The following is a 72,089-nucleotide window of genomic DNA, read 5'->3' on the forward strand; positions in this document are numbered from 1 at the left end:
TGTGATCAGCATGGATCAACATGACATGTGCTCCCAGGGAGATGACACGAGACGGTAGAAAAAGGTCGCGACCCCTGCCACCCTGGGTGTAAAGTCAAAACCAACGAGCAGTCAAAAACATTCCTGTTGTCTGAAAACACAAGGAGTCGAGATTCAGTCGCCTACCGACGTCGAAATGACTGTTAAAAACTGCGGCGGACGGGCGGCAACGAAACGAAACGACACGGGCAGCGAGCGCGTTCACAAAGGAAAGACGGTAGCACGCGCGGACGGCAACAACACACAACAAGCGGGGGGCGGGAGGGGCCTCCTCTCATCAAGCCGTGACATCACAGGGGCGCGAGCCGACCGGTTGGCGGGCCCAGGGCCGGCCCCCCCACCGCCCAAAGGAAGCGGGAAACACACATGCAGCCGAGCAGAATACACGCTCACATACGCGCACATACACACACACCGACGCACGTCCACGTAGCTTAGAGTGCATATATCACATTGAGAGTATTGGGGGGGGGGGGGGGGGGGGCGGGGCTGTCGGCTCAGCTGCGTACAGAACGATCCAGTGAGGAGGGAAAAATACGTTTTCTTTTTGGTTGCAGTCTTATTGGACTCATCTCGCTGACACACACACCTCTCCGTTTTGGTGGGGGGGGATAGGGTCCAAACCGGGCCGGCCCCACACCTTGTACCCCTTCAGTTTGTAGATAATGACAGTTCAAAAGGTCAAAGGGCATGCACCAGCAGTCATCATGCGATTACAGTTGACAGGAAGCACTTTTTGTTGCTTTTTTTCTTGTTTGTTTTCAGATATTAATGTTTTTTTTGTAAAAAAAATGTCATCGTCATGCCTTAAGTTCTAGTTGATATTTTTCTTTACAAATGTTTACAAAACTACAAGTTGAACTCCTCTTTTCTCCCGCAGCGCTCCACGGCTCATTTGGAGGATGTGTGTTTCTTTTGTATGTGTGTGTGTTTGTGTGTTTGTCATTTTGTAGTTTGTATTTCTTCAAGTCTTTGTCTCAGTCTTTTGTCTCCTCCGTCTCTTCATCATTTCCCTCGGCGCTCCGGTTGTGTTTTTGTGGAGGATGGTGGTTTGGCAGTGGCGGTCCGGTCCTGGAAAACAGATAGAGTCCAGGTAGGAGCTGTCCAGTTAATCGATTAGCATCAACTATTCGATTAAAAAATCGAATCAAACAAATAATCGATTCAAAATGCGAATAATCGATTATTCATCAACATGACCTCATGTTGTCTATGACAGCTGTCTATGAAATTAATGCCGAATAAAATAAATGACGAATGGCAAATGAAACAAAAGACATAAAATCATACAAATAAGAGAAAAATGAAATATAAATTGAATAAAATACAATCATTATGAACACCACAGCCCACGTTCTGTTTATCCAAATGGATCATTTCCACTCATTCATATCCAATTGGCAGAATTCTTCAAATTTTATTTAAATCATTATTAGGTGAAAATTAGAAATTTGAATTCAGAATAACCAGTAGATTAATCGATTATCAAAACGATCGCTAGAGTCCAGTCACCCATGAAACGCAGACTTTGGCCCTCCTGTGCGTAACAAATTGTTACAGAGCACATTTACGTCATTTGAAACATAAATGCAACAGAGCAGCCGTGCGGTGACAGTTCTCATACACACTCTGAAGCCCCGATAGATCGTCATGGAATCTATCCAAGCACTGGGATGCTCAGGTGCTTGTGGTGTGTCCCGTACCTGGAGGACCGGGGAGTGTGTGTGTTTTCATTGTTTTACTCGCCGCAGACTGGTGCGCTGTGCTGCCTGAGCGCCCTTCCTCACACCCACCCCCACCTGGAGCAAGGAGGGAGGGAGGAGGGAGGGAGAGAACACCTGGAGCGGTTAACTGCTGCAGCCTCCACCAGGGGGCAGGAAAGTAACCAGCCACAGAACGGCTCACCAGCGCTCATAACCGTGCATCATCAGACAGTCAGATTCATATGAGCTGCAGCACATTAGCGCTCACAGGATACTCAAGTGTAGCAGCATTTTTCAAAACAGCAACATCTCTCTGTGACGTAAAGTTCCATTAAAAGCATGTAAAATGACAGGACAACATGCTCCTAACCAACATTTGGCTAGGAGCATGTTGGCTGGTGGCTGCTGTTAATTGCCCACCAACAACACACTGCTGCCTGCTGGGGGTTTAAGGTGTCAAGTGTGTGACTGCGTCGGAATAGAACATGTGTGTGTGTGTGTGTGTGTGTGAATAGGAAAAGTGAAAATGATGTGACTCACCTTTCTAGTGAGCGCGATTTCATGTTCATCGACGTACTGTGCCTCAGCAGTGAAGGGCTCTTTCTCACCTCTCTGTATGAACATAATAAGTGACATAAAATAAGCAATCGGCAGTGTTTATATTTTCACAGGAACAGATTGCTTGCAATAAAACATGTGAAACAAAAGCAAAAGTCATTTCTCATGGTCATTTCCTCCATGTGAACGCATTTGTTTGATCATGTTTGGTGATCAAAATCATCAAAATGAATTATTTTGGTGATTTTGACTTTTGTTGATGGTTGGGAGGAAAAACAAATCAAATTGTCTTTCACGTCTGAGAGTTTGAGAAAAAAAATGGTCAGGGATGGACAGAGGTTCCCCCTCCAGGCACAGGAAGCGGCGGGTGGTCGGCGTGGCAACCTGACCTGGCCCCGCCTCTGCTCCTGTTGCCAAGCACGTGTCCCCGCCTCCTGGTGGGAGAAGCCCAGCCCCTTGTCAAAGGGCTGTGTGCCCTGCAGGAGGCGCCCACGCAGGACGTGTGAATAACCCGTGTCACACACCGGAGTCAGCAGAGCCTCCTGGGCCACACGCAAGCTGCCGTCACGCCCTGACGACACCGAGCCCACCCAGCCCTGCAGAGAGTCCTTGTCCGGTAGGTAGGGTTGGAACGCTCCGCCTCCCACGACGCTGGGGAGAGGTAAAGAGAGAGAGAGAGAGAGAGAGAGAGAGAGGGAGAGGGAGAGGGAGAGGGGGAGAAAGAGAATAGAGAATAGAGAGTAAACAAGTTTGTCTGATGAAAGTTGAAATCCGATGATGCTGAGTGACCATAACTTACCAGTATTTCCCTGCTGACCATAAGCTTTACCTAACAGTAATCAAGCTGTTTTAGTAACCAATGTCAGTTTCACCTTTGGTTCTTTCTAATATTGTTTTCCTTTCACCAAATCTGTAACATGCAAGCAATTAAACATTCCCTGTGTGTTTAAGTTTGGGAAAATAAAAATCCGGCTCCTCCTGAGGTATGAGGCCAAATGATACAGAAAGAAAAATAAATTACAATGAAGGTCATGCGCCCCCTAGTGACAGTGGGGAAAAGCACCTGTTGTCATAGTGACTGGCGTGTTGGCGGACCTACCGGTTGTCTCCATTGTGCTCTGCAGCTCGACTCAGTCCCGACACCTCGCACCTCTGGGCGAAAACCTGCTGGCCTGCAACAACAGAAATCCCTTCCACTGAACCCAGCCCTACACCTCCACCTCCCCCTTTTGCTCCTCCTCCTGCAGCAAACGCCTCCCCCCTCCTCCCGTCCGACCTCTGACCTCCGAGCTGGCCATTTAGGTTGACCTTGGGCACGGCACCGCTGGCCCTCACCCTGTCCCTTTCTGCCAACGTAGGCACCGGCTCCTGCGGTGCCTCCTCCTCCTCCTCCTCTTCCTCCTCAACCTCCCCTTCCTCAACCTCCTCCTCCTCCTCCAGCCCCATGATGGAGCCGCTGGCCCCGCTGGCGCCACTGCTGGGGCGGCCCAAGCTGTAAGGCAGGGAGAGCGTGGCTCCCTCCGAGTCATCAGCTCGACTGCTCCCATCCAGTGACGAGTCCTCCACCGTGACCAGCGAGGGGCTGACCCCCGCCGGCCACACCTGCACGTCTGACATCTCGAGTAACGTGTCTTCCTCGGTGGTGGCGATGGGGGCGCACTCTAAGCTGGAGACTTCCTGCCAGTAGGGCTCGGCGCCCAGCGGCGAGGGCAGACTGTACAGCATGGAGGCCGGAGACAGCAGCTCCTCCTGCACCAGCCCATAACCTGGAGGGAAGACAGGGGCGAGACAAAAGAAAGACTAACACCACGCATGGACAGCGGCGGGGACGAGGACGCCTAACGTATTCAGTGAGGTTGAGCCTTGTCCCAATCACAACAGGAGCCTGGGTTTACGAAGCATTCCAGAGTGGGATCACCGATTCAGGATTGAAATCAATTTTCAAGTGATAAGTGAAACAAAAAGCAGCCCAGTCGAGTGAAAACATCAACACTGAACGATTCGGGATGCAAGTTTACATTCAACACCAACACACGGTGCCAAAGCAGGATGTCATGTGATGTACAGCAGCGCACTGAGGTCGGATGTGGTTGGATGATTATGCAAAGTGTTGGGATTTAACATCAGAAACCAGAGATCACATCCTGGGAGTCTGAGCAAGGATAAACACTGATTCTCTTTCACATCAGCGACTTTAAGATTTTCAAACTAAACCCTTCAGGCCATACAAATAACATTAAGTTGACACTAAATTGTTGACCAACATTATGATCTTTAAGTGTTTTCTTAGCTCTTTAAAGATGAAATTACGTTTGTCCACTAGGGGAAGAAAGGCTATTGAACATCAATAGTGTTCCATACATTCCAGTTAATCTGATGAATGTAGCTTTCTAATTCACTAACTGCTTGATGAGATCATTAATTTATGAGCCTAACATATGATTAAATGTGCAAAAATAAAGAAACAAAATCAGTGTTAAGGCCTCAGAGTTGAATTCTCTTTGGGTTTGTCTCGATGTAAATATAACAATGTCAGTACTTAAGGTTTCCAGCATCATTCACCAGTGATTTAACCCCCAACCCCCTGCCATGACCAAGAGCTTCCTCTATCCATAACCAAATTGTTTCAGTTAACTGAACCTAACAATACAAAACTTTGGAATTGAACGTTCAAGAATGTTGGCATCGATTTTGCAGAATCGTCCAATGTTGGCGTTTATTTGATGAGTGGGTTGTGACAAAGTGAACCTGAACCAGAGATCTGACTCTGAGATGCTTCAGAACTTCCAGCTCCAGCGTTTTGTACTTCTTTCCTACATTAAATGATGAATGGTAGTCGTAAAATCTTTCTCCGTCTTTCTTTCCTTTAAACATCTCGTCAACTACCTTCATATTTTGAATGCAGATTCACCTGATTGATCCTGTTTGGGACATGGCTATATGAGGGAACTGCCAGATAAAGGGCTTTGGTGTTATCCTCCATTGTCTGTGAGGTGACACCTTTGTGGCTCTAACTTTGTTCTCGTGAATAAGTGAATCTGCAGCAGAAACACTGTTCTCCTCCAAAACAGAGGAGAGTTTAGTTAGACGATGTATGTCAGGTTGGCATGATGTTCATTTTTGGTTTTTCAGAGGCCAGAAAATGCAGGAGAGAAGTGACACAGGTTTGTTCCAATTATTTAGCTTTTTGGGAACACGTGCTGTATATTTTATATCTCAAAATGTGTGAATCAATGTGGAACAAAACTGGAGCTTCCTGACCACAACAGATACTGGATGTGTGTTTGTGATCAGCAGCTGTCGTGAAACGTCATCGTTCCAACCTGTCACATTTCCCTCCCAGTGAGTCAGCAGCATCTTGCAGAGCTGCAAGTTACTGCTGTGTGTGTGTGTCTGTGTTTTCTTCTGTAGATGCACGTCAAAGTCATGCTTTTATGTGTGAGCATCCCAAGCATACGGAAAAAAAAGGCAATTTCACACGCGCACACACACGCACACACGCACACACGCACGCACACACAGGCACACACACACACTCACATAGGGCAAAAACCAAATTCATTCATTCATTCATCAATGTCTTTGAATGTAACTCTATGTGGCTCTACCTGCCAGGTGCATTACTGTGTCATCTGTTACTGTTGCAGTTGAAGTATTCTGAGCATGTTTGTCTTTAATATCCTCTGTACTAGGATAACAACTGAATATGACAAGCAATGTACAGTAGCAACACGCATATACACACAAACACACAGTCATATACACACCAACACACAGTCATATACACAGACACGCAGTTTGTAAAGATACTTAATAATGTTCTATATTTAATTAATTCTTCATTCCACTTATTTCATATACAGTATATATATTATATTTAGTAAGTTTATAATAATGTATAAACACGTTCTTACATATTTTTATATTTTTTGTTTTATGTTATTTGGCTTGAACTTAGATGTCTCAATTTCATCACATCTGTAATGACATCATGTTATTGATTTACTTTGTGTTTGACACGTAAACCTGTGATAAACCAATCATCGAATACTTTCAGTAAAAATCTCGAAGGATTTTTACAGCTATGATTTTGGATGAGTGAAATTTAACGGTAAAAGGAGTATTTCACCCAACATTACAATTCTGATGCTTTGACTTGTTTTACAGGCTTAAACATCTTAACTCCTAAGTTGACAGTGGAGGTGAGCTGAGCTTCGGCCATAGTGTGTGTATGGAGCCGACAGTTACAACAAGAAGAAGAGTTTTCATGAAGCGTTTGAAAGTTGGACACAATTTCTATTTGCCGAGCAGCAAATAGGTGATAAGGTGAAGGCATGAGCACACTTTGGTTTGTGACCAACCTCATAGTTGAATTGCACATTCATCTCCCCCAAACTATGGCAATATTCAATATTTCACTACCTTCCTTTTGCAAATTTCCCCATCAATACCATGACCCAAATTGAGGATCTCCTGTCCTAAACTCTACCAGTTAGCCATTAGAGTTTGACCTCTAATGACCAACCAGTGATACTTGGTGTGGTGATGCACACAGAATCTAAAGAATTGATCATCAGTGTACGAGTACAAGCAATGGAAATTAGACTGCAGTGAGGACAAAATGAAATGTGCTATTGGGTGAAATACTTCCTTCCTGTCCATTGCGGTATTATGACACAGCAGCGTGGGTAAGCATGTGTGTTTCTGGGATGGTAAAGGGGCCCAGGATGATGACAGGAGGCATCAGAATGAGGTGAACAGAGCAGAGTGAGTCAGGATCAGAATGAGGGTTGGAAATGAGTCAGATGAACCTGCGTTACCCTTCTTTCCCTTCACTCCTGCTATTTACACACACAAACGCACACGAGTGTCAAAGGCACAGACTGTAGTGAAACACACACACACGCACACGCACACATACGGATTGTCATGGCACAAGAAAACAAAAATTGGATCACTGTGCACACACGTACGTACGCACAAAACAAAACTGCAACACAGATGAGGACACATTATTGATTCACAGGTGAGGTTCACATCTCAAATTAACTAGATTATAGATTACTCACTCACACACACGCACACATACACACACACACACACCAAACACACTACACAAACACGCTTCACACCAAATATACCTGCTGGCAGATAACGTTCAGACAACGATAACAGTGACTCATGGGCAAAATAGAGCAGTTGTGAGGCCGCGTGTTGCCTCTACATGACAAAAATAAAGAATTTTAACCAATATCTAATTGTATTTGATTTCTATTTTATATTCTATATATTTCACAGTGCTTTAAAGGGCAAATCCATCAATTGTACACATCTAATTTCCTATGAAAGCAATAACATAAAGGCTCTTGTGGCTGTGAATCTGACCTCTATCACATCAGACGAGTTACTTCATGTTGGTGCTGAAGATAAAGTAACTCTTGTGATGTCACATAAGACAGTTTTAGGGCTTGACATGTCTATCAGGCTCAATGGGATCATTTATAGATACAAAACAGTCTCAGTTTGGATACAAAGCTTCATGTTTAAGTTCTGTGATGAAGCACTAAAGTCCACACTTTACACATCACAATAGAATAGTGTAAGTTTGGTAAAGATGTTGTGAAGTTGAAACCAAATGTTGAGCCTAAAGACTAATGCTGTAGAAAATCAGGGAAACTGATCTGTGAGATGTCACACAAACGTGACGTCTTTACCTACAACAGGAAGTAACCCTGGTGACATCATAAGTGTCAATAAGTAAGTAAGTAAGTGTCAGGCACAAAAGCCTTCACACAGTTTCGCCCCTACATGCTGAATTGTGCTCTGCATGACCAATAAACAGATTGATATGTAAACAAGTGTCAACCTTTAAGTGGCACTCATAAAACTGAAGTAAAGAGAAGATTGGCGGAAAGTAGAAATGCAGACATTTTGCCCATGACCCACATTGTATGCAGAACATTATTTGCTATGCAGCTGATCATGTGTCACAGTTTAGCATTGAAAACACACTGTTGATTTTTTTTTTAACAGAAAAACAACATTGGTTTGTTAATATAGCATTTAAAACAAGATTGCAAAACATCCAGTGAACAGAGAATTATTGTACACAGTGAAGAAAACTTCATACATAATAAGCATGCCATGCACAAAGACATGTTAGAGTCCAAAACATTCATTCATTCGCTCACACACACACACACATTTATCCCGGGCAAACAATATTTGAAGACATTTTCAAGTAGTTGAGCCTGGTTTACCTGAGAAGCTATCAAATTCAAATCTTACCCGTACAACTAAAATAAATTGATTTCTTTCCCTTGTACTTGAAATATATTCAGTTACTACTTTGCCCAGGTGTGAAACATGGTTCCTCACACTCACACACACTCCCATACACACAGTACGGTACAGCAAAGCATGCAGCGTGCACATGCAACAACTTGAGTACGTTGACAGAGCTGGACTGAGAGAGGAGGAGAGGGTCCCCGCTCAACTGAACGAGGGAGGAGCGCAGGAAAACAAGATGACAATAGAGAGGAGAAGGCCCAGAGGTCAACATGAGGTCATGTGAGGTCAGAGGTCGGACGGGAAGAGCAACTGTGAGGAGGAAGAGCAGGGGGAAAGGGGTAGAGGAGGAGGAAGAGGAGGAGGAGCAGGGCGGCTGGGCAGCAGATATGACATGTGTTAAAGGTTCAGAGAGAGAGGGGGGGAGGGAGAGAGAGAGAGAGAGAGAGCGAGATTTCCTGAGCAAAAGACACAATTTCAAGGATTTGAGGGCATTGCGGGGTGTCGCAATGTCAAATCAAACATCAGAGCAGAGAAATTCTGTCCTGATCTCAGGGAGAGAGAGAGAGAGAGCGAGAGAGGAAGAGAGGGAGGAATAGAAACAAGGTATGAAGGCCCAGAGCACACTATCTGTGTACTAGCGCCACTTTTGAATAGTGTATCCATCCCAGACGTACACACACACGCGCACACACCTCATGTATGTGCGCACACCCTCGCCGACTCCCACACAGGAGATTTGGAGTAATTTGACACCTTAACGACTCTTAACCGTCGGTGATTTTCCCCTCGTTTCTCATGTTAAACTGGGTAGACGTGTTAAGGGCTTAAGCATGACGAGTGTGGAGGAAACTGAAAGAATGATTTGTAACCCCCCCGGTGAGGAATGCACAGAGAGGAGACGGTGTTAATAATGCATGCTGGGGAAAAAAGGCCGAGTTCCATTCCTCAGACCCCAGTGTCGCTCCAAACCCTGGTCTGAGATTCATCACCATCATCACCATCATCATCACCATCATGTACACGAGCAGCAAAACACCATGCAGCCAGACTTCCCTTCAACTTACCCCTTCTGAAAAACGGGGGTCTAATAACGCGGGGCTTGTGCACTAGGCGCGATGGCCTTGAGTCCGTGACCTCTTGTGGAGCAACAGAGACAAGGTAAGATTACTGTTATCCATCCTCAAGGGAAGGAAAGGAGGAAAGGAGGGGGAGGCTTTGTTTTTTTTTTTCTGTTTTGTTTAATGCAACTAAGACTAAGTTTGTGGAAAAAGAAGCAGAAAAATCAATGCGGCTTAGATAAATCTGACATATCATCAAAGGATTGTGCTGATTTATCTTCAACCACTTCAGCCCAAAGGAAGGAAATGACGCATGTCTGCATAGCTCTTGTTCTACTGAGCTAAAATGTTGCGCTTTCATGTCAGTTTTGACGTTTCCTTCTGCTCTGATCATATATATTATCACCTGAGGGTCACACCCACACAGAGGTACATTCTCTGGGTATGGACAGTAACTACCCCCTTCATATCCTTTGCTTTTGTCCAGTGCTGCAGTGTACAATCTAGATTACAGCTTTAAGTAACATTTCATGTTTTAGACCCATGACACATTTCTGTTCACCAATCATTCACGTTCACTCAGGCTGAAGTGGTTGAAGGAATTTGCTCTTATTTTCTTATTGATTATATTTCTGTTTTGAATCCTTTGCGATGGTTTAATTTGCAAAAACTTCCTCGCTGCAGCACCTCTCTGCACACTGAGAGAAAACATAGAATTTCTCGACCTCTCTAAAGGAGAGTTTAAGACATTACTACACTCCCTTCATGTCTTCTAACATGCAGTATATTTCTATTTAAATCATATAACTTATTTGTATATACATACTATATCAAACCAAATGATGCCATATAATGAGCCTTATATCTTAAATACGGCTTTAAATCGACAGCAACTTAAATTGAGAAAAATAAATAAAGAAATGTATTTGCAGGAGAAGAAATCTATTTAGCAAGTTTACATGCAACTTTATTGGCTGTTTTATTGCTTTGAATGATTTGTGTGTTAAGTGTTAAGTGTGTGTGTGTGTGTGTGTGTGTGCGCCGTACCATTGATGACACTGGGGGACAGCGTGGTGGAGTCGCTGTCGCCCAGTCGACAGGCCCCTTCTTCTGAGGAGCCGGGCAGAGGCTGTGAGGTCTGACCCTCCAGAGAACTCACAATGTCCGCACGGTCGATGTTCCTCAGGGCGCAGTACAGACTCTCCACTGAGGGAGACACAGGAGACAGAGAGAGGAAACAGAAGAAGGTCAACAGAGGAGGAGGAGTGTGTCCAAGAGGGGAACATTAGATATAAAGTAAGACCAGCACAAAACAGATTTTATGAGTAAGTACCAAGCAGTTTGAACGTCACATGGGACGAGTTGGGCTATTTTACACCAAAACAAGAATAAACTCAATAGTGCAGTGAGTGTTTTCATAGTCTAAGGCTTTGTTCATGAGATTAGTAAAGGCACAGTGTTGAGGATGCAGTGGTGAGCTCACTCTTTGCCCTTTTCCCTTCTCTGCTGGCCCACAGGCTGAGCAGGGCCGAGCTCTGGTCCAGTAGGGAGTTGGGATTCTCCACACGGATCCTGTTGATGTCGTCCACACCAAACTGAAGCTCTCGTGCCAACTCTGTCCGGCAAATCAATCAATCAATTGAATTTGTACTGCAGTTATCCTATAACGGATGCATGTATGTTTGTGAGGACTAACCTGCCCAGCTTAGACCCAGCTGCTCAGATATGAGGTTGATTTTGATTTCTGTCCTCTCCATGGCATTCACTGTGGCTGGGTTGAGGAAAGAAAATCCCCTTAGAAACCCACAGGACACACACGCAGAGATCCACTGTGCTTGATGTCCTGTGCATTTATTTCCTGTTAAACCAAGTAATCCGGATGTTTGATTCTGTTCTTAGGAACATTAACAATGACAGCAGAAGTTCTTCAGCTACACAGAGCTGAGCTGTTACACTGTCAACCATTTATTGATTAAAAACAACACTGAAGCAATAATGAGAATTAAGCTCAAAGCTATTCAGGTTAACTAGGTTTGGGTTGATATTTTATATATTACATGTTATGATATTACAGCCTAGATACAAATTCATTCATAAATGCAGATGGGTATTCAATTATCTTGATCTCTTCTTCTTTTGGTTTCACTGACGTTTCTACTGTCGTCTCCATGAGCGCCCATGGAAAGCTTCTCAGTCCATTAACAAATCTAATGATTTGCTATTAAATCATTAATAGCTACAATACTTACCTTGTCAAAAGCATTGGTCTGTTGAGGGGAATAAGCAATACCCATAACAATTGTTTTTGTCCACAGACTATAGGGGGGGTTGGTTAGAATTTGGGGTGGATAGGGGCACAGAGTGTCATTCAGGTGCCAGTCCCTTTAACTCAAATAGCATTCAGTGACCGCACAGAGGGACTGAGGTGCAACGTAGCAGCGCTGTGTATTTTGTTAGACAGAAAAGGCCTCGTCCCCATCAGTATCAAATCAAACCTCCTCGATTCCGTTACATTAACCACGGGCCAATGTAAGGGCTCGTCTGTCTAGCTCCACTGCGAGGTCCTGCCCATTCCCAGTGCTAATGCTAACAGCTTCTGCTGCCATGCCATTGGAAATCGCAGTGGAGAAACCAGCAGCATGCAAAACACCAATACCAGAAGTCATTCATCAGTCGTCATGGCTACCAGGACACTCAGGAAAGAAAAGGCGTATAATTTGCCGTGTGCCATGGAGCCATTCTAAATCATGTGGGGGTCTGCTGCAATCTATACCATTTTCTCTAACTGCACTGCAAAGAACTCTGGGGCATATTGTAGAGCAGTGCATTGCATCCAAGGCTCGGTCTTTGTGCCATGCGTGCACGCCAGACAGATAAAGGGTAAAGTAGGGAAGCGGAGGGGTTGGTTAAAGGGGCAGTGCAACATTCAGGGCCCGTCTCCACCGTGTGTATATTGGGAGAGGGCTGCGGTCAGGCATTGAGGGACTCACCCACACCAGGCTCGTTCAGTGCACTGTAGCGCTCTCGCAGAGCAAGCGGGGTTAACGTTCTCCTGCGCTCTTCACTCCCAACAACCTAAAACAGTCACAGATAAAAGATCTATTGAGGCAGTGTTGCATATTTGCTCAGGGCAAAACAATCCTGAAAGAAGCAGCATGTACGCGTGTGGAGAGATTTAAGCCTCTCCTCCTCCTCCTCCTCCTCCTCCCTCTTCCTACCTGCTGCATCCCTGCCTTCACAACACCTCCCACCCAAGATCATGAAACAACACTGGCAACAGATGAAGCGATTCCCCTTGTGGGCAATGGTGGATTTGGGCTCAAGGAACCTGAAAGTCCCCTTAATCATCTGTTATTTTCTCTATTTTCATTAATTTAAATCGAAAATAACATTCCAGTACCAGGCATCCTTGGGTTTCAAGGGTTAAACAGTGAATATTTAGGTGGAACCTGAATCTACCTGCCAATTGGGAACGAGATTACGAAAGTCAAGTAAAGACTAAATACATAAAAATAGAAAAACGGTGACTTCATATTTCTTATACAGATACACAGAGGCTTGACATCTCCTCTCAACAAGCTCATGGATATCTGGAGAGATTCAAGCAGAAAGGTTTCTGTGTGTTGGTAGGAGCATCCTTACCTTGACACAGGGCGGCATGGTGATGTTCAGGTTACACAGGACATGCTGCGTGTCCTCGTACTTGGTGCACTTTCGCAGAAAGGACAAAAAGCCGGCGGCATCCTTGTTACTATCTCTGACCTGACAGTGTGTAGAGAGAGAGCGCGAGCGAGAGAGAGAGAGAGAGAGAGAGAGAGAGAGAGAGAGAGAGAGAGAGAGGGGGGGGGGGGGGGAGAGAGTGGAGAGGGAAATAAAAGTAAAAGAGTAAAAGGAGAGAGCCAAAACAAAAATATGAGCAAAGAAGTAGAATAAAAAGTTAAGAAAAAGAGGAAAACAGGAAGGGATGGGAGTTTAAACAGAGACAGAATGAGAGAGAGAGAGAGACAGAGAGAGAGAGCCAGAGAATGAACAGACCGAAAGAGAGGAGGGAGGAAAACAGACCAAAACAGGTATTAGACCCCCCGCAGTGTCAGGAGCATGTGGCGCAGTAACATGGGACGGGGAGCAGGGGGGGGTAACAGGGATGGAAGCAGTCCACAGGCAGGCGAGAGGGAGAGATTTACCTGCACACTTTACCTGGACGTCTGTCAGACCAGACAGATACAGAGTGACCGTGAGAGAGAGAGAGAGAGACAGTGAGACAGACACGTACAGACAAGCAAGGCCGCAAGATAGGAAGGCAGGCAAAGAAAGTGAGGGAAGTCACAGGACGTGCAAACAATTACCCAAGGAGGCTGACAGGTACACAGGTAAGTTGTTTGTGGGTTTGGCTGAATCATAATGGAGCGGTTTAACACAGTATTCTTCTTGTTATCGCTGAAGAGGAGTGTATGTGACACTTACAAAGACACAGACACGTGGATAACACACACCCACACACACACACACAAGGACAGATGCAAGACAGACATAGATATGAACACACAGACAAATATACAATAAGGGCTAAAGTAGAAGAGCTTTACGAAAGGGACGACCGGGGAGTCGAGTCAGACCAGAAAGCCTGACGGAGATTATTCTGATTTATGATCAAAAGAGACGAAGGTTGAGTTTTAAAAAAAGTTTCCTATGACGCTCTGCTGTGTGAGCGTGGGAGGAGGATGTCCAGAAACCTTCATGTAGGATTGTATTGCTTCTATTCGTAGTCTTTCTGTGCACTACTTTTGAAGAAACTGACTCAATCTAAACACAAAATCTGTCAACACCGCCTCCTCAGCAAAGAGAACCAACCAGAAAAAGAACCAAAAAAAGACAAAAAAACAAACTACTTAAACCCGTAAGAAGGAAGAAAAGCTATCAGACAAACAAACAAACACACACACACACACACACACACACATAAACACACACTGGGTGATTATCAGAGGCAAAACTGACCCGAGGCAAACCTTTGACAAACCGAAACCCGACAAGTGAACAAACAAGACATCAGTATGAATAAGCGAATCAATGATTGTGAAGTTGAATGCGGGTGTGTGGATGCTCAGGTAGAGACAGACCTTGACGGACACGGGCAGTCTGTTGTCTCTGAAGGCCTGGAAGCTGAAGCTACGAGGCTGCTGGGTAGCTTTCCTGATGGGCACCAGGTTTCCGGAACATTCCAGGTGCAGCGGCATTCCCTCCATCACCTGAGGAAACCAGCAGGAGAACACAAGGGAATTCCATGAAGGCCCTCTGAGGCAGCCTTAACGTTTTTTTGAAAGTCTACCTGAGAAGGCCACGACCTCTATTTTCCCACTTTTCCTTTTTTGTGTTTTTCTTTGCCCCCCCCTTGTGCTGACCTCAATATCTCGGCTTCTGGCCACCTCGGTGAAGTTCTCGTGGAGCTCCAGGGTTTTGTCCATCTTGTCATCCGTCATGCAATAACAACGCAGGCGTCCCTCGCGCGCTTCATTCATCTTGGCAAAGATGACAAACTTTGCCATGTACGGCACCGCCATCAGCTCGCGGTACAGCAAGTTGGCGAAGGTCACTGCCTCGGCTGTGCGGGGACAGTCAGCCAGCCAGAATCTGGTTGAGGACGTGAGAGGAAGGGAGGAAACGCAAATGACAGATAGCAGATTAACGTACGGATGTGAGAGTTGATCAATCTGGAGTGTGTGGAGTGAATCTCACCTTGCAGAGACATTGGTGGTAAAGCTGGCACAGTTACTGGCGTACATCAGCTTGGTTGTTCCAGTGATGTCCTCCCACTGTGCCGGCGCTGTCCCACCTGCGGCAGAACACACACACCGTGTCATTCATGCCCCGTTAGACACCGTGACACCAAATATCAATATAACACAAAAGGCCCACGAAGAAAGTGAATCATTTCTCAGTATGGATCGTACCAATGACACTGCAAAGCAGGCGCAAGCTGGTTGTGTCGCCCTCCCCTGCATCGCGAGGACTCTCCCTCCAGGATGGCGGCAACGGGATGCGCAGTCCAATTGGACGGTGAAATTTGCGTCGGCGAGGTTCTATAGTGACGACCGGGCTGAAGGTCGCCTGGTTGCCGAGCTGCCGAGTCAGCAGTTCATCTGGGATGGGTTGTGCCTGAGGAAGATTGCGGTGAGGTGAAGATGAAACAACAGGATACGGAGCTGAATAGGAGGACGATATTGATACGTGGAAGCGCAAAATGAAAACACGCCCAATCCGTTTGCAAATATGAGAAAAGGTGATCAAGACTGATATTAAGAAAGGCAAGAAATAGAAATAAAGACAGGCTGGATACAAAGCAGAGCATAACACACAGCCATACTCACACATGCAACCAATTCATATTTCACACCTGACCCAACTCAGATCAGATCAGTGCATCAGCTCAGTCAGTGTGGCTCACAACTTAAATCAGGAAACTGAGGAGTGATGAATGGCTGGATAAAAGGAGAACATAAACAGAGCAGCATAAGGCAAAGCAAACTGTGACACATGCACTCTTCCTCTATTTCATCAACAGACGACAGCCCTGTGACACACAATGCAAACAATCAACACCCAAGAGATTAACCAAAGAGAAATGTAGAACCAACAATCCATCATAATCCCTCTGAAATAGGAAACCAAGCCGGGCGTAGGTGTGGTGTGAAAGGAGAGATAGTGGGCATGAATGTCTGCCAGGTTCCCATATGTGTGTCTGTGGAGGTCTGGATGAGTGACAGGCAGCCAACGCGATTGCCAGGAGCGCTCGTTTCGGCAGGACAGACGCCACGTGACGCCGTTGGTAATTTGGAAACAATACAGTACGACTCCGACATGACTGAACCTGAACTGACGACACACCCAGGGTTTATGTCTTTGAATTGGACAAATGGGCTTTGATACTATGTCAACAATAATGGAGCCTTTATAGCAAGGCTGTTACATAGCAACACGGTATTGGATCGAACAGGTGTGTCCAATAAAGTGGTCGCTGTGTGTACAGTATGTTTACTCATGGTTCACATTAACGCGTCTCTCTTGACTTCAAATATTTAACTTTTTAAGCCGTGTAAAGATCTTTGTGTAAAATAGTGCGAGCGTAAACAATCTGTCTGCAGTCAGTTATGTGACGCACGCATTAGGACTCCATGAGAGACAGCATCACTCAAAGTCAGGCCCATTTGTCAAACCGCTGAGTCATCTCCATGTAAAAGCGGTGTCCAAAAGCTTCTAACAGCTAAACCAAATCAGCAGATTTTCTGTTGCACAAGCAAAATGATCACTTGAAAAATAATGAAAGCTGTGGATTAACATCAATCCCGTATTTCTTATCGCTCCCCCTCCCCCCCTCTCTGTCTCCTTTCATTTAACCTCCTTCCCTCCTCACTCATTTCCTTCTTCCTCTGTCTCTACTTTGCCCTCTACCTCTCTTGCTCTCCTTCTCACCTGCAGTCCCAGTCTCACTCTCTTGGTGACGGCCGTCTCGGGGAAAATGGCCTCGACGTGGGGCACCAGCTTACTGGTCAGCCGCCCGCCCTCCGGACCGATGAGGTCGCTCTCCTGCTGGACCCGAGACACCACGGCGAAGTAGAGGGGGAAGTCGGTGGAGATGATGCGGCGGATTCTCTTCTTATCCAGCTCCTCCTGGCTCTCAAGATCTGCAGAGAGGAAGATGTTAAGAGGCAGGAAGAGAAAGAGGGTAGGACATCACGATGAGGCCTAACTGATCTGCAGCACTGCTCGGCATCCACTGCACTCACACTGACCTTCATCCATGCCGTTCAGAATAGTTTCCAGCACTTCGTCGCCATATCGATTGCGATGTTCCTTCCACACGGAGCCGTTTTCACTACGAAGGACCACGAGTTCTCTGTCCCCTCGACTCAGAGCGGCAAAGTGTGGGATTTCCACTATCACTGGCCTGTGAAAGACACAAACAGTGTCACGTTTTGATGTCTTCTACGTTTACGCTACAGGCAAGGCACAGAAAGTAATTGTTGATGTCATCAAGATCACCCTGTAAATAATCTGGATGCACAAACCTCCACTAGATGGCACACTAATTATACGTTTGTGTTACAGTGAATGCTTTGATGTGAGTTATGTACTGAATTAAGTGCTGAAGGACTCACCCGAGGAACTGCATACTGGACGGCCCCAGGGAGATGATGCGGCTGGCCAGCCCCTCCCCCTCCACCAGCGGTGGAGGCGTGGTCAGCTTCTGAGGTTTGACCAGGCGGCAGGTGATGCGTGTGGGCGCGGCGCAGGTGCGAGGCGGGATGATGACGCGCAGGCCGTGGTGTCTGCTGCCCCGCATGGAGCCGCCTCGAGCGTCCACCATGAAGCTCACCAGGAAGCTGAAAACCAGGAAACGATGTCATCCTCCCCGTTTGTGTACAGTATGATTATTGGAAAAATACAAAACCAAAGAAAAGGAATGAAAGACAGCCTTCTGAGCTGACCCAGTGTGGATTGGACTGGCGACAGGGCTGACGTTGTCTGACGTCTCTGTGGCCGGACTGCTCGGGATGAGAGAGTCGTCGTCATACTCCTTTGGCAGCGGGATCGGGGTGTGCTGAGGCGAGGAGGAAGAGAAATATGAAAGGGCGAGGAAGAGGAGGGGAGGAGGAGGGGAAGCAGAGAGAGAAAGGAGAGTGAAAAGGGGAGAAATTGAATAAATAAATGAATAGATACCAGCGGTTATAAAATGTGATGCATTATGGGGACGTTGCCGTGTGCGCCTACCTCCAGTAGAACGGTTTCCGGGGACACGCAAGGGATCCTGGGTATAGCGGGAGAGTACGGCCTGAGGACGAGGGCGCGAGAAAGAGACAACAGAATCATAAAGCAAAGGAAGACAGGATGGGCTTGTTCATTCCCACAGATGATGGAACATTTTACACGGACAACGACAACAACGTTCTATTCAGGGTCCCTTGTTATTTTGCTTTATGATGATGATGATGATGATGATGATGATGATATTGCACATCCACTAGGAACCCCGGTGCTGCTGTTATACGATGTTCAGTGTCACTATAGATGACAATGGCTCACATTATGGTGACTGAGTGGTACAGTAACGTCCCCTGAACCTAGTCTGGGACAACAGCTCTCGCACAATTTCACAGTTTTATCATCACAATCTAACATGTTCCACAAATTGAACTGGCTTAAAGCTTGTAAATAATTCAAACACACACAAATGAGACACCATCAACAAGGACGTACGTGGTGCCCAGGCCTCCCTCGAAGTCTCTCATCGACTTCTTCGGGGACAGGAAGTCGTCGTCCTGGTCCTTGAGGTCGTCGAGCTTCAAGTAGCGTCCGCCGTCCATCCCGAGCAACTCGTCTCCTGTCGGAGAAAAGCAGAGCGGTCAGCCGGGCGGAGAGCGAGGACAGGGTGGAGAAATGAAAACAGGGAGAGAACAGGTTGCTGAGAGTACATATAAAAGAGAGGAAATGAAAAGACCAGTGGAATACAGGGCAGAAGAATGCTGACCTTCACTCTGGAGTTCTCTAAATATTCCACTCATTCTTTAAATATATGATTTGACATCATTCTGCTCAATTTAAGTGGTTTAGCGTATCTTGACCCAATGCTGACCCTCTCCACAAGGGTCCAAACCCCTATGATTTAGTGAAAACCCTGTTAGCCCTCCACTAGCCCCCCCCTCTGTCATCACTTTAGCTTCATGAACCCACAGAAAAAAAGTCCACAAAGCAGCAACATCTTAGCATTTTAGTCCAAGCAATGGGATCGAACTAACGACAACAAGAACAACAAGAACAACAACAAGAACGACGACAACCAGAGCCAATGGAAACCAATGGGGTGAAGGAAGAGGACTGGTCAGACAGTGACTATAAACACAGATTAAGACACCGCACGAACGGGCAAACTGCAAGGCACCTGGTAACAGCTTTTTTTAGTGAGCATGCCCATTAAAGATGAAATCACATGTGGTGATGGTTGTTTTCTGTGTAGGAGAAAATACCTCAATTATTACAAAAGGACTGATATCGAAATAAAAAAAACACAATGAACAATCGAGTAACACGTAGCACTTCACAAAACAGAGAGTCCACCACACAACCAGCGGCGTTCAGGGGGGTGATAAAGAAAAAAAAAAGGAAAATGTTGAAGAAGGCTGAGGAACAACATCAAAAGAGGGAAATGCCTTTTTATGGTGTTTAGTTTGGTTGTGGCATAATTAAAAACAAAAAATAGGAAAGCATAAACAGCGACTGTGATTGCTGTTTGTTGGCTGGTGTCACAGCTGGAGCACAGCGTGTGTGTAATCAGCTAATCGGTCAATTAAACTGCAGAAAAAGGGGGTGGGTGTTCCCATATTCATGGTTGGAGGAGCGGCAACGCTGTTTTTGAAGTAACGCTGCTGCTGCTGCTGCTGCTGCCTTTATAAAATGTAGAAGCGCTGTAGTTCTGTCAGCAATGAATCCACGAACAGATGTGCGTCGAGAGCTGGTAAACAGGGAGAAATGCTGTGATGACATGCTGATGAGAAACAGACAACTCTCAAATAAATCTCTGGAGGAAGTGGGAAAGAGAAAAGAGAACACAGACAAGAGGAGAAGAAGAAGAAAAATGTAGAGAGGAGCGAACAAGGGCCGGAGTTGGAAAACGAAACCACAGCGACTTATTAGAAAGGCAATTAGTGACGCACAGAGAAAATGAGGAACTGCGATGACAGCACACGTTCACTAGCCACCGAACCGGACAATGCAGAAATACAGACACAATCCTACCTAACGTTAGCTGGGCAACCCCTACAAAACACAATACAAAAAGGTGTTATGAACAAGTCACACACACATTTCAATTCACGTGAGTTTTGGTGTGAGTTTACCTCCCGTACCAGCATGACTCTCATTTAACAGAGCCGTCAAATGAATCATCATAACTCAAACTGTTGATTTGTTGCATCTATAAACAATCTGGACAGCCTACCTTCATCCTCTGAGACGTCCAAAATCTCATCTACTGTCTCGGGAAAACTCATCCGATGCTTCTCTGTGGTGATCTGTCACAAATGAGCGGGGAGATGGAAGGAAGGAAGTGAGAGAGGAAGAGAGAGGTAAAGATCCTGGATCATGGTGTGTATTTGATGAGCATTCCTTTAGATGCGTCGCGTGTTACTCACCGCAGAGACGGACTCCTCGGTCACCAGCTTCAGCACGTCGATGACAGAGATGTATCCCAGCCGCTTAGCGATTCCCAGGGGGGACGTACGGTTCTGTACGGAGGAAGTTCAACGTGAGCATCATGCCAAATACCGCCGCAGACTAAACCTCACCCTCACCTTAACCTTGAAGCTGCGCTATTGATTTGTTTCATAAAACACCCAGAGTGGGAAAGCTCACTGATGAATGGCTGCAGCTGGTGATGAATGGAGGCTCTGGCTCTAATTTTGGAAGTGTGTGTGTGTGTGCGCGTGTGTTTGTGTGTCTGTACATTACGTATTCAGACTGACACGTGCAATCAACAAAGCCACAGATCTACAAAACTTTAATCTAATTGCAATTCTGCTGCAATTCTTAACGCTCTGCTGCCTCTTCCTCACATTCTGTACGTTGTGGAGGAAGGTTATACGATGATGAAATCAGTCAGAAAAGTGACTCACCGAGGTAATCTCATTGGGCTGAGCTCCGTTTTTCAACAGGAGTGTGACAATATCAGTGTGGCCCTGCTGAGCCGCCTGGTGCAGAGGGGTGTAACCCATCTGGAGAGGACGAGGGGAACGAGGGATGAAAACAGAAGGAGAGGGAGGAGAAGAAAGAGACGGTTTCTTTAATGATTTTGGCACTCAACACCAGGCCTGCTTCACCGGGCATCTGAGACTGATAGGGTCCACCTGATGGTACTTTGAGTGAGAGATGAAATGCACCAGTGTGTATATCCATATGTGTCTGTGTGTGTATGAGTGTGGCTAACAGAGAAAGGAAAAGGAGTAAAAATGACTCTACCCTTGTTTTGCTGTTCACTTGAGCTTGCTGCTGCAGGAGGAACTTCACCATCTTGATGTTGCCGTAGTGACAGGCCACATGAAGGGGCGTGTAGCCCATCTGAGGAGAGGAGACGGAGACAGACGGCTATTGTTCAGTGCGGTTTGGTGCCTCTGTTTTGGCAGTTTGGATGGAGTGTAAACTTGTATGATCTCATCTGCATCTGTGCCAAACAGCCGGCTCAACAATGATGTTTCTACCTGAATCTTTCAGATGTAGCCCGAAGAATTTTGCGTAACTCAATACAATCCTTTTACTCGTCTCTCAAAATATTACTGGTATTAGCGACAGATTTGTCTCACCCGTGATGCAGCGTAAACAGAAGCTCCCTGTTTAACCAGCGTGTCGGCGATGCCCACATGACCCTCCTGGGCCACCAGATGGAGAGGAGTCAGGCCACTCTGGAAAACAGGAAAAATGGACCACAGGCATAAGAAATGAAGCATATTTTACAGTCAAATAAAATAACTGAAATATTCGCTAAATAATCTTCCTAATCTCGTGGATGAAGAGTTCCAGCTATGTGACTGGAATCCATGCATTTGAAGATTATACCTTGTTGCCCAGATTAACGTTGGCCTGTTTGGAGATGAGCAGTGCCGCCATGTCGGGTCGTCCTTCCTGTGAAGCCAGGTGCAGGGGCGTGACACCTTGGAGGGACTCGGAGTTGGCCGACGCCCCGTGCTGAAGCAGACAACTGGCCACCTCCATCTGGTTCTGCTTGGACGCTATGTGCAGGGGAGTGTAGCCGTTCTGCAGCGGGGGAAACAAGGACACACAAACGCGGACAAACAAGGGTTTAATTTATGGCATAAAATCAAATGTGGTCATGCAAGAACGTTTCAGGTTGTTCAGATGCTGGACCAAGACTGTCATGTTAAGTTACCGGTGCTTTGACCCACTTTGACACGCGTGTCAGTGATCATATGTACGCACACACATACGAGCGTCTTACTCGGGCAGTGCTGTGTGCAGATCCTCCCTTGCTGACCAGGAGTTTAACAACATCCAGGTTGTTGTGATGGACGGCCACATGAAGGGGTGCCAGACCATTCTGTCAAACACACAAACACACGCACATACACATATATATAAACACGCACAGATATAGTATACACACAAAACACAATAACAACGGACACTATCACAATATAAAAGACATAGTCACTAGCACAAGCCACGGATACAATCCCAAAAATAATCTCTGGATGAATCACTCTGCGGCGCTTTGTGAGATGTGAATCATTGCGTATGTGTGTACTGTTGGGATCTAAACTACAGGAGACACAGCGTGGGGTTTGTCGCACCTTCCCAGCTGCGTTGGGGTTGGCTCCTCTCTCCATCAGGAGCTCCGCCACATCCAACTTCCCGTATTTAGAGGCCACGTGGAGGGGAGTGAAGCCTTTCTGCTCCGGAGCGGAAAACAACAAGAAAGCAATCAGTTCTGATCATACAAGGGTTTCATTTGATAAGACAATAATGATGAACACACATTTCTGCCTCTACCTTGGTCATCTTGATCTGCTGTGCTCCGCTGTCCAACAAGATTCGGATAGTGTGGACGTGTCCTTCACGAGCAGCTATGTGCAGAGGCGTGTGGCCGGCAGTCGTGGCTGAGTCCGGGTTGGCCTTGTGCTCCAGGAGCAGCTTGACGAGCTCCTTGTGGCCCATACGAGCCGCACAGTGTAGGGGTGTCTGGTCGTCCTGGGAGACAAAGGTTCATTCATGGTCTTCAAGTGTGCACTTCAAGAAAACGAGTTTCGAGGAATATGGCACTTCAGTATTAAAACTGATCCAGCCGTCTCATGAATGTTGATGAGCTCGACTGTGCAGCTTGCCAGTGACTCTAGCCTTTACATGTGCATATAGACGTGAGTGAAAGGAGACCACGTGGATCTCACCTTGGCCTTGGCATCCACCTGTGCTGCGTTCTGCAGCAGGAACTGTGCAACTTCACAGTGTCCTGCTCTGGAGGCCATGTGGAGGGGAGTCTCCACCTTCTGGTTTATGCAAACACAGCAAACAAACAGAGTAAACAAGGTACAATGTGACAATTAAATGTATATCTTTTTGTAAATATAATACTGTACAAGATCTAAAGTTACTGTATATTCCAAAGTATCATATGTCTTCAGTCACTGAAGAGCAGGTCTCACCACATTGGAAGCATTAGGTGAAGCTCCTCTATGAAGCAGGTTCTTCACTATGTTCAGGTGGCCCATAAACGATGCTACATGAAGAGGAGTGAGACCGGACTGCAGGCACACGCACACACACACACACTTTACAGCTACCATTTTTGAAACCCAGATGTTAAAATGTGAAATTATGGTCCATTGCTTTACTATAACACAACAACACCTACACAGGCTGTGTATGCACACAAGATGCAAACAAATGCATGATGCAAATTGTAACACACACACTTCACAAATACCACTTAAGGTTAAACATGGAGGAAGCTCCTTGTCCTCCTCATCTCACCTCTGTGACGGCTTCTAAGGAAGCAGAGTGTTTAAGCAGCAGGTCCATGGACCGCATGTGGTTCTTTTTGCAGGCAATATGGAGAGGTGTGAAGCCATTCTAGACAGAAAGCAAAAGTATTTCACAATTACACACCGCCGTACATAGAGTCCTGAAGATACTGAGCCAACAACTTCTAACAAACTGTCCATTAAGAGAGTGAAAACATTTGAAGGTGTTTACTACGATGACTCTTTCTATCATCTTCATCATCTTTCATCACAAGTTCAGTTACCCACCAGAGCTCGTGCGTTTGCTTTGGCCCCCTTGTCCAGCAGGACTTTGGCCATGCGATGGTGACCACAATGGGCCGCTACATGAAGAGGGGTTAAGTGGTCCAGTGTGATATCATCAATCTCGGCGTTGAACTGGAGGATCTGCCTGACGCAGTCCATGTGGTCCCCCTGGGCTGCCATGTGGATGGGGGACAGACCATTCTGCAAGAGAGGGAACGGAGAGATGGAATGTAAGATCAAGCACAATTTGATCCTGACTCTCTTAAGTCCTTGGGAACATTATTAATAAGATGACCTGGATGAATTAGGAAATGTGATTTTGATGAAAAGTGAAGTCCACATTTCCTACAGCCAAGTCTGACATCATCTACCTTGGTTTTAGCTTGAATAGGAGCACCGTGTTCCAGCAGGATCTCGATGATGCGGACGTGCCCGTTCCGCGCCGCACAGTGGAGAGGAGTGAGCTCATCCTACGAGATGCGGGGGAGAAAACAGAAAGAGTCGAGAAATGGAATTGCACCGGTGGCGGAGGAAGAGATAGACAGCGAGTCAGAACAACGCAGTTTACTACTCCACCTTAGTTGTGGCATCAATCTGAGCTCCTCTGTCCAGCAGTAATCTAACCATGATCACGTTCCCTCTCCTGGCAGCTATGTGGAGGGGTGTGATGCCATTCTAGGGACGGAGGAGGGAAAGAAATCAATCATCACATTATCACCATCATCATTAAGAACTGATTCTCTCTTTATTACTCCCATCTTTTGAACCCATGCCGTCGCAGTGATATCATCGTTTCTGTCAGGTGTCATCTGTTATTCTGACCTTGGGAGTGAAGTTTACATTGGCTCCTCTGTTCAGCAGCAGCTGGGCTACACTCAGGTTCTCATAGTGTGCGGCAATATGGAGTGGTGTGAAACCCGTCTACAGAGAGAACAAAGACAGCAGGGGAGAGACAGAGAGGATAAATAAGGATAATTACAGGCTATTTATAGAACACCAAAGAAGCAGGCTGCAAAGATCTTCAAACAGAGATTAAATATTAGCCTTGGCAAGAGAGCACCTTGCTTAAAACGTCGGCGTTCGGGTCGTTCTGGAGGAGCACGGCGGCAGTGCGTGTGTCGTCGTTCCGCGCGGCAATGTGCAACGCGGGGAGTCGGACTTTGCCTTTGGTGCCGTAGTTGATGAGCAGCGCGACGACGTTTTCGTGGCCTTGCTGGAGGGCCACGGCCAGGGGGGTGAAGCCGTCCTGCAGGAGGAGGCGGGAGGAGGGGGGAGGAGGGGGGCACAGAGACAAGGTGGAGGAGTCGAGAGATGAGAGAGGGGAACGGATTACATAAGAGAGATGGAGACAATCACATGCAGGAGGAGAGAAAAGTGAGAAGGTGAATCTGTATTACAGCAGGGGAGGGGATGAAACGTTCCGTGGCATAATTATCCCTCTGACTGGAATCATAACAAACATTTGAGAAGTGTTCAAGGTTCATTTTCAATAAAAGCTTTCCACACTTACTGAAATATCACTTATAGTTAGCAATACTGAGTTTAAGAGCCTTCAAAAGTGCTCAAATGTGTTAATAATATTATGCAGTAGCTGGCTACATGGCACACATGACCTTACACTGTCTGTGTGTATGTAATTGCTACAAACATTTACATTTGATGTGTGAAATGACACATTAAAGGAGAAATTTCCTACATTTCTTATTCCAGACGTCTGAATGTCACTTCAATTTCAAAATAAAGCTCAGCGGGAAATGATTTAAGGACCCAAGCTTCTGAGTGCCTATGTATGTGGGTTTAGCATGCAGGTGTGTGTGTGTGTGTGTGTGTGTGGGTGTGTGTGTGTGAGTGTGTGTGTGTTGGGTTTAAGGGCTCACCTCCTGTTAAGGTCAAACAAACACTTACCTCGGTTGGGAGACTCTGATTGGCACCGTTCTCAAGCAGAAACTTGACAACCTCTAAGTGGTTCTCCTGAGCTGCCATGTAGAGCGGGCTGAACCCTTTCTGTTAGGGCACACATACATTATGCAGGCTTATACACACACAAATGCACAAAGGACACTCAACAAACATTAGCAAACACACATATATTTGCATACAGACATAAACATGATCAGAATAATAAATAATGTAGACGTCTCTCTCTTTCAATGGAACAACAGTCCACTCAGACATATGGATACTGTATGAAGAAATGAGGAGACACACACACTCTTATGTACAAGCACAGACACAAACACACATACAGAGAGATTGGACGCACACACACACACACACACACAGCTTGTGGTGACTCACATGTGACTGGGCATTAACGTTGGCACCATAGTTGACAAGCTCAGCCACCACTTTCTCCTGGCCTGCCAACGCAGCGATATGGAGGGCAGTGTTCCCTTTCTGGAGGGTACACACACACACACACACACACACACACACACACACACACACACACACGTAAGCAGAGAGAGAAAGGAAGAGTGAAGGGACTGAGAATAAAACCTGCAACCTAATGACCTAGATCTCCACACTAAGCACTCAACAATGAGTAACGTGTATTTATCACCTTTATACATTCCTATTCATACGGACAGTTCCGGAAGATAAGAATTCTCTTAAGATGATACATTTCCTTGACTTGAAAATCATTATTAACAGCACAAAAATGTCAGGGAAAAATACAAACACACAATGACCTTTGTTTGAAAATGTCAATGATTGGATTAAACATGTTTTATTGAACTGAAATAACTCTTCCTCATGTTTCATTCTGGATCATTTGATATGAACATTTCCAGAGGTGGTGAGTTACACGTTTGACTCCCTCACCAGCTGCCGTGTTCAGAAAAGAATGAAAAGAATTTCCCTGATGAAGCTGCAAACTAAACACGGCGTGTTCCTGAGACGTTTTCTTGAATATTCAGCTCTAATTAGACAAGCGGAGGAAGACTTCTGAGCACATGGACATATAGTTTCATTAAATCTGAGGCGTTACTGCAGCGGGAGAAAGTACCTTGGTGGTGGTTTCCAGTTCAATGCCAGAGTGTAGTAGCTCCAGCACCATTTTGACGTGACCTTCTTTAGAGGCCAGGTGTAACCCGTTGAGACCATTCTAAGAAGACAAAGAGACACACATGGATGAAAGTTTCAGCCTTTTCCTCAGATTTGAATCTAAACAAGTCACGTTTCATTAACTGGAAGCTTGAGTTCATCCTTGTCAACATTTGTCTCTGTGTTCTCCTTGACTGTTGTGATCTTGACGTCAATCAAATTGACCCTTCCGAGCAAAAAAACAGAACCAAATCTTTGCTATTAGTCCCAGTGATCACAGCGGCCTGAGCAGCCACAGGGTTATCTGTTTGAGTCCTTCCACTGAGACCGTGTTAAGCTAAAAAGTTCACATCATGTCTCTTTTAGATGTCATCTATGTAAAGAGACGTCTCCTCCTACGAGCCTTCCAAATATGTGGCTACAGCTCATCCAATTGTCTCTAAAAATAACAGACAAGTCCACAGCAGGAGAAGCACTGACAAAGGGTCTGATGAAATGCTGAACCAGCAGACTGGGGAGTGAGGAGGATGGTGAAGTGCTGGCAGATCATTTTTTATTTCATCACCACTGTCTGTCTGTCTGTCTGCTTGGTTAAAGCCAAAAAGCTACAAGCCGGCTGCTGTTCCCAGTGTGTCCACTAGGAGTCTCAGTGAGCCGCGCAGCTCCCAGCCTTGCTTCGTGCTGCAGTGTCAATTCAAATGGGCAACACACAGCCTCTGTGAGCATGCGTAGATGCAGGGGAACACACACGAGTACTGTGTGTATGTGTCCAATACGCATATGGACAAATACTGTGTACTTATACTGCAATGCTGAAACAGATACAACCCTGACATAGAGCCAAAAATACCCCTAAACATGCTCTCCTGTTTGTATAGAGAGAATTAGAGAGAGGGGAGAGGGGGAGAGAGAGAGAGAGAGAGAGAGAGAGAGAGAAAGAGTGAGAGAGCACCAAGAGGAGCCTGCAGGTTGTAGCTGCACAGCAAGTCGAGGTTATTGCTACAGAGTGACATAAAAGAACCGCCTCTGTCCTTGCTTCAGTCCTACAGAGAGAGAAAGAGATTGAACACCAAGGAACCACAGAAGTCAAGGAATATCCAAGGCCTCTGACAGACTGAATGGATCTCTGACGTCTCGGTGTCTAATAATAGCCGTTTCCCAGATCGTCATATAGTTCTACAGGACGTCCATGACGCAACTACTTGTAACAGTATGGATGGAAAGATAGGAGGGACTAAATCACCAATCTAATCTGTTATATCTACATTCTGCTAAGTGTCTTATCTAACTCTGAAGCATCTTCTCTGTGTATTTGCCGTATGTACCTACTGTATTTGCTAATTCTGCCCCCTGAAGGTCTCTTCCGCTTCATTTCCTCCACGTTAAAGTTTTTAGGGAGCCTTTCCTCGTCTTCCTAAAAGCTGGGCCAGGACGAAGCCCCGGCTGCGTGCGGCTGCCGAGGCCCTTTGAGACGCTCTTAGTGATATCGGCCTACTCAATTAAACATGACTTGACATGACTTGACTTATCGTTGACTAAGGGAAACTTGTGACCTAAGTCGAGGTTCCCCGCCTGTGCATTGTTGCTGAAATGAAAGGGCAGAAGAAAGACAGAGCAGAGGGGCCAGACAAAACTATTCAACCTCCAAATTAATCTGTCCCTGAGCCTGAAGGCAGTTAATAACGTGTAATGAAGTTTCCCCCTATAGAAATATCACCACCTTGACATTACAGGTGGGGATTCCTCTGGAGGAATACTCACAGCTGAAGCAATGATGAAGCTCTTTTCCCTCCTGCATGCAGTCAGCAGCAGGTTTTACTACACAATGACAGCTTAATTGCTCCCGTGTCTTTCTTTATTCCAGACAGGGAAATGTCTTGATACGCTAGATGATGCTACAGTAGGTGCAGGTTCATACGCACAACTGTTTTGTGTGAACATTTCTCTCTCTCTCTCTTGGATGCCATTTCTCTGCTACAAATCATTAATTTGTGATGTGAAATCTCATCAGGAACACATTGAGTAACAGCTGGAGGATGTAAGATTCAAGACATAAGCGTGATATCTTTTGCTTCTGGTAAAAACACACACACACAGCTGTTTTGAGCGTCTTACTTGATTCGCCGTGTTAATGTCGATTCCATTTTTGATGTGGTCCAGGGCCTTGTCCAGGTTCCCCGACCGAGCCGCACGCAGGAAGCTGGTGGCTGCATCGGCCTGTAAGCCAAAACAACAACAACACGCTGTTTAAAACACCAGTAGAAAAAGAGAAGAGAGGAGGAAGATCACATATGTAAACACAGCAGGCCAAACACCTAAATGAACATATAAACACAGTGATGCTGCAGCCAAACACCTCGTTTCAATAAACATAATCTCCACCAGAATGACTAACAGGCAAAGTGATGAAAACACAGATTTCACAAGTTTACCAACATAAATATGTCTGAAATCTGCCTACAGACAACTTCAATCTTAGGATGTCTGTTCATCATTGTGGCTTAGTTCCCGCTGAGATTAAGAGGCGTAAACCTTCAGGCTCTCTCGGACACACACACACACACACGCACACGCACACGCACACGCACATGCACACAAACACACACACACTTCTAACTAACCCGGCACATTGAGCTTGGCAGAGGTTCACAGCTAGAACACACTCCGCCACGAGCTCCGCTGCCTGCCTGTCTGATCTCAAGGAAGACCTCCAGTGGTTAATGTCCGCAGAGTATGTGTGTGTATGTGTGTGTGTGTGTGTGTGTGTGTGTGTGTGTGTGCTTGTGTGTGTATTCGTCCGCCCACCTGTGAATTCATTCATCAGGCGACTGTGTAATAATGTGTAACACCGCTGACCCGCACAATGAAATGTTCCCGCTGCCCCTGAAGTGAAAGCGCGGCCTAACGTTCTGTACTCTTGACCCTCTCTCTCCCTCTCTCTCTCTCTCTCTCTGCCTTCACAGGCAGGGATGATGCATCGGTGTGAGCCGTTTTTCTCAAGTGGCATAATTACTCTGATGGCATAAGAGATATATATCAGCCTCGCTCTTTCCCTCCATCTTTTAACACTGTCTAAGACAATGTCGTGCTGTTTTTCTCACAAACAACTCTGACTACCCTTGACTCTCTTGTTTCTCCCCCCCCCCTCTCTCTCCAGGGTTATTCTCTTTTTCTCTGCATTTTGCAACATCCAATGGCCCATTTTCTTTGTAGCTATTTGTTCTGAATCTGTTCTCCACCTTTCTTCAGGTGTCTACGGATTTTGACCCTTTGTCCCTGGCGAGCTCCACTGACATTCTGCTAAATTAATCCTAAATCCTGAGAGTCTTAGGTAATCATTTTCATTTCTTTGTCTCTGTACTCTGTCTCTCTCTGTCTCTGTCTCTCTCTTGTTTTTCTCTGTGATCTCATGTGACACAAAGAAAATAAAGGAGAGGACAAAATGAAAATAGTGTTCATGCCATTTCTCACAACCACGACGTACCTACTTCCCTAGAAAAAGGACTTATGTCAGTCTCGCTATGTGTATGTCAGGAATAACAGCCCTCCTCTCTGTCTGAGTTTATCTATGACCTTTTTACTATCATCACAAACGTTTGCATCAGTCAAAGTGTGCACACAAAAAGCTAAGATACTATATACTGTCGGCTTGGAGATCAATGACTGCCCCCTGCTGGAGGTTCAGAGGAGCGCGACTGGACTGTGTCAGTGTCTGCTCCACATAAAGCTTCCACACCTTCATGTTTACCTTTAATATGTGAGGAAAACAAATAAGAGCAGCAGACTGAGGATTCAAGTGTTTTAAATATACAATGTGAGGGATCTTGATCATTACATCATACACTACATCACCATTCCTGCTCCTTATCTACTGTTTTATTGTTGTACACATTCATTTACAACATCTTAGCAAGGAGGTCGCAATTCCAAAACAATGAAAATATTGCCCAAGTAAGGATTCCGTAAAGGACGAAGACCAAGTAGGATCCAGCTGCGTCTGAGATTCCGTTGCCTTTCGTTCACTGCCGTAATTAAGAATTTAACAATGTGTGCTTAGCTGGAGAAGGAAGCTGATGGATTATCAAGATGATGAACAACCGTACCAGTCTGCACAGGCGACCGGCGACACATGGGCGACACATGTTGAGCCAAAATGGTGATGTAATATTGAACAAGAGCTTTCAGTCTGCACACTGAGCTGAGCCACCAAAGATGGCAAGAGTCTAATTTTATCTTAAGGAGACTAAGATTTCCACTCCTTTTTGTGTTTTAGTCCTTTTTCTTCGCTGTTAAATGAGCAAATAATTACATTCACCTGTAATCATTTGCTAACTTAAAGGCGGTGCCACAAAATAGTAGGAATATTGTAATTTCTGAATAATCCTGGAAATCAATTACACACGCCTCCACTTCCGCAGACCTTTTTATTTGTCGTGAGAAAGCTTTAAATCGTACAACGTGTGGCGCTCAGTGAGGGGGCGGTTCTGCAGTGTCTAAAGAAACCTGAGAGTGCAGCTGCAAAAAAAACAAAACAAAACAAAAAAACACAAAGGAAGCAAACAGAGCCAGCAACAATGATCCTCTGCAAGCGTCGCATTTACTCGGTCATCAAATATCCATACCGCTCAGGACTCATCTGACCTCGCCAACGTACACCGCTGAGCGCCAAACACGTCAGCGTACAAAAAACAATCACGCCAGCAAAAACACAAAGACGGACATCATCACCTAATGCAAGAGGCTGAAAGACAACATGCGTACGCACACACACACACACACACACACACACACACAGCTGTCTTTGACTAATAGTATGTAATGTAGAGTCATAATTTCTACTCCTTGCAGGTACTGACAGGTCGGTGTTACACTTGGTTTGTATTAAAATTACGAATGAAAGAGTCGGCCATAAGTCGCCGCATCATCAAAACGCAAACACACTGAAATGATGATGTTGGCGAATGCGGCACAAGATGAACGTGTGGAAATGCTATATTACATTTGTATGTATGATTAACATTCATATATACACCCACACATGGCGCCATTTTCAGGATAAATGCATAGAAATTTATAACAATTTGCCATCTACATAAATAATCGCTCATTTTCTAATTTCTGTCCCCTGCACATTTGGGTGATGGTCATTTATATGCAGCCTTTTCTTCTGAATGAGTCACTTTCCAGCAGGGCTAAATGGAAATGTGATTAAGTACTCACACACTGAACCACACACTCATGCAGTGCAAAACGTCGACACACACACACACACACACACACTCAGGCCGGTTTTCAAGTATCAGAACAGTCAAAGGCAGTGACGAAAACCAGTCAAGATGTAGAAAGAAGAAGAAGTAAGAAACTAACATAACCCCAAACATTTCACTGTCATGGAAGATTTTGATTGTTTATCCGTACGGGGAGTTGTGTGTAGCCGAAGTCACCGGCGGCGCAGCGTGTACAAGTATTGCAGTTATTTCAGCGACAGCTCCTGTCTCGTCTCATTTTTGAAGGTTGCGGCGGTGTCACTTCATGTTGGGACTTTTCTCCTCACGGTTGAAGCTGAAGAGTTTGCCTCCTTCGCACTGTAACGTCGCAGCAGCTTCTTCTACTACTACTCCAGGTTTGGCTGCGTAAACAAAAGACGCAGTAAAAGTGTATTTGGAGGGATATCTGGTTGCCTTTACAACACTCCAAGAGGTGAGACGACCGACGTAAAACCCTTGCTATCCTGTATCCTGTTTGTTGCGTTCCGACATAATACGGCCGCTGTCTGTTTTGATGAAAGCGTCTGCCTGAGCCGTGTCATCTGAACCTCTTCTCCAGCTTTCTTTCTCATCTCTCTTTCTTATTTTGATGGAAGAACAAGATAACGGTCCAGCAGAACTTCATTTGAAACTAAATATTTCCCCACGATAATGAAAAAAAACACATTCAAGGTCGTTGTTAATGCGTCACAAACTGCATTATGGGATCAAATGTGGGCATCAAATATTCATCAAACGTATCAAATATATTACTGGGTTTTCAAGTTTCATTTTGCACTGAAACATTGAGTTTATTTTCCACATTACTTGGACTGTATGGAGTTTCTCTACGCTTGTTGAAAATCTGTGCATCTTGTTGAGAGATGCGCAGATTTTGATGATCCAATAGTCCAATAGTTCATAATTAGCTGGACAATAAAGGAACATGAATCTATTTGCAGTATTAACAATGTAAACTGGTTTGCAGGATTAAGACTATAGATTGTGTATGAACGAACGATGACATCATTTACATAACGATGCACATAAAGTCAAATTACCTCCACACAGGCATGAAAACCCAACGCCCAAAATAGCCCCGCTGACGCCACAGTGTGTTGCTGTTGGCACCGATAGGGAGGGAGATGGATCACAGTAATGAACCCCCATGGGCTTCAACAAAGACCTGCTTCCACCAAAGACAGACTGAAATGGATTGAGGGAAACAAATGTAACAGCCGTGTGCAGATTAACGTACACACTGTGATTTTCAGGCGCTGACACAAAGGAGCGGAGTGTGAGCAGCGGGAGTCCTCGCCCGGTCCCCGACGTCCAGATTACATAACAGTTATAATTGCGAAAGAAACGTCCAACAGATGTAATTGCAGAAACGTACGCGGCAAGTCGGAGTACGTGTGAGCACAACATGCGTCCTCTCCCACCCAGAACCTGTCAGCGTTCACGCCGTATTCTCCTTCCCGCCTCACGGTGAGACGCGCAGACAGAACCTCTCAATCTAGCAGCGTCCCTGCTGGGAAACAGGCCGCAGTGTGCCACATAAATATGAGTGATGTCATTGGCTCTGGATCTTATTTCCCTCTTTTCTGTGTCATCTCATGAACGAAAGGAGGAAGGACCGAATCGACATCTGACAGCTGAGTTTGGCTAATGAGAACTCCTTTGTGTTGCGTAATTGGTCTTGTTACAATGTTGTTGTTAATGCAGGGATGAATGCTGTGTTGGATCGTCACACCTGCCTTCACTTTGCACCATGATGTCATCCTTTTTTTGAGGGTGCAGGAAAGATATAATGCCAGCTGATCAATCTGAGAACATTTGTGAGATTCGGCTCTCGACTAAATCTGAAGTATTGTAAAACCAATGAAACAATATGGCGTCAAAGTAAAGCAGCGTGCTAATGAAAGTCATGGCTACAAGTCAGAGCTGAGATGCTGTGATGTTGCATTTTCTCCGTGAGAGCGCGTCCATGCCTGGCAAGATGAAGTCATGGCCCTGAGAATGACAAATCAATAGCGGGCCCAGATAGGTTGTACGGAATGGGAGCTGATCAAATATTGATGGATGGGCACGGTGTGGGTGAGGGGCGGAACAGAGACACATACAACACACAGCTCACACACACACACAAAGCACAGATTCCCACTGATTACTTGTGCAAGGGCAGTTATGCTAAAAACCTTCGATTTTGTCAGATAAGCATGATTTCACAGTCATGATAGTAAAAGTTTGTCTTGATGTTGTTGAATCAGAGGACATTTGGGCTTTGGTGAATGTCATCGTCTCTATATTTGCACATTATCTCCCTGAACGTACTCTTCTGCAACTCTTGCTGAGTCTGAATCAGAGCCCTGGTGTATATAATTGTGCCAACACACACGTTAGCAGAGGGAGGAATGCATTAGAGAGTAAAGTGATATAAAGCGAAGGTCGTGCTGGGCTAATCGCTGGTTTCCAAGCTTGCATAGCAGAAGAAGATGACGCGTTGGGACTATTTTGGAAATCTGACTTCCATCATCACGATGAGAGCGGTGCTCTCTCTCTCTCTCTCTCTCTCTCTCTCTCTCTCTCTTTCCTTCTCTCTCCCTCCCTCTTACATAACACACATTTGGTAATGCAGTGTAGATCCTCGTCACAGATTGTAATGTGTTTGAAGGAATTCTGCCAAATTCCTGACAATCGTGCGGAGGACAGATCTGTGTGTTCTCCCTGAATGAAGACGCTGACAAAGCAACAGCTCCTGTGTTAGTGAAGCACCTGCCTACAGGAGGGATTTAAAGGGAGACTCCACCCGTCAAACAGTCGCCCCCCTGCAGCTTCGGGAGGTGACTTTGGTCAGCAGAAAAATTCATTCTTTCAGCTGTAACAGATTACCTAACCTGACCCGTTTCTCCATGGCGCGTTCCTGCAGGATAATCCTCCGCTCCGCTGTGCACGTCTTTGCTCAGGATAGCATTTGTCAAAATACGGTGGTCATTAGTGGTAAGGAACATGCTAAGATACATGGAAAATGGAGGGAGGTTTGGCTGTGTGAGGGTTGTGAGCTACACTGCAGCTGCTGATCTCCACCAATCAGAGAACTACAAACTTTTCAGCGTGACCTTCCAAGAATCAACCTCAAACAACAAAACTAAAAGCCAAACTGGCTCCGTTCACCAGATGTCACATACGTCTTTGGGTGTGTCTGAAAAAGGAAACGCTGCCAAATGTGACTCGTGTTTCAGTTACTTTAAAAGATGAAAAAACAAATGAAGTATGGAAGTCTGAATAAAAGACTTCATGTTTTGTGGAGATGAAAGCGTCGTGCTGTGAACCAAATTCCTCCGCCCTCGTGAAACAATGATGAGACGCGTCAAAATGAGGATGTTCCTGTTGTCTCTCCTGCCCCGATGCTAAAACGGCAAGTGTGAAATATTTATAGCCTCTGTCAGGCCACTGCCTCTGCAATCCATTACAATCAAAGAGCGCCTTTTCTTTATTTTTATCATTTGCTTTGGTGTCTAATTCTGTGCACAGCCCCACGCACTGCACACACACATTCAGATAATTACATGCTATTATAACGAGTAGATACAGATCTGGATCAGAGGCACAACTTAGGGCCAACACACACGCACGCACGCATGCACGTGCACACACATGAGGACAAACTCAGAGGGGGAGAACAGACCTTCTGCACACACACACACACACACACACACACACACACACACACACACACACACACGTCTTCATGATTAATCTCGCACCACTCCAATCAGCACAGAGCAGTCTGCCTTGACGCTGGTTTTCAAGTCGACAAATCAGAACTCAACAGCCGGCTGTTGTTAACTTATGAAGTTTTTGTTTTAATGCTGATTTCAAATGACGGCGGAATTAGAAAAAGAGTCCGAAAACTGCAAAATTGAGTGTTTTTGACCACAAATTCAAACGCTCCACTTTCAAGCATGATCAGAGAGGAAGTTTCTGAATCAAAGCCGACAATAATTCGGAAAATCCCCCAAAAAATAAACTATTGCAATACTTTTTTACATTCATAATTGCTATTCTCCATTATAAACTCTACATTTCTTGAGACTGAACCTGTTCTACCTCATCACGCCTGCCTATTGCATCTTCGTTACCACCAAATCTCTAATATTCCTATTCTATGAAATCCTGACGCAGGAAATAAGGGCGAGAGGACGTTGAAGAGGCTGGCTGGATGCGTGGTGAGGAAACCTTGAAGTCCTGATTTCAATAGCACACTGTTTTCTTCTTCTTCATCTGCTCGCTGCACGTCACATCTACGTCTTTCTTTTCACCGCTGCAACTTCTAACCTCTCTCTCTCTCTCTCTCTCTCCTTAAACCGCTCCATTTCTCCCAGCTTCGCGCAATCGCTCTCTCACTCACCCTCGATCTAAGTCCTCCCTCTCCCTTTTCATAACGTTTCAATATTTATGAGCACTGCAGAAGCACTACCGGCAAAGCATGCTGGGTAGTAGCTGCCCTCACGGTTTACCTCCAGAGGTTATCTGCTGTGATTCTACACTGAGCTACCTGAACCTTCACCATTTCATCAAACATTCCCCTACAAAGCACAACCAATATCTGCAAATGCATTCAAATTCCACTCAATAAAGACAAGTCTCTAGTTTTTTGCTCCACTTTGGAACACTCATCTCTGACATTGAGGAATCAGATGAAGCTCATAACTGAAATACAATTACTCTCCTCATTCTTAAGGGCACCATCATTTAATCTGTGGTTAAATCAATTTGTGTTAAAGGCGACAGAGTGGAGAGGTTCCACTTCTCTATTGAAATAGTTGATAATAAAGGAGTTTGAGTGCATGTCATCGCTAAGATCTTCAGTCTGAATGATTGTGGGTCTCATACTTTTACAACATTCAATCATTCACATTAGGTGCATTTTTAAAGCCGTTCAACTCAAATCAAAGGAACTCATAGGTAGGAAACGTTGGAGTTGATTTCAGCTTATCTAAGCAGCGTCTGGATGGGTTAGCGTGACCTTAAAAACATGCTGGCACAAGGAAGTGATGAGTCTGCTTTCCATATCCTTATTCTGATGAGTGCCGCCTCAGAAAGACTGCTCAAAGTCGTCCCTAAACAGTGGAGTCCCATTCTGTGACGGTTGTTCGTGTCCACTCTTAAAGGCCTAGATCTCTTGTTTTTATTGCTTAAATCCGCAATCGAGATCAAAATGAACAGGTCCAAACTCTTTCTGAATACATAATAGCAAGTAGAGAGAGAGATTCTGAAGGTTAATATCACTTTTAGGGCACAGGTATTTAGTTCTTCAAGTGTAGCAGAAGGAAGAGGAACATGGAAAGGGTCATAAAGACTAAAAACCATTAAGGTAGACAATGGAAGAAGAGCAGGAAGAGGGAGAAGACAGGAGCCACAGAGTCTGAAAGTCATGTGTACATACAGTATGTAAGGCAAAGCACTCTGCAATGCACGTGGTCAATGACTGCACCAACTCCCGTAGGACCAATATCCGATCGTCATGACGGGCCGGGGCGGTGGAGAGCAGCCAGCAGAGGGAGGTGCAAGAGTGATGGATAGGAAGAAAGAGGGAGACGGGAAGGACGTCCAGAAGTGAGCCGGGAGGGGGATGGATAATGTAAGACCGACACGCTGTTGGCAGGGTAAGAGGGAGTAAAGGTGGCGGTAAGACATTGAGAGAGAAAGAGAGCGGGCAAAGAGGGGACGCGAAGGATATCGAGCGAGAAGGTGAGTGGAGAAGGTGAGGGAGGGAGAAAGGAGGAGGAGGAGGAGGAGGGCAAAGAGAAAAGGTCAAGAGATGAAGAGGACTAATAGCACAGAGTAGAGCTACAGCAGGAGGGTTATGTCAGAGCAACGGGAACGTCCTCCATTCATAGCAAGTCTCCAGGAACATCTAACGTCCGTACATGGCTTTTACGGTGATATGGAGGAGTGGAGGTGGAATGCAAGCGCTTAGGTAACTGAGCAGGAGAGAGGAAGGTGAAAGTGAGGTGTAGGGGAGAAGTCACGTGTTCAAACAAGCCGTCTGAGCACAGTGAGACGTCTTAAAGCAATGCTGACATCCTTTACATGTCCATCCTTAGCAGAGAGAGGTCAAAGGTCACGATCAGCCTTCCTTAAGGGGAAGCTCAGGGATTTTAAGATATGGCGAAGAGTCGAAGGGAAACTCACCAATGCAACTACTCCTGTCTATATCAATGCACACACACACACAGACACACGCCACAAAGGAAAGCAGACTCTCCCTCCATCACGCTACATGACACATTGTTGTAACTCTTCACCTTGTAGTGCCGTCAGTTCATCACTCCATCCTCCTCCATCCATCTGCGTGTCAGCGGCTTAGTCTGAGGTGATGTCAGTCACAACACTGAGCTCTTTGCCGCCGCCCCTGAGGCTCTGGCACCTCCCGCCTCACCAAGTGTTGGTGCAGACTGGTGAACGCAGCTTACTGTTTGATCACGATATGCACACTTGTTTTCGTGCGTTTCTTTCAGTTTCGCGGCATGAGGTTGTTACGTGACGACCCAACGCCACGGGCGGCAGAGGACTCGCCGCAAGGTCACTGCAGTAGGACTCCGTTGCATGCTGGGTGTCGGAGTGGCTTTAATTGTGGCCCGGCCCGGACACAGAGATATATGGACCGTGGCGGCGTAGAGGTGGAGGGCTAGGACGGAAGCTGGGGGGGCCGCATCTTGACAATGACTGACTGGCTGCCATATCACCTCTGTCATGAATCAGGACTGCAGAGGGCTGTGCAGCTGACACACACTAACTCACAGGAGTGCGCGCACACACACGTGCACACACACACACACACACACACACACACACACACACACTCCTAACCTGTGGGCGAGGCGAGTGCATCCACAAGCCTTGATGTGCAGACTCATAAACATAAGGCAACACAAAAAGTTGAACTTGGCTCACAAACACGTATACACACACACACACACACACACACACACACACACACACACACACACACACACACACACACACACACAGAGCAGGGTGAGGGTTACTGCAGCTACAAGATATTTCAATAAGTGGGTGTGTGAGTGTGTGTGTGTGAGGAGGTGCACAAAATTGGAAAATATTTCTACTAATAACTCAACTAAATTGCTGCCTCCTCTTCCTCAATTAAATACATATACAAATGCATTTCTTAAATATATTTGACATAACTCAATAAATTAATAAATGAAGTTATAAAAGTAACACAAAATACTACTGGCACTCAATACACAGCCTCCATCACTGAGTAATATTCAATTCATTAATCAATTAATCATCTTTAGTGCAGATACATTGACCTTGCATTGCTGGCTGGTCTGGCCCTAAGATTGAATGCACACACAGATGTACGTTCATGAAGCATGCAGGCGTATCCCAGCCTGCACTGCTACGTCATCTACAGGCCAGCTGCCAACAGGGCGCTCACAGAGGCTGACATATGCTCCTCACTGCAGGCTGTCGGGACTCCAACACACACCAGAACGCACGCGTCAGCCCGGTGCTCACACTTGATGCCACTCCGCGGATCACCCACGTGATCCCCGGTCAGAGGTGGACGCCGCGTCGCCACTTCCAGTCCAGTTTTGCGCCACGTCGAGTAAAGTTTTCTGTCCCTACGACGCATACGTGCATCCGCTATTCCATGCACACGCTCTTTAATCCATTATGAATGTAAATGAGGACTCATATGTATGCAGCACCCTCTCTTAAAATGCTAATGTCCCAGAAGGCTTTGCATCAAGTGAGATGGATGTGTGTGCCACCAAAGCTGGATGTCACAGAGAGACACTAAATCATATCGATGCCTGCCATAAGGAGGGGAAAACATTTCAACTACTGCACTGAAAATTCAAATCTTCTTATCGTCCGACTGTTTGTTTCTTCTTTGCGTGTTCCATCAGACGTAGTTTAACACACACACACACCACATGGTACTTATCTGATCGTCGTACGCATTCATAATAAGACAGAGGAGATTTTTTACAGAGCATACCGCAGTCTGTGTGTGCATGCATGTGCCGGCTGTGTGTTCTGACATGTGTGCGTCCCACTGTGCATGTCTGTGTTCCTGACAGTGGGTCATCACTAATCACTCAGTGGGTGCAGTCATACCGCTAAGCGACATGCTGAGACAGGGATGGGGACGGGCTCCCAGGGGTTGATTGAAGGAGGAGGGGGAAAAGTCACCAAGCACACACACACACACACACACACACACACACACACACACACACACACACACACACACACACACACGTAAGCAACATACTGCAGAGGGCGAAATCATAGGAGGGTCATTTCTTCAACACAATCGTAGCAAATGATAGTAACACAACTGTGCCAAACTAAACCAACAAAAAACGTCACACTGCTAGACAAACAGCTTCCTTTCTACAGACACTGGCGGTCTGATGGATTGAACGCGACAGTGACCACTCCCTGAGGCCGCTCGATGAAGCCAGCGCCCCCCCATGATTCAGCATTCTGTGTGGGTCCATAGGGGGGAGTTTGAGACCAAAGAAGAGCCAATCAATCAATGGGACAAACCCCTGATGCCCGGGTCAAGCCTGAGGTGTCAGGGTCCAACAGGGGGGTTAACATGATAGCCCGTCAATGCAGGCTTCTCCCAAGAGGCACTTTTCACACATGATCAAAATGAGAAGGGGCGAGAGAGAAGGGAAGAGAAGGGGGGAGAGAGAGAGAGAGAGAGAGAGAGAGATATAAATAGACCCCTAACTGAATTTATGAACACAACAACAAAAAGGCTGCGTGCCAGAATAAACATTAAGATGATCGGCGTAGACCATCACAGACACGGCAGACGGGCCAATAAGTAAATGAGTGAGGCTGCGTTCACTCACTGGACACTTTATAAGGTACAGCTGTGCCATCCAACATGACACCCGCCGTACATCCTAACTTTGTGAAGCTGATAACGCTCAGAGAAGTGTTGAATCGACTCCACGGTAACTGATGTGGACTAAACACACTTTTCAATACAATGCAGTCATATACGGTATATGAACATGATCAGGATTTAAAGCAGGTGTTGGAATGTCCAGGTATCTTGACTTGTTACTGCAGCTCTGACATCACACTGAGCTCAATTTAACAAGCCTTTTTTTTTAAAGGTCTGGTAGATGAAGAAGCGCTCCTCCTCGCCGACGGTGCTTCCCAACATCGTTTAATCAATTAAATGATCTCACAATGTCACATCACCATTTGGATTTTAGATTGTTGTAATTGCACAGCCCTAGATGGCGTCTCATTCCACATCTCATTCCAATTCCGTCTGAAACTTTAGAAACGCTAGTGAGCCTTGATGTCTGGACCTCTGATTGGGCCTCTGATCTAACTGAAGCGCTCCTCCTCCTCCTCCTCCTCCTCCTCCTCCTGAGACAAACGTGCAAACCGCTGTTGTAGAGGAGGAAACGCATCACATATCCAAACCGCTTTTCAGAAAATGAACTTCTGCAGGACGTATCTTTCGGATACGAATCCCTGAAGAAGCGGGATTGGTTCTGTTAATTAAACGGCTCTATTAAGCTTCTACCCGGGCAGATAAGCGAGGGCGCGGTGTGTAGCAGCAACACTATGACACATGTCACACGGTGGCGCAATGAGAAGTCACTCAGCCCTCTCCAAAGCAGGCGCTATAATAAACCTAATGCACCAGGGAGAGCTAAAAATACGCCCAGACGAGCTGACACACTGCGTTCCCTGAAAACTGCTCTTCATTCAGAGTGCCATCAATCACCTGCGTCGCTCAACACACACACACACGCCCATGCTCCTTTCATCCGCCGTGTATCAAAAGCGCCCTGACATACGGCACGCGAGAGTAAAGGGGTTAATATGACACCCGTTACGTCACGTCAAGTGGGAGGATTGCACCATCGTCCCGTTTTCACATAATTCACAGCGGTGCTATAGAACGTGTTTAGAAGACAAAGCTACAGGTGAAGCATGAGAGAACAGGACCCTGAAGCAACATCAGGCCCCATAACAAGGAGACGGATTGTTCCCATGATGACAGAATATGACTTTGAAATGCAAACACCAAAGCCAGAAGCGAGAGTCTAGACCCCCAAACCTTCAGTATTCTGTCACCTCAAGCCTCAGACTGTATTTGACCTCATTTATCATGTCAAAAGGCAACGGAGAGTGAAAGCGATGGAGAGATTTCAGTCTTGAAATCGGTCAAGATGTGACCTTTAACATCCGATCTGATTTGTAAACTGAGATTAAAAAGTACAAGATGGTATTTTGACTTCACATAAACAAACTCTGATCGGATCCTTTTATGCCATATACATATTTGAGAGTGAGCGTGTGTGTGTGTGTGTGTGTTCTTCCTCTCACCTTGGACTTCCCCGTGGGAGCGCTGGTGCAGAGCCAGCAGCACACACACACACACACACACCGTCACCCTGTCAGTCGGTCATTCCACCCCAAAACAGCCGAGTCAGACTCTGTGGTTGATTACAATCAGGCTGTGTTCCACAAATATTTCAGTGTGTGTGTGTGTGTGTGTGTGTGTGAGTGTGAGTGATAGGTGTGAGCATCAGGGTAAAAGCTTAACTGCATGTGAGAAAGAGGGGGTGGATACGAGAGAAAGAAATGCTGCAGTCACCAAACAAAACGTGATGGTGTCACACGTTCCATGGCTGATCTGAAGCAGCCGTTTGCTAAACAGCACTACGTCAGTGAATGGGGGATTCCATGGGAAACAGAGGTGAATGACTGGGATGCATTTTTCACTTTCTCCTCGTAAACTTGGTGGTTTGTAAGTGATGGAAGGAGGATTCTTCTCCGACGCAATCCTCCACAGGGGAGCGCTTACGTCCAAAGTGTTTCATAACAGGATCCGACAGGAATAAACAAACTGCTGCCAAGCCTGAGTCAGAACCAAAAACACCTCTCTGTAGGCCCAGAGGTGGAATCGTTTAGAAAGAGCCATTTACTGTAGAGATACAAATGTTTGCTTTATGATATATAAATGACAAAAGATTCTTAATTCTCATAACTTAGCCATTTGTGTAACTTAACCCCCCCCCCCCACACACACACACACACACACATTACACTTTCATCTTGTGTTCCTGCTAACCTAATATCTCCTACGATGGAAACTCACATTGTGTGACTGAGTGAGTGTTATGACTGTCAGCCTCCTGATTAATAATGGATGAAAAGACTTATGGACGATGGGTGCGACTTGATAAGTTTTGGGATACATTGCAATGAAGGAGGAGGAAAACAAATAAAGTGAAAATTAACATCAATCAGCCATGCCTGCTAACAGCCGAGTGTTTTAGTTCATCCATTATTTGTTGACTATAGACTGATCACAGTCATCCACAGGCAAAGCAGTTGGGATCAATTATCTGCTGTCAATGCCATAATGGTGTAAGGGGAGGAGAGAGGGATGAGGAGGGACAGGAGGGAGGGAGGGAGAGAGAGAGAGAGAGCGAGAGAGAGAGAGAGATGAGGAGGAATGACAGGAGGGAGGAAGAGAGAGTCTGTGTCACCTGATGAGGCAGAGAAGGTGCATGCCAGGCAGTGAATTACCGTACGAGCAACACACACTTTCCAGCCAGTAAGAGCACCGCACACACACTAACACACACACACAGTCACTACTGATACCAATTGTTTATAAGATGAATTCAGTATTTTGATGATTTGTGACACCAATTCTAAAATACCCAAACTACTGATTTATTTATTAATTTTTTTTACAGTGCATCTCTTTGTAGGAACTGACCTCACACACACATTTATCAGCTGTATTACTGCAGCTCCAGAGTGTGAAGGATGAAGGCAGCGACCCTCTGGCTGACAGCAGATATGTGGAAGGGGCGGGGGATTCCTGGGGGATGTCTGACAGGCTTAGAGGAGGACGACTTAGTGGATGGGAGATATTAAAGCGGAGCTCGGCTGCAGTTACTTCTCTTACGTAACCTGTGTGAAACGGTCATCATCGGCAGTGCAATCCTACACACTGGCTCGGCTCTGTTTCAATTCAGGTTTCATCAATCATTGTGGTTTGTGACGCTTCTGAACCGACGATTTCGTGCAGGGAATTCTGGATGTCTTTGTCTGAGACCTCCCGGCACATCCACACACACACACACACACAGAACAGGAACGAGCGCAGGGCCGAGGGGTTTCCAGGAGAAGGCCGGGAAAATGAGCCTCATCTCTCTGGAGGTCCCTTGGGTGCCAAACCAGCATTGTTTGGGGGGGGGGGGGGCTACACAGAACACCCACGCTACATTATTTCCCAACTGCCTGTTGCTATTGATTAACACTTAACATATCTGATGAGCCGGGGTGAGGTCGCTTGAGTCAGACTCAGCCTTCAGAATGAATAAAGAGCATTTGACGATCATTGTGTAGTTTTTCTACAGCCTTTGTCAATCTTAGTTATGGCCTCTGGAAAAATATCTGAATGGCTGAATTTCAGGGAAATGAAAGAACCACCAGGACAAGAAGAGGGATGAAGACAATGACAAGCAGGGAAAAGGGGAAAGAAGGGGCATGCAGACAAATACATCCGGGGGAGGAGCGAGCGAGCGAGAGAGAGAGAGAGAGAGAGAGAGAGAGAGAGAGAGAGAGAGAGAGAGAGAGAGAGAGAGAGAGAGAGAGAGAGAGAGAGAGAGAGAGAGAGAGAGAGAGAGAGAGAGAGAGAGAGAGAGAGAGAGAGAGAGAGAGAGAGAGCTCTGAGTGCATCAGGAGCGAACAAACGGTTGCTCCACTTTCTCGGCTCCCATCTAGACTTTAAAATTGAATCAGTGATGAAGTATTTATACGAGTGCAGTGTGGATTTTCCGGCCCGATGCCTCAGTACAGTGTAGACGGCAGAGGGGGACAGCGGCTCGCCTTGAGTAAAGCCTGACCGCTATCTTTTCATTTCCGCTTACATATTACAACGGCACATGGTGGCGGACGCAAACACAAACACAAACAATACGGAACAATGACGGCTGAGGGTGCGGAGAAAAGGCCTGCTTCAGGTTTGCTTCTATTCTGCTGCCACCATCCCGACCTCGTCTCCTGTCCTCGTCTCTGCTCGGCTGATGGAAGCTCTCTGGAGTCACAGTGTGTGAAGTGATGGCCTTCTATGAATGGCAGCTCAGTATTAGATTATCTCCTTTTCAATGGTTTTAACGACCTGGAAATACTATTAAAAATACATTTCTCTTTGATTTTATCTGTGTGTGTGTGTGTGTGTCACTGGGATTGCAGTGTGGTAACAGATGGAATGGTTCTGCTCCATTCAAGCTCATTACTAAATAACCAATTTATGCTGACAGAGGACGCACGCACACGCACACACACACACACACACACACACACACACACACACACACACACACACACACACACACACACACACACACACACACACACACACACACACACACACACACACACACACACACACCTGGAACAAAGGGGATGAAAATGAACATCAGGCTGTCAAGAAATACAGTGGCACGTTTTTTTAATCATACTTGTTTCAGCTTTGCTGCTCAGGAGTGACGTCACAAATGTGAAGGATGTGATCGACCAATCAAATGTGCTGCTCTGAGTCACACCCAAGCACAAACATGTACACACAAACGTGTAAACGAAAGTACACAATCTTGACAGGCAACTCTAAAGTGTGCCCTCTGATCTTGGCACGACGGCTGCAGCCTCTATAAACCACTTCCCGCGTACATTCACTTCGCAGGCAGGTGTCACTCATCTCAGACAGATTTCTGACATCTATCATCATATAGAGTTTAAGATACTGGATTGTAATACTGCACAGACGCTCTGTTTATCATTTCATCCCCTTTAATTGCTCCCTTAAAGTTTATTGTTTGCATGTAAAGAGAAACCCTTTACTGCTGCATCCCACCTTCATAAATCAACTTACTGACTTTAAAATATGAGCATAAAAAGCTAATTTCCCTGTAAAACCCCAAATGTATCAACTCAGACCTCATTGCAGCGCTGACATCAGTCTGAGCTCAGCCTGAACGTGTGAAGATTAACAATCTAAAACTCCAGCCAGGAACCAAAGTGGAGCTAATGAATGAAAATTCACCACCGTCAGAACACTGGGAGATTTGCGATTTAAAGTATTATGAACTCTCTGGAGGCCAGGAGAGCAGAGTGATGCAGGCAGGCAGGGTGTGGTGTGGTGTGAGTGGTTGCTTTAGTACATAAGTGGGCTCCTGCTGGCCACACGATCCATACAGACCTTAAGGAGCTCTAATTCCATTACATATTTGCTCAGCCCCTGCTTGGTGTTATGTGCGTGTGTGTCTGTGTGTGTGGCCGTATGCCAGTGTGTATGTCTTTCACTCTTCTGCTAACAATTCCTTGGCATAACCTGCCTTCGCTCATGGCGACTAGTGATGACTCATTAGCGCCAAGGTTTACAAGCAAGCCAATAATGAGAATCTGATTTGTGCTTGGTAAGTGATGTATAATTGCCATCTCAGCGAGTTCTGATGTCTCCTTTTTGCAGAGAAACGCGCGGCCTCGGAAGCTAGAGAATCTCGTAAAGATCTGGAATTCAAGGTCTGACTGGTGTTGTGGTATCGATCTCTCTGGAGGCACTTAAACCCGAGGATCCGCCTGAAGACCAATCCTTGATTTTCCAGCCTCCATCGTCTCTCTGCTGCGTCTCGTCCGCGTCGCGTCTCATTGCCAATCAAGGCGAGCCCGTATCCCCGCCTCACTCCAACCTCCTCGTATCCCCTTCATCATCTCTCCGCCATCCTTCAGCTCTCGCTCGCGTGCCGTGTCACGCTGTGATCGCCATGGCAACATCCGTCATTGTAAAACCACCTGCTACTTGACCCCAGGGTCGCCGCAAACTTTGGCCCGGGAGATTTACGGCCGTCGCTCCTCCCTCCGCGTGCTGCGTTTGGCCGGCCTTGCTAACAACGCTGATGGATAGACGCGGATAACGGATGAGCTGTGAGGAGGATTTACATGAGGCTAAAGCACCGCTGGGCGTGAACACACATGTGTAACACAAAACACGCAGGAACGTTCACATAAACAACAGCTGTCACAACTGTCAGTATGTTGCTATTGTTGTTGTTATTGTTGTTATCTTCATATACAAGAGTAGATAAAAACACCAGCTCACAAGCTCAAAGATATATTGAGATATAATAAATGAAAGTGCGGTTAAAATATAATTGAAGCCAGGTTCGCTTTATACTGTAGTGTTTGACCTGGAGGCTTTAGTTCTATCAATGAAAGACTATTTTTAATCTCTTATTCGTTCATTCATTCATCCAAACCCAGTCTGAATGGTAGATTTGGCTACAGAACGATCTTGCCTTTGCTAAATACTCTCATTCACCATCTAAAGAGGTTTGATTATATGTTTGAATGTATGTGAATATGCAGTTTCTTATTAAGTTGACAAATGAACAGCCCCTGACTGTTAATCTGCCTCTGTCCCCGCCTCTCTGCACATTAAACACACACACACACACACACACACAGACGCACCACACAATTGCTCCAGATAGCTCAAATTGTAAAAAATTACCGTACTACACCGTGGCCTAAATACAAATGTAAAGGATAAAAGTATTGCACAACACCTCCACCCCTCACGCTTCTTGCACGTTGTTGCATCACCTGTGTCTCTATTCCGTCCATTTTCACATAATCCACAGCATAGGAAACACGACTGCCTTGTTTGTTTTCACTGACGGGGCAAAATGGCTCTCGCTGACAAAAAAAAAGGAAAAGAGAAATCACTTTGATCCTCAGATCAAACACACACACGCTTCAGAGAGGAGGCTCAGATAAGCAGTGTGGAGACGCTTGATGGATGTATGAGACGTGGATCGATTCTATTCTGGTGTCTTCCCGCGTTGTTGGAGCAGGACGCCAGACGGGGGGGGGGTCAACGTCGGTTACAGTGCGACCGGGCTAGCACGCGGTGGAGTGTGTGTGTGTGTGTGTGTGGGGATGGATGCTTGGCTCGGGTCTCACATACAGTGTAATCCTAGGCAGGCAGGTAAATATAGCCTGTGGCTGCTTGGGGCCGGGCTGAGTGGTGCTCTCAGCTCTTACGTGACCTTGGCTCATCCTGCCCTCCCTCTCCTCCCACAGGGCGGGAGGATGAAAAGGCACCTGCCCAAACTCAAAACACCCTGTATTGCTTTTTATCTTACGAAAACAAATATACCATATCCTCCTCCCCCAAACTGCACTCAAACAAGATTTATATGGAGCAAAAACACTGGGATTCTGTGCGTTTCTATCTTCAAACTGAAAGTGCAAATACAAACACACACATCTGCTCAGGGTTAACCCAAAAATATGCACACAGGTGGAAGATGAGCGCAGACACACACCAGAGTTCCTTGGATTCTGGGACGCTTTCTGTATCCTCTGACTCTCCTGGGCACAATTACTCTCTCTCTCTATCTCGACTGTGGCTGAGCAGTTCCATTTCTCAGTATATGGCATTCTCACACCCAAACTAATTCAAACTAACTCTCTCTCTCTCTCTGTGTTCTTCACACCATCAAACACTCCAAGAGAGACTCTTACAGCGAGTCTTGGTGAAGCACACAGTATGTAAAGACGCTTAAAGTGACACCGACCTGTGCAACAAGTCGGGTTTTCACACATTGCTCGGGCGAGACGGAGCTGGTGAACGGTGTGAAACGTGTTAAATAAGCAGCCGCTCCCTGTACGTGGCGTTGCTCGGAGGAACGCTCTGTGCTGCTACACTATCACGCGTTGCCCTCTCGGCCTCCTCTATGGTTTAAAAAAAAAATGTGTCTGCCCCTTTGATACGAATCGATTTTGATCTAATCAAAACGCCTGTGCAGTTCAGAGTGGTGAGCAGAGTAATAGTGGAAGTAGAACAATGCGTGATGCCATTTATGATGAGATTGCGTCAGCTGCATTGAGGCTTTGCATCGAGACGGGAGAAAGAGAATCTAAAACGTGCAATGAGTGCATTATAAAACTCACGGAGGAGGAAATCATTGTCGATCGTCGTTAATTTCTTGGAAAGTAACTTTATTGCTGCTAAATCACACAGATCAGGTATTTAATGTGCTTTCTAAAAGGGGTCTCTGTCGATTTTAGACGTGATTATTCGGCATGTGTGAACAAGCGTTTGCATCACTTTCTAGTATTTCTGACGGGATTGTACCCAGTAACCGGAAATCCAGACGCAGAGACGGAGAGCAGACAGGAAGAAGAGACAGACAAAGCTCCAGTTTTGACTAATCAAGGGCAGATGTCCATAAGGATACATGAAAGAGGAATGAGATACCCTGCAGCCGTGTTCTTTCACACACACACAAAGACAATATGTGCCTGACACACACACACACACACACACACACACACACACACACACACACACACACACACACACACACACACACACACACACACACACACACACACACACACACACACACACACACACACACACACACACACACACACAGCGTCCATTAGCAGATCTTTGTGTCTATTGTATTAAGTGCAGGCCAGGAGGAAAAAGAAGCTGGAGCGCTGTAACAGAGGAAAGGTTTCCCGTTACACATCACTCTATTCTTTATGCTGAAAAATCACTAATGCATATAGATGATGACATCGCCATTTGATGCTTCTCCCTCATTTCCCAGTGTAGTATGGGGGATGTCACAGTTTTCAATTTTAGATGGCACAATTATAGTGTGAGGTTTCATATTATTGAGCCTATTATGTAACACAAAAGGAAAAGAGGAGGAGGAGGAGGGAAAAAAATAAAAAACAGAGATGTCAGCATCCTAAAAATAAAAATCTACGACTGCAGGCTTGCAGAGAAAAGTTCACTTATCAACCAAAATAATACAACATCAGCCTATTCGGAATAAATAAACATAGATAAAGGTTCAACAGCAGGACAAGATGTGGACTTAGATTAAACATGAAATTAAACGTAAAATATGAACATAATTAGCCTCACTTAATCTCCTTACATACAAGATTTAAGATTTGATTATTCTTTAATTAAACTATCAAATGTAGTTTAGTTAATAACAGTAATCTGTGGCCGTCTGAGCGGGTGTGTGTGTTCATACTTTGACCGGAGGGCCAGATGTACGTACAGCAAACGCGCGGCAGGAATCGCGGCCTGATGAGTGTTATTGTGCGTTTGCAATTACCGCGAGTCGAACCTCTAATTTACTACGGTTTCGGCTCATTACGCAATCAGCGAACGGTCTCGCCTTCCGCAGTTAGAAAGGCACAGTTGCAATCGGTGCAACAGGAGTCACCAAGAGGCCGACGGAGGAAATAAGAAAAGCATACGCTGATGATGCACTAATTGTTGCCGATTGTCTTCTTTGGACGCGTTTGTGAGCGTTCAGGCCTTGCGAGGACTCAAAGAGCTGGAATGCAAACTGTGCTTCCAGGCCGTTGAGCTCGTTTGAGACACAACGCGTAGAATGCATCAAATCTGCTGAGTACATCTGGACCCAAATGAAGCCAACTACATCCAAGCTCTTTGTCTGAGACCCGTCAGACAAATTTTTACACACACAATAACGTATTGCTAATAAATAGCACAACCACGGCTTTAATTTGCAGGTAAAATCCTTGAAAAGCCAAGAATATTCTTTGTCAGGTCGCGTTTACTTCGGCCTTTTCGTCTTTGTTCTGTATTCTTTATGACTGAAAGTGCTACTCGCTATTTCCTGACATCCCTACAAGTCGACCGGCTGAAATCAATGAGACAATTTAAGAGTTGGCAAATGCGATCCCTCTCTTTTAAAAAACTATAATGCCTTTATCATATATCAGTAACGAAAGACTGGAAAGATGATGACGGCGCAGGGCTGAATGGCACGAGACGAAGGTCATACGTGAATTTTGAAACTCGGACATGGTGGCCATCAGCACGGGACCCGGCACATTTCATTCCTTCTTTCTTTGGCGTGCTCAGCCTGCACAGCGATGATAGGAGGATCACTGCTGGCACCCTGCTGGATGACCTTTGCGTGGAGGGAGGAGGAGTGGAGTAGTAGAGATGCCACGCTGCCGAGTTTGATTTACATCGAATGGAAGTAATTAACATCCCTAGAACATTAAGAGACCCAGCCTGTGTCTCCTCTCTCTCTTTCCCCCCAAGCTCTCTCTGTCTCTCTGTCTCTTTCCTTTAAGGTGCATAGCAACAATCTGCTAGTAACGAGCGAGACAGGCACAGAGAGGAAGATAGACGGAGACGAAAGCGACATTGGTGGGAGATTGAGCTGAGAGCGATCGAGCCACTTGAGCCCAAGAGTCCTGGACGTCAACGTAAAACAGTGATCCAGTCCGTTGCGACTTTCATCCTTCATCCTCGTCCGTACAAAAAATTACAACAGGCAGATATCCGCACTTCGATTCCACCGTGATTAAACGTCTGTAACCACTGCTTACAGGAAGTAGTAACGATTGCGTAACCACACTAAAAGCTTTACGGGCCGGCGGAACACTTAAGATTCATTTATCATGCCAAGAGAATGAAATTTTGAAATGAAAAAGTGTAATTGCCTCACTGTATATTTGTGACTAAAACCAGTGAGATCAGTTTGGAGCTACACTAAGTTGTTGCTAGTTGAATTCCTCTACAGCAGTTAAATAAATTTGCTAAATGAGCCACACTTTTCTTTAATCACACAGGCTCGCGGCAACTCTGCTGGCTCATTCTTTATTCATTCACTCATTCATTATACATTCTTGTATCATTAGCTCGCCTTAAAAAAAGGAAGGACCTGGCGGAGGAAGACGGTTTCAGCGGGTAATTTACAAAACAAAATTACTCAATCAAAGAGGCAAAAGTGAGAGGTAACTTTAATCACCTGAGCCACGGATCTTAAGTTCCAAAACAACAACAACAACTTGCATTCACGGGGCTGCGAAAGAGTGACAGTCGGGGCAAAGGTCGAGCTTATGTCAACTATAAAAGCCGGCGTCTCACAGTTGCTATGGCGTCTCTGCTCAGCGGTGCCAACATGACACATTTGAGCTACGATACCTCTGTTATTGTCTCTGCTGACGGAGTTGAGTCGAATGGAGCGTTTGCACATTTGCGATCTCAGCCTTTGTCGGTCCAATAATGAAATTTAACCATTTGTTCCACTTTAACAGGGTCAATCTCTCCGTCACCTTGGGTATTTCTCTTAATTTCATTTCAATTCTTGACTCAACGATGGAATGGAATAGCTTTATTTCATAACCCACGAGTTCAAACCTTATATCCTTGGTTTTCCCTTAACTACCGAATCATTTGCCTCTATTGACAAAAGCCTCTTAAATGGAGGGCCCTCTTCATGTCAGAAATAATGAAGTACATGACGGATGAAGGCAATACTCCATAATGTGCAGTCCAAAACCACACAATCTCTGACACGGGAGTCATTTGAGACAGATTTATGACTGCTGGCACCTCTGCCATTCCAACTACATGTCGTTTGAGTCACGTTTCCACTGAGAAATGACAACAATGTTCTTATGACACTGTACAATCGATCCTGTCTGTACGTAAAAACTAAATCCGATCCCGTAGGATTCTCGACAACGTGAAGGATGTCGATCGTGCAGGGAAAAGCTACCGGTCACAGAGGGCCTTGGATGTGAGGAAACAAACATCAAACTCAAGTGATACCTACTGCATTCTGCCTGTTTGCCTGCGTAAAAGCAAACCCTATAAAGCTTTGTATACACAACAAACCGGCTGTGTCACACTGAGAGAGCATTAGAGGCAATCATGCCAGTGTATCTCTGCCTCTGTCTCCCTCTCTTTACATAAAAGATGCCATTTGGTAGACACGCTTCTTTTTTCCCAAGCCTTTATCTCTCACTCCTATGTGTCTCGCACGGCGTCCTGCCTCTGTCGACACACTGCTCTCACGCGGCGACTGTATGGGAAGACCCGCCTCTCTGTCACCGAGACCACAGCAGATGCGTGCACGAGGTAATGTTGCAGGGGGTGGGCGTGTAAAACAATGGAGGGGTTGCCGTTCCACCCAAAACCACAGGCCTGTGCACGTTTTTCATGTACTGACAAAAACATCTCTGGTTGAAGCGCGTTAATGCTTGTCAGCTGGTGAAATCCCCACCTCATGGCACAGCAAGAGCCGGAGGGAGAGACAGCAGAGTGGGATGCAGGGCTAAATGGGAGCTGAGTGCCTATAGGGTGTCATTTTGTAACGCATGATACACTGAATTATCAAACATTGCTCATATCATTAGAGTCTACCTCCATTTTACATCTCCCCCCATAACAAAATCAGCAGCAGGGGAGGGGAGGGGGGGGAGAGACCGATGCAGCTTCTTCACGGGGACGAGAGCATTCAGAGCACGTTGATTTACAGCAGACAAACGCAGGAGTACACCCTCACTGGGGATGAATGAGAGCAGTGGCCATAAAAAGCTGAAATTGATCTAATCAATGATCGGTGTAAAAAAAAAGCATAGATCAGGGTCACAAATTCATCGCCGTGGCAATCATCAGGCTCATTTTTCTTCACCCTGAAGCGAGACTTCTGACCATGCATACGTAACCTGTTCCAGAGCATCAGGCTGCACGCACACACACGCACACAGACACACACACACACACACACACACACACACACACACACACACACACCAGCTGAGGCCAAGGAAGACCAACTGTGTAATTACAACATGTGTAATTGCATCCTTCCAAATCTTGCACAATAGATGCGTGGACACAAACAGTTGGAGGCGGAGGAGACGCATTGAAGACATGCCATCACCTCTCCAGCCCTCCTGAGACAAGCAGACATACCTTGCGCCTGCGGTCCCTGGATCGATTCCTTTTCTTATTCTTCTCCTCCTCCTTCTCCCTCTGCTCCTGGGCGGCGGCCTCCGCTAGGTCTTTGGTCTTGCGGAGCTGTTTGGCGGCTTGCGCCATGGTGCCGCTGCTACTGCTGCTGCTGCTTGTGCTGTCGCCTTAGCTCCAGCCCTCCTCCTGTTTACACTACAGCACCAGCCGTCACCGTGTCCCTCTGTCCTCAAAGCCCCGTCACTCAACACCTTTTCTCTGGTGGCCACCACGGTGCGTGTGTGCCCACGCGTGTGTGCGTATGAGGTAAGCAGTGGGGATGCCTGTCTGTGTGTGTGTGCGTGCGTGTGTGAATGATGCTACAGCAGCCACCAGCCAGCCTCCAGCAGCCACAAAAGGAAGATGCTACAGCTAGTGGTGCTGATGCTGCTGCCGCCTGCCTGCCACGGCTGCTACTCATCCAGTCGGCTTGCACTGCGCTGAAGTGCCTCCCCTCCCCCTCCTCTCCTCTCCTCTCCTCTCCTTCCTTCCTCCTCTGCTCTCTCCTCCCTCTTTCCCTCCGCGTCCACAGAGCAGTCACGCAGTCCGGCGTTGAGCACGGTGGGGATCCTGCTGCAGAGCTCTCTCCCTCTCTCTTTCTATTTTCTGCCCAGCATCTTTTCCTCTTCTCCTCATCTCCTAAATCCGTCTGTCTTCTGCGGTGTCTCGCCCCATAAGGGTACAAATGGGGCGAAGAGGCTGCAGAATACCTTCAAACCCTTTTTTTTCCCTCCTCACGTCTTCCCTCCCTCTGAGCGAGGCTTTTCCAAGGCGCCTCCCTCCTGAAACAGAAGGAGAGAGAGAGCAACAGTGAGAGAAATGGAAGCAGGGAGGCTAGAAATGGACACCTTCTGAATGAATGAATTGGGTTGATTACTGTGAAGGTGAATTGCAAACATGCTGTCATGCGTTCACGTCGACGCCAGACTATTCCCTTCTGTTCTCAGGGAGAATGCTTCATATCAACTGCACACACTCAGCCTCCCATTGCTCTCTCCTCCTGCTCCAGCATTTCCCTCAATCTGTCCATTACAGAGGGAACGTATAGATGTTTAAATGGAGCTCAGCAACTCAGCAGGTGACTTTTGACTGTAATTCTAATGAATCACTACATGATTTGGTGGAGCGTTTTCTTTTAAAGCAAACATAGCAAGAAAAGAGTCATCATTGCGTAAATGATTTATTTTTCCAGGTGGATTTATTGTTGTTTATTCTTCTTAACACACTACAATTTCTCTTATTATCATTATAGTTGTTTTCTTTCTATTTGGGATAGGTTGTGATGAGAAAAAGGCAGATTCTGTCTTTGCTTGTTGGGCCTTGGTGGATGCTTACACTCCGACTACGTTTTAGAAGATTATATATTGTATTTTCCTATATTATACGATAGGAAAACTGTCAGTATTGTTCAATTGATCAAACGTATCAATCATTAAATCGGTGATAGAAGTATACAAATGAATTAATCCCAACACTGACATCCCTCAGTGTTCATTATTTATTCATACTCCAGACACATCATGTCTATTAGCTCTCTGAAAACAATCCACAGGCCTCAACATCACTCCCACCTCACCCACCTCACCCACCCACCCACCCAGACCCCAGACTCCCCTCCCCTCATCTCCTCTCCCCTGCAGCATCATTATTCTGCAGAAAGATGATGTTGCAGCACAGCCTTCAACACGGAGGCCACAGGGCATGAATCACTGGATATTCATGGGTGGTATCTGTCAAAAGCTACGGATGACACGGGCAAAAAAAGTCACTGACACAAAAGCCACTTCACTGCGATAGCTGGCTGAATCAAACCATAACAACTCGTTAATGTAAAAAATGTGAAATTGTCTCGCCATTGATAATTCATTAAGCGGAAGCCAAAGAAATCTCCGTCTGCACTGATTTGCCAGACGAGCTGAATCACTTTGTGGTCTCTCTCACTAACCAAGAGACAGCTTGTCGATTATTTCGAGTTCTTCAAAGAAATGACCATCAGAGTAACGTCCATGTATCAGCTGGCCTTAAACAGGAGGATCAATCCAGACAATGGACGCCTGCGTGCTGCCTCATTACCTCACGTGTGTGTAGTGACACCTTGCTATATATGTGTACAGTAAAATGAATTATGATGAATATTAAGTCCTTTGATCAGTTGGCATGACTTAATTTATATTCTGTTTGGTTGATTAAAGCACTTTTATGCTTCTTCTTCCACAGATTTTCCACAGATTGAATTTGAAAACACCTAGGAAGCCTGAAGACAAACTCTCATGTCACCCACATGTCCGTCTTTCATGTCCCACTCTAGAAGCACCAAGTCCAAGAGGAAGCAGTTATTGCTGCAACTCAATATTATGTTATGATTCATCAATTATTTGAATTGTTCTAATGAATTTTCGATTACGTTATGATATTTTGCTCAATTGAATGATAAATTAATTACTTAGTCTCTCATTGATACCAAGCGTCACTGCCTAATATGGAGCTTCCGGTCTCTTTGAGCTCAAAGTGTTTGGCCTGTAAACAGACAGTGTTTAAATTAAACATGCTCGGTCAAACCCGCTGTACATTACCTGTGCAGGACCAAACAGCAGCAAAGACAAAGTACAGGAGTGACTGGACAGTAAAGTGGAGTATTTAACGACCTACAGACATGTTTCTTCCGGTGGGGGGAGGCAGCTTCATGTGTACCTGCTAACATGCTAGCCACCACTTGAGCGTTGTGGTGCGTCACATGGTTTTTGTGTTTTTCTGCCCCCTAGTGGTTAAAGTTGATTAACGCAGCTTTGAAAAGTTTAGAGCTGAGAGAGAAAACCATTCACAGCTTAACCAACAGATGTCCTTGAAAATGAAAACTAAATATAACTTTGAATTGGACTAAAAGAGAAGTGATTATGGTGCACAGTGCAACAAACTACACCTGGTTTGACGTTAAGCACAACATTTATTCATAGATTGAGCTGCAACCCGTGGATCACCTGTGGTTTCTGACGCTACAATGCAAAGATTACGTAACCAACTAGTGTATGTATGTATGTACACTGCAACCTATCTGACCGCTCTGGCCACTACTGTTATCTTTATTGTGTTGGAGCGCCATCAAGTGGTAGAAAATTGTTATTGCTACTGAGTTATTTCAGTCCTGGAATAGGTGGATCAACTCCATGTTCCTTTTTGTTTTAATTAATTAATTAATAAAAAAAAACAGCCACAGCCACGGACACTGACACAACCTAACCAATACTGTAACCCACTATACTATAACAATTTCCTACTTTGTGTTGTTCTTGTTGTTCTTGTTGTTGTGGATGATGATGATTGCTTGATTGATCTATATACGTGGTCTCCATAAAGTCCTCTTGTTTTGCAGTGTCCTTCTCGTTGCATCACACGTCCTCTGGCCTGATTCCAACACTGTCGCTCTTTGCCCTTGACGATGACGATGACTTGCACTTCATTTTGGGGCTCAGCCAGTGATGCTGCATCTAATTTGGAATCTTTGGCCTCCTCTTAAATGAAGCCTATATGCGTTACGCCAAAGGACACGTTACCTTTCTCTTCACCTTGATGATGTTTCCTCTTTTACTGTAAATGTTCATTCTGCCAGAGATCAACTCACTGATGATTCTAAGCTTGAATGGTCATATAAACGTTTCTCCAATTCTTCATATTATCTTCATACATTTAAGTTGTCTTGTTTAAGAAAAAGTAATAAGAACATTCTGGCAACTTTACATAGAATAATGCAGAATATTGCGCCCTCTAGTGGCCAAAATTGTAATTGTACATTGTATTCCACTGCATATATTTTAGACAGGAATCTCTGTAAGAAATTGAATGTTTCTCTTCTTATTTTTGCTGTTATAACTTCAACTAAACCACGACAACAACAAGAAGAACAACTACTACTACTACTACTACTACTACTACTACTACTACCGATACCTCTACAGCAAATAATGTGTTCTCCTACAACTAGATATTTGATAGATATTTGAATTCAGTTACACACTTACTGCGGTAGGTGTCACTAAAGTCTCAAAAGTTGAATCTATGACCCCAAATAATGAGGACACAGCGGCACACACGCTAACATAGCACACACAAGGCGAGAGTGCGTTTGTTTGTTTTTGTGATAACTCTGTTTTGGTCCGTCAAACCAGGAGTGGAGACTTCCAAAAGCCAAAATCATAATGGAGAAAAAATATGCAAGTCTTAAGTCCACAATGGTCAAAATAAAGAAAGTTTAATTATTGCCTACAGATTTTATTGTTAATGAGGTGCGTTTAAAGATAAGATTAATGAGTCAAGTGAAAATCAGTCAGTGAAAATAATTGAAAATTTGCTTTGACTTCTTGTCGTCCGAATGGATTGTGGAAACTAATGCAGATCCCCATCTATAAATCAAGTTCACACAAAAAGCAGAGAAAGGCTGTGTTCTCATCAAATCTCCTGCTGCGCGTGGCCGCATCCCCATTAGGAGACATCGCTCATTAGAGCTCAGCACACCAGACCTGCCCTGTGAGAATCAAAGTGCTCAGGGGATTGGGGGGGGGGGCGGGGCAGAGCAAAGCAGTTGGCACCAAAAATTATTTCAGAGTCACCCCTGAGCAAGCCAAGACACCACAATACTGCAGCTACCAGCTTCCTGTCCAGCAGAAGAATAATGCAAACTTTCTCTCTTTCCATCTGAAATGCTGATGAGGAGACTAGCGCGCTCTGCAGTTCCGCTCTGCTCATGACTCCTCTGTCATTGTCAAAGACTCCTCGGAGGTGAACGACTGATGGTGTAGCTTGCATGTATGTATTAGTCATTAAACACGGTGGCTCCTTGTGCTTTACACTTGTGGTTTCCAGCAGCAGCTGAGCCCCTGCTGTCTGGTCTGTGGCAGCGATGTGAGTCTCTGTGAGAGGTGTCGCTGAGATTCACTGCTCCAGACTCCAACAGGCCCCTTTTCTTCCTCTGGTTGCTGCAGCCTCGCCTCCCTTAGCCTGCCAGGAAATCCGCTGACTTTAGGCTTAGATTACCTGGCAGGGGCCTGACAGCGCAGCTCAAGAGCACTTGAGAACAAGACCCAGGCTGCGCCGGATCGATGCGTATCGACTTTGCCCTTTTTAAAATAATTCTTTTCACAGGAGTTACATTACAGTAAATGTGTTTGCTTTGCAGTGCTTCTGCAAACTGCAACAGCAAATACGTTGTTTTATAGATTAAGAGGTTCAGCCCAGATGGAGATGTCTGATACTTCTTCTGCTGCTGTAGCATGACAAAGCAAGTTTCTCTATTTGATGTAGCCGAGGTCTTTTTTTATTCACATTACATTTACAAGACAGCGTGGGATGAGGATGATGGGATGGGATATGACATATGATAATGATTATGACAAGACAAATAGATGTAATGTGATGAGAATCGACACAGTGTGATCGTTAGGTCATGACCTGATCTGACCCGGCCGGATGAGATGGAATGTCATAAAGTAACTTGTCGTGACGTGATGTGAGACATGAAGAATATGATGAGTTATAAAGGGAGGTCACATGATGGGATAGGACATGTTATCATAACAGGATATCAGACATAAGCCACTAAGTGCTAACCTTAGCATTGTAGCAGGCAGAGCCATAATGGAGTCCACAACATTCTTAATTCCTACATGTAACAGATATGAATATTCCCTCCAATAAGCACACCAAGATCCGGCTCATTGCTGTGATTTGAGCAGTGAACAACTCTCAAATCCACTCTGACCCTTATTAATATTTTACTCAGCCGTCTCCCCTTCTTCCCTCCCTCCTTCCTTCCGTTACTAACATGTGACAGGCAAAAGTAACACAATCGTATCACTTGCAGAATCAAAGTCTCTCTCTGCCTTTGTGAGGATAAGTGAGACCCGTTTCGATCATGTTTCGGAAACTCTCCCTCACTCTTTCTAATTGCCTCATCCTTCTTGAATGCAACTGCAATCTTAGGTTCCCCTCACTTCTCATTTCTCCCAAATGAGAGTCTGCCAGGATATTGGTTCATTACATTAACAATTCCACCACAATAACAGCATCTAATAAATGTACATATTATCTTCACTTCTTCCAAAGTTCTAAAGTACTTGCACAATCTGTTTGGGGTCAAATACTTTTACAAAGGAGTATATATTTTGTACATACAATACATTTGCCTTATGAATAAACTGTGAAGTGACTGAGATGGAGCCAGGGCGTAAACATGTCTGATATCCCTCAACCCAAGTGTTTCCAAATACTTAACTATCGATCATACAAAACCGAGCATTATGCACTAATTATCAGTATATAGAACAAAACATGAGCCAGCTAGAGAGAGAGAGAGAGAGGGAGAGAGAGGGAGAGGGAGAGGGAGACCTTAAGGGAGGGGGGCAGGCTGAGATTTTGGGAAGTGAGCTGCACTGCAGTAACTGGGCGTTGGCTGAACACACAGAAGGAGTCAGAAAAAGACAGAGGACGGAGGAAAAGAGACACGGAGAAGTGCACAGGACCGGGACGCTCAGTGAGGAAGAATCAGTCCACAGACAAAAACGACAAAGACTGTTAGAAGAAGAAAATCATTTTAGTTGACATTTTTGTTAATATGTGATGTTTGAAGCAACATCAATGGATTTCAGACTTTGTTTTTCACAGTTTCTGTCTGTTTCAGTGTTTGCAATCTGCCACTCAGGTCCTCTGCTAAGTTTGGAACATGTGAGTTAAAATAGATGTGCCAGTTTGCGGTCAAAGCTCAACTTGATTTTGTTTTAATCAAAGCTTACATCCCCACTGAAACATCAAAGTGTGAGGAGTCGGTGCAAACTCATCTCCAGTCGACAAATTTCCCTCCAAGCTGCAGAAATTCATTTGAAATTCCAGTCAGGTATACAAAGACACTGAATATGTGGAAATTCAGGTGGAGAAGTGAATAAAATGAGGCGTATGACGTCTAATAATGCTGCAGTAATTAAAGCAGTCTGGGTTTTCAATCGTTCTCTCAGTGTGTGGGAGGGCAGAGCAGCAAGGAAGTATGGAAATCATCATGTCAAATGTGGAAATGTCTCGTTGTAATGTGACTTAAGGGAAAATGTAAGGGGAAAACATTCACTGTTATAGGTTTGTTTTGGTCAGGGAAAATTGGAAGTGGCTGTTAAGTCATTTCTCGGTAAAGAACCAATGTATGCATTATTGAATAAACCGTCAATCCATAGTTGTTGGGCATGTTTACTTCCTCGGTTTATGCTGATGCTGCTGTGGTTTGAATCTGGATCATTTGCTCATGGGTCAGTCACTCCGCCCTGTCTTGCACCCTTTACGAATACTGATCACTCACTTTACTCATAATTGATTCCCTAGGTTCCAATTAATTTGTCTCATAAATGCTGCACACTTCTTAAACGTCTCGCTATGCGGCCAACATTGAAGTAATTCCATCTAAGTAAATTTTTATTGATTGTCGATTAACTAAGTGTTAAACCTTATAGTTTTTATTGGGTCTTAATAGCCTAACTGTATTTTATTTTATTTTATTTTATTTTGCAACATTCTTTCCCGAGTGTCCTGAATTCAACTCTCGTACTGTGTGTGTGTGTGTGTGTGTGCAAGAGACAGAGGGAGCTGTGGGGTCAGATGAGGACGCAGCCCAAACACACACAGGCACACACACACACACACACACACACACACTGCAGAGGAATTTCAGTCAACCTGTCATATTGTGGGTTTATGGAGGATACAATTAGCTTTGTGTATGAATCCATAATGTGCAGTCTCTCTAGCTCCCATTTCACCTAACGCACCCTAAGTAAAGCAATATAATATTAAATGCTGTGAGCACTTTAACCCTTCCTGTCTCTGTCTCTTCCCGCCGTGTCTCGCTTCCTCGTCCCGTCTCTATTCTTACCTCCCTGCCTTCCTCCCTTCCTCCCTTTACCAGTTCTTTGCGTTTCTTCTCGTTTTTAATCGCTCCCTCTTTCCCGTCCTTCTTTGCCAGGGAAATGTGCTGTGTCTGCAGGGAGGTTATTTGGCGCAGGAGATGGGGTTGGAGTAATTGATAATGGTGCTGCTTTTGCTATCAGGAGAGCTGTGTTTGCTTTTAAAGGAGAAGAGACAGAGACAGAGAGGATTGATAGTGAGAAGGGAGAAGAGGCAGGAGTGTGAAAAAAAGAGAGAGAGAGACACAATGTGAGGAGAAAATGTGAAGAGGGAAAGAAACGAATATTGGAAGAAAGTTAAAGGTGGAATTCATGCAGTAGGAAAATGGTCTAAAGGGTTTTGAACCAAAGCAACAATGGATATTAGCTGTTATCAGTGTGCTTGGCTGAAATTCATATTAATAATCTTAAACATTTCCTATGTTTCACTACTTTACAATGTTTGATTCAATGTCAATGCTGCATTAAGAAGAAGAATACACTGTATTGTATTGTATGTTTATTCTCTACAATAGGGTTCTGTAATATACAACTGGGATTATTACTTTGGGATTATTTGCTCTCCTTTATGTTCGTAAACGTTGCTGACCAGGGACCAAGTCAATATTTTACAGGTCCCGAGCAAGTCTCATATTTGGTCAATTCGCTCCAAATTAAATGACATGATTAGGACAAATGATTCACAAGTAATAATAATTAATGATTACAAACAAATATGGCTATAATTATAATATGACGCGAAGCGGAACCTATTTTGCTGAGTCGAGCAACATTTGGCTAAAGTAGTCACAGGTCATTGGTGTTAAAGTTGTGTTGTGTTTGAGACAGTTTGCTGAAATTGTGTGTGTGTTTGGCTTTGTGTCTCTTGGGTTTAATGAACAAAGCTTTGACACAATGAAATGATGAATCAAGTTAAAGTTTAACTTATAAGTAGAGTATCAAAGCCAGATGTTTCCGCTTGTTCCGACGTGTTAAAACAAATGATTGGATTGAATAGTATGCTGTGTTTTTAGCATCGCACTCTGACTGCACCAACAAACGTGCACCACTTAAATATTATGAGCTCTCCTGAGCCAAATCCAGGCTCAGTCTGGCCTCGGGTCAGATTCATATTAAAAAATGTTGGATTCAACACAGTCACACAGAAGGCATAAAACCAGCTCACAACATGAGGCACACAGCAGGTACACACACACACTCTGTATACAGCTACTGTGCCCAAGAGGACTGTCAGTTCAATAGACTCACTAGTTTGTAGCTCAGCTTTGTGAAACAGCAGCAAACATTGCAGTTGTCCGGATGACCCGTCCATCAAGTTTAGCATGAGTCACTATTCAGAATTGCACAATATAGCTGAATTATAATAATCATATCTCATCTTCCATGGCCCAGGGATCACATAAGTGTTCACAGTATAATCATCAGTGTGATGTATTGCAGCCCTCAGGCCATTCTCCTCCTCAAACTTCTATTTGACGTAGACGTTTTCGCTCCGATGTGCCTTAGGGGAAAACAGCAAAAAAAAGAGAGAACAATTAAAGACTCTGCGGGAACTTCATCCTCTTCATCCCCACTGGAGCATTTGTGCAGCCCACCCACGTCATTATTCCTTTATTTCTCCAGAGGGACGGAGCTGTGGTGAGGAAGGTGGGACAGCTCTGTCCCAGTGTAAGATGAAGCATGGTGGCAATGACGCGGAAACCCAGAGGGAACGACGATGATTCACCCTCATCGCTCCTCTCTCCGATAGTAAAGCAGCTTCTCAAACACTGAGCGTCTGCCGATAATGCAATACTTGACAATCAAAGAAATCAATACTTCTGAGGGTTAAGGCTTGAATGACTCCTTTGTTCACTACAGATGTGGCTATGGAGATCCGAGACAAAACTAAATTGAGGGTTTCTTTGTAAGAGCCTTTGTCCCATCAATAAATGGTGATGTGGTAATAAATAAAGAAATGGATCTGAAGTGGCTCGAACAACTTGTAAGTGATACTATACATAAACAGTTCTTGGAGTGTATCTGATTCCTGTATTGGATACCGGATTGATTTGCTTCCTATAGCACTTTTCTGATTTACATCTACAGTGAAATGGCTGCGATAATAATAACACAGAAAAACACACAAAAGCAGTTTGGCTGAAGATTAAATATATTCCATTTGCCGTTTCCAGGGAGCTTTCTTCTCATATGGTAAACAGGGGGGGGAACAGATAAGCTGATTGTGCATTTTTCCTACACAAGCACACTTTGCCAGGGGGAAAAAAAGCAATTTTCTGCTGTGACAGTCTCATGAAATATGCACAGCTAAAGTCTTCAGTCAGAGGTTCATGGCTTTCGTGATCCAATCCAAAGAGACAACTTACTCAGCCGTGAGGGCTTTGACACTACCTCACTCTGTTACAGGCCATATTTGTAAAGGGGTTAGTGGTTTACAGGAATATAAAGATTTATACACACAAACAAGGCCATTTTTGAGTTGATCACCTTTGAGGCAAACCTCCTCGTTCACTTCTTTAAACGTTTATCAACTATCTGTCCTTGCTGTCTCCTGAATGTTGCAGTAATAATGTTGGCAGTACTGAATATGTGTCTCTTTATCTGTCAAAGATTTAAGGCCCCCACACTGAGTTTATTCGGCTCTTCTTTCATTAATAAATCCACCCAGCAATTCCAGCAATTGGAAACAATCTCGTACTGGGAAGAGCGTTGTGCTAAACAAAGTTGTTTATTCCCAACTCAAGTGAAGCTAATGCAGTCATCAGCCCTATTTGAAATGCTTAGTTATTATCGGTTGGGTTCTTTCTGCAGTAAGTAGATTGGAATCCTTCTACAATAATTGGACAGCAGTTTGTTTGTTTGGAGTTGCAACGTTCCTACACTCGCCTCCAAACTTGCCAAAAACATTAGTTCAGCTAACCTTCATTTGCATTTTAATTTTCATTGTCTATTATATTTGTATTAAAAGGAAGGGTGCTGCCCCCGGCAACCCACTATGATGATGTCATGAATGACATCACACACGGAATGGAAACATTTGCCCCTTTCACTCCACTGCAAACTTACCAAACTTACTTCAATAATCTGTCATATATAAATGCACAATTTTAACAGGAAAGGTTCTTCTACATCTTTGTTCTTCTATTATTAGTAACATTTGGGATATACAGGGAGAATATAAGAATACAATGTGACTTCATCATCCATCTTGAATAATTTAAAGAGCAACAACAGGGAAACATTTTGTAGGATTTTATTATTAAACAAGATAATTCCAGAGGAAGAGGAAAAAGAAGCCCAGGAGGGAGAAAGTGGAATCAGCTTCTTTAAGCTCAAGATGTAAGGCAAATGTTCCTACTTTCATCTCAAGCTGTCGAAGTGTTGTTGAGAAAGACGCTGAACCCCCAACTGTGCCTGATGATGAGCAGGTTTGATGCCTTGCCTCTGCCATGGGCGGAGCCTAAATAAAGTCCAAGTCATCAAGTTCCATAGGTGATTCTCCCCTCTGATTGCTTAATGTGGATCTGGATCACTTCCTCTTTCGCCGTCGCCAAAACGAAAGCTGTTATGAATCCCGAAGATATGATGTCCATCTCCCACAGTGGTTATTATCTGTAAATGTGTGTAATCTCCAAACATCAGGATGTTGCGTAACCTCGCCGCATTATTCATGACTACCTGTGGAACGCTCAAACAAAGGAACGGTCCAGTTAACCGTGACCTGATCTTACTGGTGGCCATCTCTGCCACCCACTCCAGCAGCTGGTCGAAGCGTCTACGGGACAGGTTCAGGGGAAGACATGTCCTCAAGCTGCTGAGGACGTCCTCTCTGCCATCACCCAGGACGAATCTGTATTCTCCTTCAGTGGACAGGCCTGGACAGACGCTATGGACCACATCCTGCATCAACTGAATACACAGCCAGTGCAGCATGCAGTTGGTGTTCTGGCACTGAAAAGACAGGCTGCACTGGAACGTTTCTATCCACTGAGAGCGGATTCGTTCCAGATTTGCGGGCGTCATCACGTTAACTGGCAGAGAGAGTTTAGTGGCCTGGTCCTCCATCTCTCTCTCTGTCTCTGTCTCTCTCCCTTTCTCTCTGTCTGTCTGTCACACGGAGCCTGAAGCACCAACACAAGTACTGGCCCGCCACCTGCTCGCGTGACGTCATCAGCTCCCGTTCGCTCGCGCACAAATCGTCACTCTGCATCTCCCCCAGGTGTGAATGGCGTAACGCACAGAATCTTCTATTGTTGACACTATTGTTTACTTTTAATGTCACTGCTCCCGGGTCTGGTACTGGTAGCGGGCAAATGTCCGTCGCCGTGTTACTTGTTATTCATAAATGTCGCGAACAGACACATGTACAGTTACGGGACTTTGACTGACTCCCTATGCAGTGTTGTAAACTATAACATTCAGCCATATGGTTTATAAACTGCGATGAAAACAGTTTCGGGATATAAAGAAGTTTAAAATATGAACCTAATGTCAACAGATAAATATAAATCGGTAAAATATCAAAACAAACTTGTATCATTATTATTATTATTATTATTATTATATAATTTTATTCCATTTTTATTCTTCTTGTATTTAATTTATCTCGAACAACATTATTTAACATTATTTATTCATTTGTTAATTTCTTTCATATTAATATGTGCTTAATCAGAGCATTTTCATGTAAGAGTGAATTTGAGGCCCAATGTTGCTGCCAGACTCCCAGCAGCCATGAGTCATCTCCATTACCCTGCCTCCCTCCCTGGTCACTCTCTTTCTTCTGCTCTCCCTCCGGCTTCGTCTCTCACTCAACACTGTCCGGTTTACACAAGCAGGTGATCATCAGTACACAGGCAAACTATCAAACTATGTCGTGAAAAGCATGTTTACAAGAACAGGACTTTTGAAATTTAGACATGGTTAAATGTTACAGAAAAGTGGAAAGGTAAATCCAAACTTAACTGTTGTATGTTTAATGTAAATCCCTAAATATAGCACACACAAAAGAAAGAGAAAGGATGGAGAGAGGAATGAAGGCAAAGCGAGACGCTGCTCTGTGTATGACTGCAACCAGGGACACCATGGGAGAAGCTGTCAACCACACACACACACACATAGCCACACACACTCTGTCTTTGTTTATTTGTTGTTATGCGACACTGGAAGTTGATTTCAGTGTAGTATTCTCACCTTAAGTGTAAGTTCTGACACCTGTTGCCTCATTATGCTTTTGACAATTTCAACAACAATAACAACCCTAACCCTCCAGATAGATAGAAGAGAGTTTAGAAAGTTCTTTGAAATATTTTGCACATCTGCACCGGATTAATCAACAATTACTGAACAACTGAAGCAGCAAATAGATAAATAAAACCTCATCCTTTCACTATTTGTAGCGTGTGGAACTTAATTTCTCTTTAGTATGTAGTGTTTTCCGGTGTTATTTTATGCAGTTACATGATGTTTGTGCACTGTGGCGCTTTATGATTTCTATTAATGAAGGCTGTAGCGTCTGCACCATGGTGACCTCCACCGCTGAGTCAGTGTACAGGGAGCAATGATCCTTGTGAAAATACTTTGTCATCACGGGGACAGCAATAAGCGGGTACACATTCGCTTCACAAACACTTTGTGGCTTGTATACGATCCCACACACACACACACACGCACACACACTCTCTCTCTCTCCCTCTGTCTTCTAGTAGGAGTCACATTGTCTTGAGGGATCACCGACTGCTTCAGAATACTAAGTGGTACTTGGAATAGAACAGAATAGAGAGGATTGGCTTCAGGCTGCAGGCACTCCTCCTCTCTGGTGTTGTGTTACTGAGGCCATTACCGCGTGTAAATAATTTTACCCTCATTCCCCTCCAGCCAGGCTCACAATCACTTTCATCGCCAGAAAATGGGACTTGAATTTCTCTTTGTGATTGCATTTGAGTTTGTTTGTCGTGATACAAGCAGCTTGTGCACAGTGGAAATATTCATTTCAAGACATGATATAAAATATTGATTGCAGCTGCATCACTCTGGCCATACAGCGCTTCCTGATGCACACACACTTCTCTTCTAGTAGTCAATGCATTTCTTTAATTCTTGTTTATTGCAGGATTTATAAGAACTAAGTAGACTCGACTATGCAGGTTCAATCATTTCACTTGAAGTCGTTATGCAGAATCTGCAGCATAATGTGAGCAGAAGATTAACTTTACGACTCCAAACAAACAATTGGCTTTTCCATTATTCTCTATTGTCCGTCTGTTATGTTTAATTGTGTTGTGTGTTCACCTCCCGCACACACACCCTCTGCCCTGCAACAATGCTGCAGCAACAGACACACTTATGTAATGAATTTTGACTGGATGTTTAGGAAGAGACACACACACACACACACACACACACACACACACACACACACACACACACACACACACACACACACACACACACACACACACACACACACACACACACACACACACACACACACACACACACACACACAAAATCCACCTCTATAAACCCGCCTCTCACCGCTTTCTCATCAACTCAGTGCCCCCTTATCTCTCTCTCACTCCCTCCTCTCTCTTTCCCTCTCCTCAGCTGTATCATGATTCTGCAGCTTAGCCTCTGCAGCATGACTCCACTATCCTCTCAGTCTGGCTCTCCAGCAGCTTGTCCGCAACCATAGAAATACTACACACACACACACACACGTTTGCACTATGGATTTTCCCTCCCACTCTCCCACTCACTGCCCTTCTCGGAGCAAGTATTAGGACTTGAGAAAACAGATCAAAGATGTCCTGGTGGAGCTTCTCTCTGTGGATCTATATTAATGCAAACATCACTACAGACATACACCAACCTATAGATGAAATAGGCACAACGAGCCATACTCACGAGCATTTGCATAAGCTTAGGGTTATGGGGACACTGGGAGGTTCTATAGAATTGGATGAGTGAGTCAGAGCTGAGCCACAGGAGGATTAACTAGCAGGTGCAGGTCCAGGATATGCATCCAGAATGCCAACATCATGATTTTACTCATTACTTCATGCAGTTATCATCTGATCTTCAAGTTGGTATGATTCATGATGATTCAGGCAGAATCGATACATAAACACGGGGCTAAACTTTGTCACTGACTTGAGGCTCTGGCAAAAACGTAGAAAGTAGTTTTTCTATGCATTTTTCTTGCCATCCTGAGTCATAAAGCTGCAAACTGCAAACTACAACTCCAATCATGTCTAAGATTGTATTTTAAATGAGTTATTTCATCATAGACATAACACCTTCTCCTTTGCATTGACTTAAACAAACACATGACTCATTCAGTTCTCTTATTTATCAAACAGCATGACAAACACTTATTTCTATAACTGATCCAACAAACAGACTATATTTTTCCACATATTCATATAAGCAGCTGCAGAATTATCACTGAGCTGAATCCTTTTATACTGCTGCATAAAACTGCTCTAATTGTCCATCATGAGTCTGTTTTCTGTACAAACTTTATTGTGCAGCACAATAGAAAATGCGCATTGGAGTTATTTCCTGAAATACAATCACGAAGAATAACGCTTTGAGAGAAGGTGGTCCATAAAAAGAGATGGAGGAGGACAGGGAAATAAAAATCGGAAATAAGAAACGGCTACAGTGTAGGTGAAGACAGAAGGGAGAGGGGGAGGGGGGGTTGCAGAGAAGGAGGGTGAAGAGTGACTCTGCAGATTAGGAGAATGATGTCGGAACACTGGAGTCGCTCCGGGAAATTGAGATGATAGCTGATCGATCAATAGGTAGATAGATACGGTTAAGTAATGTCAGTGTTTACCTGCAAAGCACAGGACAGATCACAGTCTCCAGATCACCTAAGATGCGTGCGTTTGGTCTGTGGGAGGAAACTAACACACACAGCAAAAAGGGAAAACACACACTCTAGCACGTTCACATAACCACAGAGCGGGTATAGCGGGCGGTGATAATATCTTCCCAAAGCACATTAATACACAAACTGGTGGCAGTGACATTTGAAGTCTTCAGATGGACTCGGACAGTAAAGGCCCAATGGTGTCAGCACCCAAAGGCCAACGCTGCTAGTGATGCGACCTTGCACTTTGACAAAGGGTCTGTGTGTTGGTGTGTGTGTGTGTGTGTGTTTTGGCTTGTTAGGAGAAATAAACAAGTGCCCTTTAAACTGTCCTCAGGTGAAAACAGGTGGAGAGAGAGAGACTGTAAAGCATTAAAGCTCGGGGGAGTCTCCCTGTGTAACCTTTGATGGGCTTAATCAGCTGCCTGGTCCCAGCTGATCCTTCACTTTACTCCTCCCGGGGTGAAGAGTTGCTGACTTCAGCTTGAAACACTTAAAGGCTCACAACCAGGAAAGACCCTGTCAGAGAAAAAGAGAGGCTCGTCAGCTGTATGTATGGGCGCGAGTGTGTGTGTGTGTGTGTTTGTGTGTATGTGTGTGTGTGAATGTTTAGCATGTTCGACACACTTGCCTGATCTTCACCTTCGTTCTCAGCGATTCTAAATTTAAAAAACGAGCATCGCAGCAAGAGCAGAGTGAAGGATCTTTCCCAATCAGGCAGCGGGTCACTTTGTTTGGAATTTGGAACTAAATGAATTTAGCTGTGTGACATTGGTGCAGGGACACAACACGGCCAAGATACGAGCCGACACGCGTGGGTCAGGGACATCAGGGGCTCTTATTTACATAGGAGTCATGCATACAGTATATAGAGTCCATATAAACTTTATACTGGTGCTCACATACATGGAAACATTGCTTTTCAAAATTTCTGTTGACCTGGAGATTTGAAAGGTATTTCTTTTTCATTTGGAGATGCAAGCAAAGGCTTTTACTAAATTCATATGTATGGATAACATTGTTCATCGTCTCAGTGCTCTTTTGGCAGCCAACTGTTAAGTGCTCAGATGTTAGAATGCTACATTTTAAAAACTGAGCATGTTTGCCACTGAAACGATTAATAAATGGATGCTTTTATGTGACGCAAGACGTCGCCTGAGTGGATTAAAGATAGAAGATATTGGCTGGTGAACGGAAGGAAATCTAGAAGCATTTACAAGGTACTAGTACCGATGGGTGAGTGGTCAAGGTTAAGGTCACAGCCAGACTGTATGATCACAGCTTGAGGTTCCGTATCTTGATTTCCATCTTTCTGAAATGAAAATTCTCCCAGGAAAGTTTGCTGCTATGCTGTGTAAAGCTCCGCCTGGCGTCTGAGTCAGTCAGACTGATGGTTACAGCAAATATGCACTATAACATGAATAAGCTAAGATCAGGCTTCATCTGGACTCCGGTCCAATAATCTGGCGAGGCTGTAAACTCCTCACAGAGTGTGTTTGTGTGTATTTGGGGGCTGATTTATACCGACGTCTCCACTTTATTGCACCATAACTTCTGCTGTTTCACCTAATTAAAAGGTGATGGATTGAAACTTTTGCTGAGGATCTACT

The 72,089-nt window shown here is 45.1% G+C and overlaps 1 protein-coding gene across 1 annotated transcript; it reads right to left on the minus strand.

Annotated features, from left to right (window-relative positions):
- Nucleotides 1-1,769: 1,769 nt before the first annotated feature.
- ank1b (ankyrin 1, erythrocytic b) lies at nt 1,770-54,759 on the minus strand. Its single transcript, XM_076163652.1, has 43 exons — nt 54,634-54,759; nt 29,620-29,721; nt 27,467-27,565; nt 26,755-26,853; nt 26,362-26,460; nt 25,517-25,702; nt 25,279-25,377; nt 25,033-25,131; nt 24,828-24,926; nt 24,460-24,657; nt 24,182-24,280; nt 23,854-23,952; nt 23,599-23,697; nt 23,204-23,401; nt 23,005-23,103; nt 22,653-22,751; nt 22,253-22,450; nt 22,000-22,098; nt 21,659-21,757; nt 21,316-21,414; nt 20,836-20,928; nt 20,643-20,715; nt 20,441-20,461; nt 18,905-19,028; nt 18,420-18,479; nt 18,136-18,252; nt 17,806-18,030; nt 17,440-17,594; nt 17,120-17,331; nt 15,601-15,805; nt 15,386-15,482; nt 15,052-15,280; nt 14,770-14,898; nt 13,292-13,411; nt 12,640-12,724; nt 11,346-11,420; nt 11,133-11,264; nt 10,697-10,855; nt 9,656-9,727; nt 3,400-4,066; nt 2,825-2,951; nt 2,283-2,354; nt 1,770-1,838 (listed from the first exon to the last, which is right to left on the minus strand). The coding sequence occupies exons 1-43, from the start codon at nt 54,757-54,759 to the stop codon at nt 1,770-1,772; spliced, it is 5,712 nt and encodes a 1,903-aa protein (XP_076019767.1).
- Between the last annotated feature and the right edge of the window lie 17,330 nt (nt 54,760-72,089).

The sequence above is a fragment of the Genypterus blacodes genome, unplaced genomic scaffold, assembly GCF_046128005.1.
Source record: "Genypterus blacodes isolate CSIRO-AG114 ecotype Tasmania unplaced genomic scaffold, CSIRO-AGI_Gbla_v1 ptg000133l_1, whole genome shotgun sequence".
In the NCBI taxonomy this organism is placed as follows: Eukaryota; Metazoa; Chordata; class Actinopteri; order Ophidiiformes; family Ophidiidae; genus Genypterus; species Genypterus blacodes.

Excerpts from the sequence above, each read along its gene's own strand:
- ank1b (XM_076163652.1), bottom strand. The coding sequence starts at position 54,759 with ATGGCGCAAGCCGCCAAACAGCTCCGCAAGACCAAAGACCTAGCGGAG. Across the intron at positions 25,378-25,516 it reads ACGCCGACGTTTTAAGCAAG|ACGGGTTTCACACCACTCCA; the intron begins GTGCTCTCTTGC and ends TTCTCTCTGTAG. Across the intron at positions 24,927-25,032 it reads AGATTGATGCCACAACTAAG|GATGAGCTCACTCCTCTCCA; the intron begins GTGGAGTAGTAA and ends CGCATCTCGTAG.